Source organism: Trichomycterus rosablanca, chromosome 9 (assembly GCF_030014385.1).
Source record: "Trichomycterus rosablanca isolate fTriRos1 chromosome 9, fTriRos1.hap1, whole genome shotgun sequence".
NCBI classification, from domain to species: domain Eukaryota; kingdom Metazoa; phylum Chordata; class Actinopteri; order Siluriformes; family Trichomycteridae; genus Trichomycterus; species Trichomycterus rosablanca.
Window position 1 is genome coordinate 27237495 of NC_085996.1, and position 60948 is coordinate 27298442.

General features: G+C 39.7%; 1 protein-coding gene across 2 annotated transcripts; it reads left to right on the forward strand.

Moving 5' to 3' along the window:
- Positions 1–4856: 4856 nt before the first annotated feature.
- Positions 4857–60671, forward strand: trappc8 (trafficking protein particle complex subunit 8). 2 transcript variants are annotated; one of them, XM_063002184.1, is made up of 30 exons: positions 4857–5083; positions 11703–11897; positions 16324–16407; positions 20800–20889; positions 21835–22009; positions 22862–23015; positions 23128–23206; positions 24178–24440; positions 25179–25294; positions 25474–25624; positions 25839–25939; positions 27320–27425; positions 29806–29937; positions 30355–30579; positions 31505–31613; positions 34325–34519; positions 35948–36111; positions 37131–37205; positions 37395–37491; positions 40004–40152; positions 40274–40707; positions 40851–41019; positions 42901–42997; positions 44473–44541; positions 45769–45827; positions 46007–46210; positions 48440–48541; positions 54070–54212; positions 58474–58563; positions 59671–60671. In XM_063002184.1, the coding sequence occupies exons 1-30, from the start codon at positions 4927–4929 to the stop codon at positions 59903–59905; spliced, it is 4419 nt and encodes a 1472-aa protein (XP_062858254.1). In that variant the 5' UTR covers positions 4857–4926; the 3' UTR covers positions 59906–60671. The 2 variants fall into 2 exon arrangements, with proteins under 2 accessions (XP_062858254.1, XP_062858255.1); XM_063002185.1 differs by lacking the exon at positions 16324–16407.
- The last annotated feature ends 277 nt before the right edge of the window (positions 60672–60948 follow it).

Below are 60948 nucleotides of genomic sequence, written 5' to 3' on the forward strand. Positions count from 1 at the left end.
TGGAGACAATCACGTCTCTATTGCTTTACAATATGAGGTGACTGTCTTGATCTTGACAAAGAGTTTATGATACAGTCAAACTAAGTTATAAAAGCACAAAGAATCACTAGCTATATTCAATCTCATGTAGAATGAGGTTCTACAAAGATAAAGTATATTACAAAACCAAATACACCACCAAATAAATGATGTAAATTACTCCCTTTGTCTTTTTACAAAGAAGCATTTGTGCCAATTAGTCACAGAAAAACAATATAAATAATAATAATACATAATTAAATAAAGTAACTTTCACAACATCAATGTTTCTTACAAGTGAATGCCAAAGTTTTAGTGTAACAGTACACACATTAAGCTAGACTGTGAGGTACCTGTCAAATAACTAATTGAACTAAATTAAAATAAAGCTTGTAATGTTTGCTGTTCAGATTTACTCACACTTTCTTGCAGCAGGGAGTCGGCTCTGAGGGATACTGTATGGTCCCTATACAAACTGGGCAAATATTGTCTGAGTGATCCATTCTCCTTCAACTCAGTACAGTCTCACTAAAGTGAAGGTTAAAACAAGCTTATAATAACGTGAACAACAACGTCAGCCAGAAAACCTGCCAACTTCCTTATAATCAGACTCTTGGCTTTTTCCTCCAAGTACTTCCTCATCTTAATCATCTTAAAAAAATCTAATGAAGTGAAATAAAATTAGGATTTGTTTTTCTTATTATTGTATATACATATCATATACAGTGGGGGAAATAAGAGAGACAGAACAAAAAATCAACAAAAAATCCAGAAAAAAAACATTAAATAAAAGTTATAAATTAATTTGTATTTAATTAAGGGAAATAAGTATTTGATCCCCTACCAACCAGCAAGAATTCTGACCCCCACAGACTGGTTATGTGCCCATGAGGCACACAAATTAGTCCTGTCCCTGTATAAAAGACTCCTGTCACAGAATCGGTTTCTTCCGTTCAAATCTCTCGACCACCATGGGCAAGACCAAAGAGCTATCAAAGGACGTCAGGGACAAGATTGTAGACCTGCACAAGGCTGGAATGGGCTACAAGACCATCAGCAAGAAGCTTGGTGAGAAAGAGACCACTGTTGGTGCGATAATTCGAAAATGGAAGAAATACAAGATCACAGTCAATCACCCTCACTCTGGAGCTCCATGCAAGATCTCACCTGGTGGGGTAAGAATGATTCTGAGAAAGGTGAGGTCAGTCCAGAATTACACGGGAGGAGCTTGTCAATGATCTCAAGGGAGCTGGGAGCAGAGAAATGCTGGATATGACCCCAAGAACACCATTCCCACTGGGCATTTCTTTGCCTTCAAACACGGCGAGTGGAGTTGATGCCAAAGAGCTCAATTTTGGTCTCATCTGACCATATCACATTCTCCCAAGCTTTCCCTGAATCATTCAGGTGTTCATTGGCAAACTTCAGACGGGCCTGTACATGAGCCTTTTTGAGCAAAGGGACTTTGCGGGCACTGCAGGATCTCAATCCATTACGGCGAAGTGTGTTACTAATGGTTTTCTTGGTGACTGTGCTCCCAGCTCCCTTGAGATCATTGACAAGCTCCTCCCGTGTAATTTACATTTTACATTTTTGCCATTTAGCAGACGCCTTTATTTAAAGCGACTTACAATACAGTTACAGTATGAGCAACCGAGGGTTAAGGGCCTTGCTCAAGGGCCCAACAGCAGCAACCTAGCAGTGGTGGGGCTTGAACCAGCAACCTTTGGATTACTAGTCCTGTGCCAAGGCTACGGCTTGCCCTAGTAATTCTGGACTGACCTCACCTTTCTCAGAATCATTCTTACCCCACCAGGTGAGATCTTGCATGGAGCTCCAGAGTGAGGGTGATTGACTGTGATCTTGTATTTCTTCCATTTTCGAATTATCGCACCAACAGTGGTCTCTTTCTCACCAAGCTTCTTGCTGATGGTCTTGTAGCCCATTCCAGCCTTGTGCAGGTCTACAATCTTGTCCCTGACGTCCTTTGATAGCTCTTTGGTCTTGCCCATGGTGGTCGAGAGATTTGAACAGAAGAAACTGATTCTGTGACAGGAGTCTTTTATACAGGGACAGGACTAATTTGTGTGCCTCATGGGCACATAACCGGTCTGTGGGGGTCAGAATTCTTGCTGGTTGGTAGGGGATCAAATACTTATTTCCCTTAATTAAATACAAATTAATTTATAACTTTTATTAAATGTTTTTTTTCTGGATTTTTTTTTGATATTCTGTCTCTCTGTTAAAATAAACCTTCCATAAAAATTAAAGACTGTTCAAGTCTTTGTAAGGGGGTAAACTTACAAAATCAGCAGGGGATCAAATACTTATTTCCCCCACTGTATATACAGTATATATACAGTATATATATATATATATATATATATATATATATATATATATATATATATATATATATATACAGTGTATCACAAAAGTGAGTACACCCCTCACATTTCTGCAAATATTTCATTATATCTTTTCATGGGACAACACTATAGACATGAAACTTGGATATAACTTAGAGTAGTCAGTGTACAGCTTGTATAGCAGTGTAGATTTACTGTCTTCTGAAAATAACTCAACACACAGCCATTAATGTCTAAATAGCTGGCAACATAAGTGAGTACACCCCACAGTGAACATGTCCAAATTGTGCCCAAATGTGTCGTTGTCCCTCCCTGGTGTCATGTGTCAAGGTCCCAGGTGTAAATGGGGAGCAGGGCTGTTAAATTTGGTGTTTTGGGTACAATTCTCTCATACTGGCCACTGGATATTCAACATGGCACCTCATGGCAAAGAACACTCTGAGGATGTGAGAAATAGAATTGTTGCTCTCCACAAAGATGGCCTGGGCTATAAGAAGATTGCTAACACCTTGAAACTGAGCTACAGCATGGTGGCCAAGGTCATACAGCGGTTTTCCAGGACAGGTTCCACTCGGAACAGGCTTCGCCAGGGTCGACCAAAGAAGTCGAGTCCACGTGTTCGGCGTCATATCCAGAGGTTGGCTTTAAAAAATAGACACATGAGTGCTGCCAGCATTGCTGCAGAGGTTGAAGACGTGGGAGGTCAGCCTGTCAGTGCTCAGACCATACGCTGCACACTGCATCAACTCGGTCTGCATGGTCGTCATCCCAGAAGGAAGCTGACGCACAAGAAAGCCAGCAAACAGTTTGATGAAGACAAGCAGTCCAAGAACATGGATTACTGGAATGCCCTGTGGTCTGACGAGACCAAGATAAACTTTTGGCTCAGATGGTGTCCAGCATGTGTGGCGGCGCCCTGGTGAGAAGTACCAAGACAACTGTATCTTGCCTACAGTCAAGCATGGTGGTGGTAGCATCATGGTCTTGGGCTGCATGAGTGTTGCTGGCACTGGGGAGCTGCAGTTCATTGAGGGAAACATGAATTCCAACATGTACTGTGACATTCTGAAACAGAGCATGATCCCCTCCCTTCGAAAACTGGGCCTCATGGCAGTTTTCCAACAGGATAACGACCCCAAAAACAACCTCCAAGATGACAACTGCCTTGCTGAGGAAGCTGAAGGTAAAGGTGATGGACTAAACCCAATTGAGCACCTGTGGCGCATCCTCAAGTGGAAGGTGGAGGAGTTCAAGGTGTCTAACATCCACCAGCTCCGTGATGTCATCATGGAGGAGTGGAAGAGGATTCCAGTAGCAACCTGTGCAGCTCTGGTGAATTCCATGCCCAGGAGGGTTAAGGCAGTGCTGGATAATAATGGTGGTCACACAAAATATTGACACTTTGGGCACAATTTGGACATGTTCACTGTGGGGTGTACTCACTTATGTTGCCAGCTATTTAGACATTAATGGCTGTGTGTTGAGTTATTTTCAGAAGACAGTAAATCTACACTGCTATACAAGCTGTACACTGACTACTCTAAGTTATAACCAAGTTTTATTTCTATAGTGTTGTCCCATGAAAAGATATAATGAAATATTTGCAGAAATGTGAGGGGTGTACTCACTTTTGTGATACACTGTATATATGTATATATATACAGTATATAGATATATATATATATATATATATATATATATAACAGTTCTACAATTACTGACTGTAATTCCGCCCCTTATCTGAACAACAGGCCAATCGTTGTTCATGTGGCCACTCAGCATCAGCCGGCAAGGCAGAGCCGAGATTCGATACGATGTATTCGAGATCTCAGCTCTGGTGAACAGCGTGTGTTTTACCCCTGCACCACCTGAGTGGCGGCCTATTGTTTGTTAATAAATAAACATAAAGGAACCTCCTAATTTGTTGTAGTAATGTAAAATACCCACTCTGACAGGTATTTGTATTTTTGTTTATATAAGTGATAGTTCAGTGCATTACTTAGAGCCACGTTTAAAAGCTGTCCTTGTCTAAAATCATTAAGAGTCTGTCCTGCATCTGCCCTGCCCAAGTAACTTGATTTATGCCCAGTGTTTTCGTGTGAGACCATATGGACCCACTGCGACAGTGACCAGAAATAAACTGCTCCGTAATAAAAGTTATAAATTATTAAATAAATAAATACATGTCATATACAGTAGTAAACATATAGTAAACGAACCATGAACTACTTTTATTATGAAGAAACGAAATACACACGGTTGAATCCCAAACAGTCATTTATTTCCTTATAAAAGCCCTACCTAGGGTGTAAAGTTCAGTCTTGTATGGTCTATGTAGTGCACTTTATTATAAATCGGTATGCATTTGGGATTCGACCTGTGTCTTGTGTCGCCTGACAGCCGCGGTGCTTGACGGGAGTAAAACCTATTAGTAGCCAGCCGACTGTTCGGAAACAACAGTAGGGGAGTTGTTTTTAACTTGGAACTGGTGTCTTTAGCTCGGTAAAGTCGGAGGACAGAGTCAGGCGTTGTGGCCGCCATGGCTCGTTGTGCTCAGTCCGTGCAGGAGTTCATCCAGGACTCGTTCGTGCCCATGGTGTCGGTGCTGTGCAGCGACGAAGCCGAGGGAGTGAGCCGCAAAAACAAGCTCAGCTTTCCCGAGTTGCTGCGGCCCTTCTGCCGACTGACCTCCGAAGGTACAAGCGCTCCGACATATTTATTTATTATTATGTATCAAAATATAACTAAGCTTTTGTGGGTCATTTTTGTTTAACGTGACAAACATTAATGTAAACACACTCGATATGTGTTTAGCATGATGCTAACAACTATTAGCACTCCCCTCACTGAGGCAGGTGATAGGAAGAGCTAGTAGGGACACGTCCATAATCGAATAGTACTGTACTAACTGAAGTATAGTTCACTAGGTCCGAACTTACAAACTGCATTGTGGTCTAGTAAGTCCGCATAGTGTGGACAACCCTGTTTGGGACGCAGCCCTGTTTTTAATTCGAAGCGGCCTACGTTATTTTCCATTTGACACCCGATAGGTTTGCCGGTTACCCGAGTGAAACAGTATCGCGTTAATCTTTAACGAACCTAGTCATGTAGTTTAGCTTGCGACTAAACTTGTACCTAACGTTGTGTCCACTATTTAGGATTTAATCGGCCCAATTAATGAACAGCAGGTCAGGCTAGGGTTAGGCTAAGTCTAAAATATCTGACTGGTTCAATCATCTAAACAGCTGGCAGTTTTAAACTAGCTTAGTTGACAGATATTTTGTCAGGTATTTTTCTTAATGGTTAGGGTCGCATAAATCCCAGCACAAGGTGGGTGGGTACACATTAATGACAGAAACGGTAGTTATTCATTACATTACATTACACAAGATTCATCAGTTTTCAAGTTTAATGTCAAACACAGTCATTGACAATTTTGTATCTCCAATTCACCTCACTTGCATGTCTTTGGACTGTGGGAGGAAACCGGAGCTCCCGGAGGAAACCCACGCAGACAGGCCGGAGAACATGCAAACTCCACACATTGCATTACATTTACGGCATTTAGCAGACGCCTTTGTTCATTGCGACTTACAGTACTGTGAGTCTGAGCAATTGAGGGTTAAGGGTCTTGCTCAAGGACGCTCAAACCAGCGACCTTCTGATTAGTAGTCCAGTACCTTAACCGCTGGGCTCCAACTGCCCACACAGAAAGGACCCGGACCGCCCCACCTGAGAATTGAACCCAGGACCTTCTTGCTATGAGGTGACAGTGCCACCCACTGAGCCATCGTGCCGCCCGCCAATGTAATTCTGCATGTTTTTGGAAGCTGGGAGGAAACCAGAGTACCCAGTGGAAAACCCACGTGTAAACTGGTAAAACATTAGGATTCGTTGCTTTGTAGTAACCACACTGTAGTAGCCAATGTCTGATACTACACTGATACTATCCATGTGGCATTATGAGACGGCATCAGCTTGACCTCACATAAAAATAATAATATTAATAATAATTATTCTACTAGTAATAATGTAATGGTATTCTTAACATGCTTATGAGATTTCATGAAATTATGTCAATCATGCAACAGTTTATTTTCAGATTTACACATTTTCGGCATTTAGCAGACGCCTTTATCCCAAGCGACTTACATTACAGTTACAGTATACAGTCTGAGCAATTGAGGGTTAAGGGCCTTGCTTAAGGGCCTAACACCAGCAACCTGACAGTAGTAGTGCTTGAACCAGCGACCTTCTGATTACCAGTCCAGTACCTTAACCACTAGGCTACGGCTTGCCTTAAGACTAACTAGCATTAAACAAACTGTACAAACACTTTGCATTACTAATGAATTAATGTACTATCAAAGCAAAGCATGATGTAGTGCAGTGGATGCACTTTTGTCATGGCCTTAATGAAAAATAATGTGTATCAGTTGACTTTTAATGAGTGCTTAGTTTACTTGGTACACCTATCTGGTATCATGGCCTTTTTGACTTTAGAACAGTACACATTGTCCCGAGCAATAGATACTACAAGATGCTGATTGAGTTATGCAGGATCTTATACTTGGTGGAAACGATCATGTGCTGCAGTTGCTGTACTTAAACCTTCCAACTGGGAATGTAATTTGACACAAGTGTGTACATGGCTGTTATTCTGGATATTATTCTTATTTAAAAGGTTGTTTTAAAAATCACCCTCCTTGTTCAGCCGGACAGGAATTGTATTTGGCCTTAATTGGCCTTAATCAGACCAATTTATTCTGATTGAGGTGTGTACATGGACGTATTCTGTTCTGATTGAGGTGTGTACATGGACGTATTCTGTTCTGATTGAGGTGTATACATGGATGTATTCTGTTCTGATTGAGGTGTATACATGGATGTATTCTGTTATGATTGAGCTATTATACAGATTATTAACAGATTATCAGACTGCTTGTAAACTTGGCTAATAAAATAACTCCATAAGTCTTCACCTTGGTCCTTGTTCTTTTCAGTAGTCTATAATTCCAAATGGGTCCCTAGTGGCAGCAGTTTCTGTTGGCAGCAAACAAGAAGACTTCATGTGCTCCTGGATTAGTTTAACATTGCAAAGTCTTTAGCTCTCTTCAGCGGTCCAGTTTTAATACTCTGCCCACTGGAGACATGTTTTTTTTATCCATTACTGAAATTATTATGATAGCTGTCAATGGTTTACAAGTAGCCAACATAGAAGTCATTGTAGGATTAATGCTGTCGGTTAAAAATGGAAATCTTCTTCTTCCTCGACCTTTGTCCCGTTCGGTTGTGGGGTCGGCTCTCGGTGGATCATGATCCGCATTGATTTGGCACAATTTTTTTACGCCGTATGCCCTTCCTGACACAACCCTCCCTATTTTATCTGGGCTTGGGACCGGCACTACAATGCACTGGTTTGTGCATCCAGCGGCTAGGTATCTACAGGACAATTCAGTGTTTCCAATTCGCCTGGTGGCATGTTTTTGGACTGTGGGAGGAAACCGGAGCACCCGGAGGAAACCCACACGCACACGGGGAGAACATGCAAACTCCGCACGGAAAGGACCCAGACCGCCCCACCTGGGGATCGAACCCAGGATCTTCTCGCTGTGAGGCGACAGTGCTACCCACTAAGCCACCATGCCACCTGGTTAAAAATGGAAATTAATATTCCGGGAGGACAATCCCCATTGTCCTCCCGATTTAGCGCACTCAATTTTTGTCTTCCACTGTTGAGAGATACCAGATTGCATCCAAGGAGAGCACGTCGCTGTACACGCCTCTTCCGACACGTGCACAGCCCTCCTCTTTTTGCCCCTGCATTCTGTACAGGCGCAAATCTTTACACAGCATTTGAAGGGTCCTTACACCCACCCACGCATAGTCTGGCCCCCACCCTACAATTATGGTGGCCAATTAGTATCTGCTGCAGGCACTGCCAGTTATGCCCGCCAGATGGCGCCCAGCCGACCGGTGGCAACACTGAGTTTTGAACCGAGGAGTTCAGAAACTCGATGCTGGTGTGCTAGTGGAATATCCCGCTGCACCACCTGGGTACGCGGTAAATGAATTCAAATTACAACATTCGCCACTTGATTTGAATTGATGGTGCAGCTACAGTCTGTACAGTGGAAAAAGCATCCATCGATTTGACACTCGCATTCACCATGGGTGCTCATGCGCCAGCTTTATTTACATACTGTATTCAGAGACTCTAATCCGAACAGGTAAACTTATATGCATCTATATTATTTAAACAATTACCTTTAAAATCCACATAAAGTTACATTACATTTTTACATTAAAATTACTTAATAAAATCACAGTGGAGGGCAGTTTCTATCAGTAAGGAATCGAAATACATGTTAAAGTCTGTTGTTTTTTTTTTTTGGCAAAAATAATGTGTCCCAGTATAAAGGTAAAACTCTGCTCATCATTTTAACAACTAGACTAATGTCATGTTGGCTACCAATTATCTATAGGTATCTATAGGACAATTCAGTTATTCCAATTAGCCTGGTGGCATGTTTTTGGACTGTGGGAGGTAACCGGGGGGAACCCCACACGGACAAGGGGAGAACATGCAAACTCCGCACGGAAAGGACCCAGACCGCCCCACCTGGGGATCGAACCCAGGATCTTCTCGCTGTGAGGCGACAGTGCTACCCACTAAGCCACCGTGCCACCTGGTTAAAAATGGAAATTAATATTCCGGGAGGACAATGGGGATTAGATAATGGGGCCACCAAGTTGCCACTGTTGGGTCCCTGAGCAAGGCCCTTAACCCTCAATTGCTCATTGTGTTCCGCTCACTGTGTAAGTCGCTTTGGATAAAAGCATCTGCTAAATGCTGAAAATGTAAATGTAATGTCAGAATGTCAGCTTTAATATACAGACTGTATCTTTATTATGATTATCATGTTTAGTTAGTGCCTGTAATGAACTGTTTGCTACAGACTGTATAAAATCTTTATTCTGAAAGCAAAACTGGTTTAGCTGCTGTGTGTATGTTCATATTGCTGTTCTACAATACAGCCACGTTCTCCGTGTTGCACTGTTTATTATTCTTTAAAGCATGTGTGACTCGACATGTTGATATGAAACTCAAGTTGGGTTTTATATTTTAATGGGATGCTGTAAGCTGATCAGTGATTGGTTAAAGGAAATTGGTGAGATTTGCATCTTTAATTGGTACCCAACATGGCATATGAATATTTGTATTCGTTTGTAGTAAGTCCGACATAGTAAGTTCATAGATGACTTTCTCCAAACCAGTATTGATTTTTTATTTAAAATCCGTTAGCAACTTTTGGGCATTTAGAAATAACTGTTTCACGTTTTCTGAGGTTTTTTTTTGTTTCTTCTTCTTTTCTTACAAGAATTGATGGAAATTTAATTCCAACTCATTTCTGCCTGACTGGGGCAGATATACTATATTTATTGATTCTTTATTTTTCTATAAGGTCTGTAAGGAGATAATAGTTAATTACATTGTCTATCATGAATAAATGACTTTTTGTGTATACCAGACGGTGCCTTCTTGTTGAATTTAGAATATTTTAGAATAAAAGAGAAAGGGCACCTCATAGGGGTGGGTTCATAAAATCGATTTTTCGATTCGAATCGATCTTTATTTGAACGATCCGATATCGATTCATATAAACGCGAGATCGATCTTTTAAATACGCCCCTTTTTACGATGCACACGGAAATCTGTTACCCCCTTTAATTTCGCGTGACCAGCCAGTGTTTTTTCATGCAACGAGATCTGACACATCAGTTTAGCATGGCAGAAGCTCAAGTTATGACCACTACACAACTTTTTGCACTGATTTTCGCTCGGCGAATGGTCGGTGCTGGATTCGGGAGGAACTCGGTGTTCGCTCTGCGATCAAAACTCGGCTCTCAATCAATGTGAGAAACAGCGAGGGGAAACACAGGGGAGAGGTTGTAAACAGGTGGTGGAGTGCAATATAGTTTCTATCACGTGAGTTTTACAGTATTTCTGACCTGATCGTTCTCTACAAAACAAAATATTTATTAACCTCCAACTCACTATAGAACAAGCCATGCTGCTCGTGTTGCCAAATCCACTCAGATTCATTTATTTCATCAGCGCACAAACTTTGATCTCTCGCTACTTGTTGATGTGCATGTTTGGACGTGGTATCATTAAACCTTTTATCACTTCTCACGTGTGTTTTAGTGACAAAACGTAGTTTTGGAGAGCAGAGAAGCTCGCCTGTGATTCCCCCTGGTGATAGATGGTGTAGTGTAAAACCCCCCATCGCCGATCAGTCGTGTAGTGTGAACATTACAGCGACCAGGTGTTAATCAGAGTGTCGTGTAGTGTAAACTTGGCATAAGCTGTTCAACAGCCAGGTGTATGTTTACATTACATTTACAATGTTGTAGCATATCAGACATATAAAATAATAATAAAAAATGAATGTTACCGTTTTCTGTTTTGGATTAATTATTTATGTAAACAAAATACACAAATATTTTTAATAATGAGTGTTCTTTGTACAATTATCACATTCGATCTCTGAACATCTGTACATATTTAAACAAAACCTGTTAATGTAACTCAAATGTGTTGAATCGAAATTGGATCGAATCGAAGATCGAATCGAATCGGGACCTTGTGAATCGGAATCGAATCGATCCGGGAAATTAGTGGCGATAACCAGCTCTAGTACCTCAGCTTTGCTGAAAACAGCTTGCTGGCACAAGGATACTTATGTATATCTGTGCTACAGTGCTAATGTTGTGTTATTTTGTTACTGGGATGGCATGGTGGCTCGGTGGGTAGCACTGTTGCCCCACAGCAAGTCCTGGGTTCGGTTCCCAGATGGAGCAGTCCGTGTCCCTTCTGCATGGAGTTTGCATGTTCTCCCTGTGTTTGTGTGGGTTTCCTTTGGGAGCTCCGTTTTTTTCCCACAGTATAAATACATGCAAGTGAGGTGAATTAGATCAATTAGACCCCTAAATTCACCAACCCGCAGAAACCTATCAGCATAGACTGTTAACGACAGAGCTCTATAAAGCTGTATAATTAGACTAAACTAGTTGTTTTATGCATGAGGGACCTCACTTAAAACACTTCATAGAGCACCAGCTGGAGGACTCAGTCTCTCTTTGCACACTATTTAAATTCTGCTTTAACTTTTCTTTATTATATTTACATTTTGAACTTGAATTACAATCGTCATCCAACAGTCCTCACTGTCATCAGCTTGTTTAATCAATCATATGTGAAGATCATTATCCATTATATATTCTCATTCACTTTATGTTGCTTAACTTCAGGTCACCTGCGCGACCCTAATAACCAGATAGTGGTGGTGAAGGGCCTGAGGATCAGTGTGACGGGGCTGAACACTCAGCCACCACAGTCTACTGAGCTGCAAGGACTTCTAAGCCAGGCTGTGTCAGCTTGTCAGCCTCCTGAAGGGCTCTCTGCTAACGTCATCACTGCTGGAGACTACGACCTCAACGTCAGCGGTAAGTCACACACAAACAAGAACAGCACGGACAAAAGGCCACGAGACAAAGAATGTTAGAAAGAGGGTGGAGGAGGGAATCCTCAGTGTCAAGGAAGTCATTTGGAAACTCACTGTTGCTTTCACTTTCGATTTGAGTGAGATTTGCTTTGAGAGACTATACACCAATCAGCCATAACATTAAAACCACCTCCTTGTTTTCACACTCACTGTCCATTTTATCAGCTCCACTTACCATATAGAAGCACTTTGTAGTTCTACAATTACTGACTGTAGTCCATCTGTTTCTCTACATACCTTTTTAGCCTGCTTTCACCCTGTTCTTCAATGGTCAGGACCACCACAAAGCAGGTATTATTTACGTGGTGGATCATTCTCAGCACTGCAGTGACAATGACTTGGTGGTGGTGTGTTAGTGTGTGTTGTGCTGGTATGAGTGGATCAGACACAGCAGCGCTGCTGGAGTTTTTAAATACCGTGTCCACTCACTGTCCACTCTATTAGACACTCCTACCTAGTTGATCCACCTTGTAGATGTAAAGTCAGAGACGATCGCTCATCTGTTGCTGCTGTTTGAGTCGGTCATCTTCTAGACCTTCATCAGTGGTCACAGGATGCTGCCCACGGGGCGTTTTTGGCTGGATGTTTTTGGTTGGTGGATTATTCTCAGTCCAGCAGTGACAGTGAGGTGTTAGCACTGCTGTGTCTTACTACAAAGTGCTTCTATATGGTAAGTGGAGCCGATAAAATGGACAGTGAGTGTAGAAACAAGGAGGTGGTCATAATGTTATGCCTGATCGTTGTATGCAAGACAAGGCCATGTGTACTGTCATTCCTGAGCTCAGATGTTTTAAATGAAGCACCACATAAAAACATAGGCTAGAATCTTCCCAGTATTTTTAGATTTTTGACTAGATTTATTCATGGTTTATCATTTTGTTAAGTATACAGAGAAGCCAGTGGCTTGCAAAAATCTCTTGCTGTGTCCCAACTTACATCATACTGGTCTAAATAAATAAGAATAACAAATTTGTACACCACAGCTAGTTTAAATTAAAGCTTAACATTTAAATCCTTCATATGATGTAGCTACAGACACTTATTTTTCCTAGTGATATAAAAAACGAAACTCCATCTACAAGACACATGCAATGCATATTAATGAGTTTAATTAAGGGTGCCAGAATAAACGCTGAATTCAATCTAAGCATGTAGAGAGCATGTGATCAAGTAAGGGACAGGCTTAACTGATTTTTCAAACCCTGGGTCGAGAGCCAAAAAATGGGTCGCAGAGAAAAATAATAATTAAATAAACTATTTTTAACTGGCATATAAACTTGTACGCAAAAGCCCCCTTGTGCATATGTCTTATAAACTTGTACGCAAAAGCCCCCTTGTGCATATGTCTTGTAAACCACAGTGGGACCAGAGTGTAAAGCATAACAGAGAGAGTAAGATGCATTGTTTGTGTTGCCTGGGTCGCATAAAAATTCATGAATAAAATGTGGGTCGCTTGTAAAAAAAGGTTGAAAAAGGTTGAAAAACGCTGGCCTAGGCAACCGGTAAGCCTTTTTAGTTTTATTCGAAACTGTACCCTTTTTTTAAATTAGCAAAAGCACTAAACCAGTATATTATCTGATGGCATGACGAATACTAATGCACCATCTAAAGATAATTATAGAAGGGAAAAGATTTTGAATACCTTTGGGGCTATACACAGCAGAAATACTGCCATAGATATGAAACAAGATGGATTTAATTTTAGAATATCATTATTAATATTAGGATTTCTTTAAGCAGAGTCCCTCCTGATTGGTAAAACATATTTTATTCCAAATAAGCGTCAACTTAGTCCACATCACCCAACACCTGTAATAATAAAACACATACAGAATTATAGAATGCCTCTAATGCACCAAGTAAAGACAAGTACACATGTCTAGAACCTTAAAAGAACAGTCTTAACCTACCTTGCAGCCATAAAAATGAAAATATAAAATAGCCCAAATTATAAAGACAAGATAAAATAAGCAGACAGAAACATAATACTGTCTTGCCATAAAATGACACACACACGTGTTAAACATGGCATTAAAATCCAAATACATAAACAAATAGTCCACTTCACCAGTGGTTTTATTACAGTTTTTAGGCATATTTTCCATCATGTCCCCCGATTTAATTGCTGCTATTTCCCCCTGTTGCTGATAAATCTTTGTTTGGAATCTCGGGAATGGTGTCTGTCTACCTGTTTAATAATAATAGTCACTTTAAAAAAATGCACATTCAACACGGCTTATCTAGGTTCGCTGAAAATGACAATTTGTAGACAAAATCATAATTTTAAGTCTGCTAGACTGTTGCACTTTATAGATGACAGTGTTTGATTCTATATATGTGATGCAGCTTTCTGTGAGACTCCGTCTCTGGCAAGTAAAAAAAAAAAGCGGTTGGCGACGGTTGGTATGCGATGGTCTACTCACTACTTGCTCCGGATGGGGTTCTGTAGTGTCAGGGAATTGGTTACGACTAGACGAGGAGGAAAAAATTGACCAATGTATTATATCTTACACACCTGACATATTTTAGATACAGTTTATTGTGTGTCAAGTAGGGCTGTCGCGGTGAAAGAATTTCCCCTTGCGATATTCAACCTGTCTCAATATCGCGGTATGCGGTAATATCGCCATTTTTTTTTGTTTTTGAAAATTACTTAATTAATCTGCATTTTAGAGCTATATAAACAAGCTTTATTGTTAGGCTATGATTCGGTATATTATTGCTTTATAATGACAAAGATGAGACAGCTTTAAGACCAATGAAATGCGTGTTTAATGTTAAATACAGAACAGAGCAGGGATGCGCGTCTTTTCTCTATTAAAAAAAGGTTTAAATTTAGCTCCTAGGCTAGATATACAGTGTGAAACGAAAAAAAAAAGTGTTTAGGCTAAATATTGTAAATACACATCTAATCAAAATATGGTAAAAAAGAAATATAATAAAGTCTGTAAGAGTTTAAACCTGCGTTATTATGCGCGCTAGAAGAACCAACACGTTCATCTGATGTGGTTTAGAGAGAATCTGAGTGGGGTAGCGATGTTTCCCTCGGTACTAAAACTCTCTCTGATGGGGCTCGTTACACTAATACACGTGTACTGTACCTGCATGCGACTTTACAATGCGACAAACTATCTATTTAGTAGGTATAATTAACATAACAATATATACTACATTTCAAGTTATTATTCGTTTCAATACATTTTTATTCAACGAAAAAATACATTTAAATCATTCCAGCAAGACCAGCAAGAGAATATTTGCAGGCTGCAATGCCATATTAACCGTCATTAAGTGTTTTAGTTCACCAAGGCTGTTTGAATATAGTGTAAATTACAAGTATTTATTGAGTGTGAACTCAATTTGATCATTAATAAACTTGCCTATAATTCCTGTTGCGATTGTTTACATTTTAAAACACAAAGCCTGACACTCAGCAGCAACGCATGAGAACAGGTTGCGGGAAAATGACGCTCTTAGCTCATTTTCATTATGAATTCATTTAACATTTATTACGCCCGAATGTAAGAGTATAACAAGATGGACCCTGCAACAATATAAACAAAAAAAAATAGAAGAAAGAAAGAAAAAACGTGAACACCGCGGTGTTGCGGTTGCTTGGCATGCCCTGCGGTTGGCTGGTCTATACCGCGATATTTCTAAATTGCGGTTAGCGCGACAGCCCTAGTGTCAAGGCGGGAAGATGTTGAATCTTGGATTAAGGCTTCTTTTCAAACACGGTGGCTAAGTGGGTAGCACTGTCGCCTCACAGCAAGAAGGTCCTGGGTTCGATCCCCAGGTGGGGCCATCCGGGTCCTTTCTGTGTGGAGTTCGCATGTTCTCCCCGTGTCCGTGTGGTTTTCCTCCGGGTGCTCCAGTTTCCTCCCACAGTCCAAAGACATGCAACTGAGGTGAATTGGAGATACAAAATTGTCCATGACTGTTTTTGATATAACCTTATTAACCTTGTATAATGAGTAACTACCGTTTCCTGTCATGAATGTATAAGTGTAAAACATGACGTTAAAATCCTAATTAACAAACAAACAATACAGTTTATTGTGTGTCAGGACGGGAAGATGTTGAATTTTGGATTAAGGCTTCTTTTCAAACCAAATAGCAGTACTGTAGCTACATTTTGGATGAGAAATTGGATGCCTTTAAACCACTTCCAGCTTATTTGTCTTTCAGACAGGAATTGAAATACTAATGTGACAGTATGACCTGTTCGTGTTAACTTACCTGCATTTTATAGAGAACAGGTGCTTCTGCATCATAAAGGTTTTGGTTCAGAGTTGACAGTGGCCTATGTTTTATTAAAGCAATCTAACCAGATCCTCTGGCTTTTGCTCCCTTTCTTGTTCTCTCAGACCGCTCGGTCAAAGCGAGCGTCCCTTGGTACTCTGACTGGAAAGAAACCCTCACCCAGCTCAGCTCCTCCAAACACTACACAGGTACTTACTACAGCCTGCGCTGGGGAGAAATGGGAAAAGACTTCAAGTAGTTGTATCAATCCACTCCTCTTCCATTTTTCTTTTCCCTTTTTTTTTGTAACTGATCTGTAGTTTTCTTTTTCTTATATCTGTCCAGGTGGTGGTGGCACCTTCGAAATGTTTGATTTCTAAACCCAGAGATAAATGACTCATTGAAAAAAAATTATGATTCTGTTCCTAAATAAATGGAAAAGTAGCTTTAATAGTCAAGTTTAAGGTGTTTGAGTGGCAGCAGTCCAATGTGCTAGCCCATCACCTTTGATATCCCCAGCTCCCAAGTTTGAATCTCTGTTGTGTTATCGACTGACCGGCGCCCACAGAGACACGAATTGGTTCAGCGCTGCTCCTGCAGTTGCGGCTACTGCTGGCTGGTCCAGGTGCCTGCACGGGGGATGGTGTATTCACAGATAGTAGTGCAATACTCGTGTATGCGATACTGCTCCCTTTGAGACCCCGTCTCTGGCAGGTTAAAAGAAGGAGTCCAGTAGTCTGCAGCTCTCCTCAATTAGGCTAGAGGTCTGCAAAAGCAGAGGAAGTTACAACTGGGGAATTGGATATGGAAAAATGCCAAAAAAAAAAAGTCTTTTGATCATGGGAAAGAACAGGCTGCTTAAAATTGCTCTTTTGTACATGGCTTATTTTAGTCAGCTCTTTTAATATTCTGTTTTTAAAGACTCATGAGTCATTTTACTCTGTTCCTTCTTCAGTTCTTAGAATTTCCTCTTTCTAGACATGTTGGTACATTAGAATCTACTCCTGTTCCTGAACAAGCTGAACATATGTGAGTTCTCTCTGTGCTCCAAAAAAGTCCTGTTAAGTGAGAATTAATATAATAAAATGTTGTACACCAGGGATGCCCAGTACGTCGGTCGCGATCTACCATTCGATCGCATAGTGTACACTGGTAGATCGAACCTCATTCAAACAGGTCAACGTGATTTACATGAAATGTGGCCATTGTTTTTTTTAATTTACCGTAGCTACGCCTCAGCCCACGTAAAGCACTGCCAACCTAGAAAGTTTTCATTCATCAGTAGCCAGTTTGTGCCATATTTGCATTTTTCCTTTTGTAACCTACACTGTTTGTGAATATGAGTGCGCAACCAAGCATAAAGAAACCAAAAACGGGTTCAAGCAGGAACACTGCAAAGACGGCTGTTTCGTTCATATGTGGAAGAAGCTGATGGAGAATATTCAGATCTCATGTTACAACACAAGAAATTTTAACCCTGCAATCTGACATTCATGTGAAGTCAAGGGCTGGACAATTTTGGAACTTGCTGGCTGAGGAAAAATATCCAAACATAAGAAAATGTGCCACATATTTGACAGCATTTTTGGATCAGCTTACTTGTATAATTCAGCCTTTTAACACTCACTGATGAACACTTGAAAGCCTGTCTGAGAATTGGCATCAGCAGCTACTGTCCACCTTTAATGCTGAATATCAATACAGGCAACTAGGGATGTAACGATGCACTACAAGACAGTTAAAAATCGGTGCACATGTGCCACGATTTGAATCAGTTATTCATTTACGATGAACCGATATTCACTTTAAACAGCAGAGGGCACTCGCCCTTTTTTTTTTTTTTTTTTTTTTTTTTTTTTTTTTTTTTTTTTTTTTTTTTTTTTTTTTTTTTTTTTTACACAAAAATTGAAACCAGCATTGTTTGGCATAGTTTGCACCTACCTCAGAAATAAAAGGGCATTCATTATTAAGATAAATAAAAGATAAGCACAAATACAGTATTATATTTTATTTTAAAGAGAAATAATAAAAGGAAACTGTCATCATTTGTCTTCAATTTCATTTTGTTTAAAAAATTGGGAAAAAATCGTATCGTGAACCCAGTATCATGAATCGTATAGCATTGTGGGTAGAGTGTATTGTTGCATCCCTACAGGCAACTGAAGCGCATTTAACAAAGCTTCAAAGCTTTTTTGAAAAATGATGAGGCCAACCTTAAAAAGTAGATCGTGATGACCTGTCGACTAAAATAGTAGATCAAATGCCATGAAAGTATGGGCACCCCTGTTGTACACCTTTAAAGGATTCTCTGGCACAGAGACAGCTTCAGATGTGTTCATTATTCAACTATACCTTAATTGGATGTTTGATTCTGGTTAAAGCTGCAGTATGTAACCTTTAATGGGGGATATATTTCAAAATATTACATTAGACCATAGATCTTGATGGATAATTGAACATCATGTAGTACAAGTGTATTTCTGGAAATGTTGGGACATTTTGTAAAATGCAGTAAAACAATAATCTGTGATTTATTATCTGGTAAAAGTTGACAGAAGTCATATTCATCTTCGTTTTGCAAAGACTGCACCTTTGGTTAGTTCTCCTTGTATACCCAGTCATGATGCCCTCATCTGTTACCAGTTCACCTGCTTATTGTGGAACGTTTTAAAAAACTGTACTTTTCATTTTTTGTACTTTTGTCAGTTAAATAAATGTTCAAGAGAATTAACAAACCACAAATTTTTGTCTTAATTGCATTTTACAAAATGTCCTAACTTTTCCGGAAATGGGGTTTGTACTAAATATTAACTGTAGATGCTTTATCGTATTAAAATTTAAATGACTTTACCACAGGCCCAATTATTGACTGATCCATGTAAGCTCTGAGGTTTCTCCTTCAGATAAGAATTTCTTGCTGTAATCTGATTATTCTGCATAAGTAAACATCATTAGCAAAATATTCCTTTACACATACATACAGATAAAAGCATGCAGAAAACCTACAACACCAAATCAGAAAAAGTTGGGACAGCATGGAAAATGCAAATAATAAAAAAACGCAGAGTTTCTTACAATTACTTTGACTTTTATTTCATTGCAGACAGGATGAACCGGAGATATTTCATGTTTCATCTGCTCAACTTCATTTTATATATTAATAAACCTCCATTCCTGCATTTCAGGCCTGCAACAAATTCCAAAAAAGTTGGACGCCGCTTCTGGACATGGTTAACTTGGTTAAGGCTTCTTTTTTTGCACAGTAATATTTTAGTGGCATTTGTGCATGTAACTCTGTATTGTAGTGCTTAACAAAGGTTTGCTAAAGTAATCCCTCACCCATGTGGTTATATCAGCTATTGTTGAGTGGAGGTTCTTGATGCAGTGCGTCTGAGGGATCAAAGATCATGAGTGTTCAGCTTAAGCTTGCACTCTTGGTCTTTACGCACTGAAATTCCTCCAGATTCCTTGAATGGTTTAATGAGATTATGCACTGTAGAGGGAGAAATATTCAAATCGCTTCCAATCTTTTTTTTTGAGGTACATTGTTTTTAAACATTTCAATCATTTTCTCACACATTTGTTGACAAACTGGAGATCCTCTGATCATCTTTACTCATCAAAGACTCAAACCATGATTACAATCACCTGTTCACATCACCTGTTTGGAATCACCTGTTTTTTCACCTCATTACTAGCTGTAAATTTCCCCCGTTCCAACTTTTTTTGGAATATGTTGCAGGCCTGAAATGCAGGAATGGACGTTTATTAAGAAATGAAATGAAGTTGAGTTCAGACTGTCTGCAATCAAATAAAAGTCAAAGTAAATGGAAGGAACACAGCATTTTTTTTTTTTTTTTTTTTTTTCTTCCCATACTGTCCCAACTTTTTTTCTGATTTGGGGTTGTAAATTGAGTATTGCTCTAAATTCTAAATCCCCCAAATGTTATGTACTGCAGCTTAAATGGGTTTGTATATGTAATAAGTCTGAATTTTTTTTTTTCTATTCATGCAATAATTTGTTTGTATTGATGTTATATTTGTCAATGACGTTTTTTTCCTTGTTTGAAATGAATATCTGGTCTCCTGTACCTCAGGATGTTACATTTCATTTAGCTAAGTATGCGTTTAACATAAAGAGGCTTAAATCATTAAATAATGTAAATTATTTGGACCTCCTTGAAATGTTAACAAGCTCAGCTAATGAAGACTCCAGCAAATCAGTGTCTGTTCTCATTGATCAACATCTACGTCCTCTCAACCTTTTCTCTTTTCCTTGGGCAAAGCGGCCATTTGTTTGGATTAATGTCAAATTTCCCTCCTTAAGCACTCAAAACTGTTGAAGTTAGATATAGATATAAAGATATACTGTACATGTATGCTGTATCTACAGAGCTTTTTGTGTTATGTTCTATTTGTGCACTCTGGCTTCTTTCTTCCTCAGCCAACAGTTGAATTTTTTTTTAATGATCTGGTGTCTTGTTTGTTTTTTGATGAACACTTCCTCTTCTCATCTGTCTGGCTTTGAACCGAGCGGGAGGCTTCACCTTGTGCCCCGGTATGCTAAACCTAATAATACTGTATGTGTATGTGTTTCTTAGCAACAACACCATGGTTTGAAGCATACAGGGAGAGCTTTCTACAGTCCATGCCTGCATTAGACCATGAGTTCCTCAACCATTACTTGGCCTGTATCCTTCACACTTGATATATTGTTATTTGTACTTGAGCACATTTGTTCTGTACTTATGGGTCCAAATAACATCTTTTGGTTTGATTAAAGTGAAAATGTAAGTATATACCGATATCCTAATATTATCTTGGTCCCCCTTTTGCTGGTTTACCACTGTTCCTTCCTTGGACCACTTTTGATAGATTCTGGCCACTGCAGACCGGAAACACCCCACAAGCTCTGACCCAGTTCCTGATCTAGCCATCATAATTTGGCCCCTGCCAAACTCGCTCAAATCCTTACGCTTGCCCATTCTTCCTGCTTCTAACACGTCAACTTTGAGGTTAAAATGTTCACTTGCTGCTTAATATATCCCACCCACTAACAGGTGCCGTGATGAAGAGATAATCAGTGTTATTCACTTCACCTGATGCCTGGTCGGTGTAGCTTCTCAATCTATTTTCTTTTGCAGATGGTAATGTTACTATATATTTAAATGTAAAAATAAGAAAAATGGTTATTGCTGGGAAAACACTAAGTTTCCTTAGAACTTAATATTTTTTTTATACTAATTAGGACTTCAGCAGGTCTAGAATTCTCATTAGCAATTGGCAGCGACTTGTACACTTCAACACTTAACAACTTTGAAGTGTACTTAAATACTATGGAAGCACTTTTGTAAGTCGCTCTGGATAAGAGAAACTGTTAAATGTTCAAAATGTAAATGTACTGGCAGGGAGGTTTAGCTGTTTACTACATCAAACATCAAAACGAAAACTATGTGTTATAAGTTCTTCACTAATTAGATTCGTATGCAGTATGAGTCTTAGGTGTTTTGTCAGTGTTTGTTATGTGTCTGCGATTGCAGCTGTAGAAATACTGTATAACTGCTTTATTCAATGCTCATTTTTTCTCTCACCATTCCTATGCTGTAGTCTGTACTCCTTAACTCCAGTTCTTGTAGGTATGTTGGTGGTGTCCTCTCGGGAAGCAGCGCCCACTGACCAGTTTGCGAAGCTCTCTCAAGAGCAGCACAGAATCCAGCATAACGGAGAGTACAATTACCCAAAATGGTTTATCCCCAACACCCTTAAATACTATGTCCTGCTTCACGACATCAGCGAAGGAGATGAAAAGAGGTGTGTGATATGCATGTACATTTGGCTAAAGTGTGTATGCCTTTGACTCTCTGGGCTGTCATGAAATGTATAGAAATGCTCCAGGTCATTTAAGTGCATTAATTACTTGGCCACAACTTGACAGAACATAATTTTCTATTGTTTTTTAATGCATTTACCCCCTTTTTCTCCCATTTAGCATAGCCAATCCATTAGACAATTGTGCCAGCTAGAGGAGCTCAGAACCCGGGAGCTCAGAATCTCTGCGCTGGTGTGCCAGCGGATTATCCCGCTGCGCCACCTGGGTGCCCCTAGGATTTCCTACTGCTGAAGTACATAGCACGTAAACATTGTCTGCCACAATGCCAGCTCAAGATCTGCTTGTTCAGATCTTTGTCGATTGTAACCCCAAGCAGCTCTACACCAACCATACGCAATGCTGTAAGTCAGCTGAATTGGTGTAAAGCACACTGCCATTGGCTTCTGGAGCAAAGTAAATGTGTCTTCTCCAGTAATAATTCTTCCTTAACCATCCAATCAAATGACTGACAAATCTGGGTCAGTCATTTGATTCTGGCCTTCTGACAGAAAGCCTACTGCCAACTGGAAACCAAAAGTAGGAATACCAGTACTCCTGTACACAAATCAAGATCCATCCTGCAATGTCCAATACCTTTTAGATAAATTGGGATGCTGATTGTGTTTCTGCACCTCTGTTCACAAGACTGAGACTGTACTGGCCGCCAAGCTGTGGAATCAGACCCAGGCTCTTGCCCCTATGCAGCCATTCATTGTAATCAGTAACGGATGATGACTAAGTCCATTATCCTAAAAAGAACTCTTTCAGCTCCTCTGTTACTGTTTATCCTACAGGGCAGACACCATATATGAAGACATGAAGCAGAGGTACGGCACTCAGTGCTGTTATCTGTTAAAGATCAACTCCAGAACGGATGCTCCTGGACCAGATGAGCAGATGCCAGACCCTTGGAGTCAGTACCTTAACAAGAACCACATCCACAGCCCTGTAAGTCCCACAGTATTATGATCATAAATCAAATTATCAAGTCAAAAAACTTGATGTTGTCTACAGAATTCTGGTGTAAGTTTCATCCATCCTGTGTGTTTGTGATCTATAGGAACTATACGACGATGCAGTGATGAATAATGTTGGGGAGAATAGCATGAACTCAGAAGTAGATGGACACGTCTCCACAGGTAAAGCTGCCCAAAAGAATGTTTTTACATTTGTTTTTGCAACCCCCCCCCCCCCAACTTTCCTCCCAATCTAGTCGTATCCAATTTCCAGATTGCATTACGCTTTCCCTCTACTGATGTTGACCTCCACTCCTGACCGAGAAGACCCGTGACTAACACACGCCCCCTCCGACACGAGTGCAGTAGCCGGCTGCATCTTTTCACCTGCACGAGGCGGTTCATATGTGGATCAGCTTTGCGCACGGAGAGTCACACCCTGATCCCATTATTCGATGTCTCTGTGCAGGCGGCATTAATCAGCCAGTAGAGGTCGTAATTGCATGAGGAATCCCCTCCAACACCCTCCCGGCAAACGAGCCAATCATTGTTTGTGTAGGCGCCCAGCCTGCCAGTAACAGAGCTGAGATTTGAACCATCGAGTTTGAGATGTCGGCTCTGGTGTGCTTAAGTGTTTTACCGTTGCGCCACCTAAACACCCATTCCATTTTAACATGGGGGAGTGTTCCATTTTAAAGCAATAAGCCACGAGAGGCCGTGCGTTACTGTGATTTTAGCACGGGGATGACGTTTTCGCGTCGTGCCTAAAACTTCTTTCCCCGTGCTAAAATCGTAACAGTAACGTACGGTCTCGAGTGGCTTATTGCTTTTATAAAACGGCGGTCAACATAAAATATAATAAATACAACAATGTTTAATTCATAAATATATTTATTGTGTATAAACTTACAATAAAGCGTTCTTCCGCGACGCCAGGTAGTTCGATTAACAGTGTTGCTAGGCAACATGAGGGCGAAAATAACATTGACTTTTTCTTTTCAGTGGCGTATTAATATGGAATGATGTGAGGTGGTCATAGGTGTGCGTTTATCTGGGATTTTACAACGGCTTCGAACGCAGCTCAGCCAATCAGATTTTAGGACCTGGACTATCCGTTTTATAATATATATTCTCTGATTTTCTTATGAATGCAGATGTGTTATCAAACGCCCATCCACTCAAGTTGGAGCAGCTAGCTGATTTTGGCAACCAAGAGTCTGTAAACAGTGATGAACAGAAAGCAATGTCTCAGAAACAGACAGGGATCACCGCCAACAACGTCCTGGCATCAGCACAAGCTCACGGTGCCTGCCTCACCCTAAACGACCATGACCGCATCCGTCAGTTCATACAGGAGTTCACTTTCAGAGGACTGCTGCCACACATCGAGAAAAACATCCGTCAACTTAATGACCAGGTTTATAATCTTACACACACACACACACACACTTTTTTTAATAAAATTTTTTTTTTGCCATATAGAGATAAATACGTGGGGTTATTTTGGCTGTTAAGAAGCTGCATATTTTTCCACGGGGTATCCCATGGGCACTATTAATAGATGCCCTGTCCTGGGTGTATTCTTGCCCTCACACAGTGTTTCTGATTGACCCATGGTGACCCTAATTAGTATAATTTACTTTTTAATGATAAAATGCCTAACTATTCTTTTTGTGCGTGGATATATATAACTCTAAAGCAGACAGGACTAGGGGAACTCTTTAATTTAGGCCTAATCCTTTTATCATTCTATATAAAACTTGGACTTGACCAGCTCACTTGTTCATAATAAGGGTGGCACGGTGGTCGCCTCACAGCAAGAAGTGTAGAGTTTGCATGTTCTCCCAGTGTCTGTGTGGGTTTCCTCCGGGTGCTCCGGTTTTCTCCCACAGTCCAAAAACATGCAAATGAGATGATTTGGAGATACAAAATTGTCCATGACTGTGTTCAATATTAACTTGTGAACTGATGGACCTTGTGTAGTAACTACCGTTCCTGTCATGAATGTAACCAAAAGTGTAAAACATGATGTTAAAATTCTAATTTTGTAATGAATTTAGCTTTGACCCTGTCAAGTTGATTTTTTTTGTTCATTGATCTAGGTTGAATACTCTCTCTGACTTGCTCTCTCTGGCTTTCTGTTTCTTCCATTTAGCTGGTGTCAAGGAAAGGACTGAGTAGGTCACTGTTTTCAGCCACGAAGAAGTGGTTCGGAGGAGGAAAGGTTCCTGAGAAGAGCATTGCTGAACTAAAGAACACTGCAGGATTGCTGTGAGTGTGCTAATAATTAATTGGTATTTACACACATCAAAGCCCTTTTGGTGTTTTCTAGAGTTCTTCTGTACTTGTTTTTCTAAATCTTTATATCTAGTCGTGTCCAATCGGATCGTCTCCAGCAATTAAGATCCCCAACTTCTTGTGATTTAAACAAATTCTCTTTGTAACCTCAGGTATCCCCCAGAAGCTCCTGAGCTACAGATTAGGAAGATGGCTGATCTGTGCTTTCTGGTTCAACACTATGAACTGGCTTACAGCTGCTACCACACTGCTAAGAAGGATTTCCTGTCTGACCAAGCCATGCTGTATGCTGCAGGAGCACTGGTAAGACTTGCACACATCTAGCTATAATACTAGCCTTAATACTCGGCTGTTAGTATGATTCCACTGCATGCAGCCCTCCTATATATCTAGACTTGGGACCAGCACAAAGAGTGCACCAATGTTTCCCTCACTATAGACAGGTGTACGTAATGTCATGCACCTTATATTAGCCTTAATTTCTGTCATGTTTAAAACAGTGCCTGTGTTTGTGCAGGAAATGGCTGCTCTGTCTGCGTTTCTGCAAAGTGGTGCTCCCAGGCCGTACCCGGCTCACTACATGGAGACGGCCATCCAGACCTATCGAGACGTCTGCAAGTGAGTCAAGGACAAGTAACAGTTTTATATACTTGTTAAGTTAAAAAGATTGCTTTGAGAATTGTTTTATAGCTTTTAGGTTGTATTAATGCATCCCAGTTATTTATAAAAAAGAAATGCAGGAAAAAAGTTTAATTAACAAAATTGGCAGTCATGTGGTGCAACTGCAAATTAATGTAAGTTTTATATTTTAAACTTATTTAGCTGTCTACAAGTGTACAAGGATTACAGCTGGTCCAGGATTTTATGCCCAACAGTGTCTAGAGTTTGCACAAAGTGGTGTGAAAAAGAAACAACCAAAAAAGCATCTAGTGAGTGGCAGTTCTGTAGGCAGAAACTCCTTGTTGATGGCTGTTTTAGGAGAAAGGGGTTTGAGCTGACAAAAAAGGTTGCCAAATTAATATGGAGTTTGTTCGCACTGTTCAACTGTAACAGGCTCCACTCTTAGAAATGTCTTTGTGAAGACACAAAGGTGCCACACAATCTAGCCCACCATCTCTGAGAACTGAGTTGAAGTGTGCTATCAATCGGCTGGGCAAGATATTAGTAAAAACTGGAATACAAGTAGTGATAAGTAGGGATACAAATTTTGCTTATTTTATTAAATCGATAACCAGTTGTTATTAGTCGACTAGTTAGTTATTTAACTAACTAGTTTACAGCCACTCATCAAAATATTAAATTTAGGGCTTGATTGTGTAAAAAGTACAGTTGCATGGGGTGGCTCTTGGTAAAAAGTTTTACAAACATTTAAGGATCAGTTGTGTAGGGGGAGAACATACCCATCTACCAAAAATATCACATATGAGTTCATGTTTTATAAATTATTATAAATTATGTATATACACATACTTACCTATCTAAAATATTTGAAAGAAAGTGGACAAAGCCATTAAAGTCACATGATATAGACTTGTGGCTGTACATGAGCCACAAAATTCAATTAATTGCCACGTAGTTGCAAATAACAACTTTACAAGATGTGTCCTCAACAGCCATTCTCTGTACATTTCTCTCTCTCCATCTTTGCTTCCTGTCGGGTATTTCAAATTAAAATCCCACCTTTCCCAAAATCTTGTCTGGAAGGCCTTGGCATCAGCTCTAATAATTGATAGGCATTCATGATGCCAAGAAGCATCGGTAAAGAAAAAGAAACAAAACAAGCGAAGCACCTGTTAGGTTATATGTAACAGAAATAAACACTCTAGACCAGAATCTAATAAGAATAGTGATGTAAGCAGTATCTATAACCCTTTAAGTAACATTAGATAATACAATAAAGAAATGCAAAATAGAAGCAGTTTTTTCTAGTGGTCCCCTGTCGTATGTTGAGCACACACTCAAACAGTTCAAGTGTTTTTGTGGCTGTGCGTGTTACAGAAACATGGTCCTGGCTGAGCGCTGTGCTCTGTTGAGTGCTGAGGTGCTGAAGAGTCAGGCCAAGTACTCAGATGCTGCAGCTCTTCTCATCAAGATGACTAGTGAGGTGAGCTCCTCTTGTTATTCATTCATTTGTTCGTGTTTTACCAACACTTTATTCTTGTTTGAGTCGCAGTCACTCTGATTTTCCCAGAATCACTGAGTGCAATTTGTCAACACACCCCGGACAGAACGCCAATCCATCAAGGGTGCTGTTTTAAGTGTCTATTTCAAGATGCATGACCGGCTGAAAGCACTACTGTGTAATAGTGTAATTTATCGATGTGCTATCCGAGCACCTTCCTCTTGTTTATGCAGATAATTAAATATATTTAATTAGGGCTGTCGCGGTAACCGCAATTTTGCAATACCCCGCTATAGACCAGCCAACCGCAGGGCATGCCAAGCAACCGTCACAACCGCGATGTTCACGTTTTTTTCTTTCTTTTTTTTTCTTTCTTTTTTTTGCAAGGTCCATCTTGTCTTACGCCGACATTCGGGCGAAATAAATGTTAAATAAATTCATAATGAAAATGAGCTAGGAGTGTCATTTTTCCGCAAACTGTTCACATCCGTTGCTACTGAGTGTCAGGCTTTGTGTTTTAAGATGAAAACAATGGCAACAGTAATTATAGGCAAGTTTATTAATGATCAAATTGAGTTCACACTCAATAAAATACTTGTAATTTAGACTATATTCAAACAGCCTTGGCGTACTAAAACACTTATTATAAAACGGATAGTTCCGGTCCTAAAATCTGATTGGCTGAGCCGCGTTCGAAGCCGTTGTAAAATCCCCGATAAACGCACACCTATGACCACCTCACATCATTCCATATTAATACGCCACTGAATAGAAAAAATTAATGTTATTTTCGCCCTCATGTTGCCTAGCAACACTGTTAATCGAACTATTTTGCGTCGCGGAAGAATGCTTTATTGTAAGTTTATACACAATAAATACATTTATGAATTAAACATTGTTGTATTTATTATATTTTATGTTGACCGCTGTTTTATAAAAGCAATAAGCCACTCGAGACCGTGCATTACTGTTATGATTTTAGCACGGGGAAAGAAGTTTTAGGCACTCCGCTTCGCGTCGTGCCAAAAACGTCATCCCCGTGCTAAAATCACAGTAATGCACGGCCTCTCGTGGCTTATTGCTTTAATGACGGTTAATATGGCATTGCAGCCTGCAAATATTCTCTTGCTGGCTTGCTGGAATGATTTTTATGTATTTTTTCGTTGAATAAAAATTTATTGAAACGGATAATAACTTAAAATGTAGTATATATTGTTATGTTAATTATACCTACTAAATAGATGGTTAATAGTGGCGCGACAACCGGGTCGCATGCAGGTACGTGTGTTTTTGTGCAACGAGCACACCATCAGAGAGATTTGTTAGTGCTGCGTCTTATAGACTTTTTTAAAGCAATAAGCCACGAGAGGCCGTGCATTACTGTGATTTTAGCACGGGGATGACGTTTTTGGCACGACGCGAAGCGGAGTGCCTAAAACTTCTTTCCCCGTGCTAAAATCATAACAGTAATGCACGGTCTCGAGTGGCTTATTGCTTTTATAAAACGGCGGTCAACATAAAATATAATAAATACAACAATGTTTAATTCATAAATGTATTTATTGTGTATAAACTTATAATAAAGCATTCTTCCGCGACGCAAAATAGTTCGATTAACAGTGTTGCTAGGCAACATGAGGGCGAAAATAACATTAATTTTTTCTATTCAGTGGCGTATTAATATGGAATGATGTGAGGTGGTCATAGGTGTGAGTTTATCGGGGATTTTACAACGGCTTCGAACGCGGCTCAGCCAATCAGATTTTAGGACCGGAACTATCCGTTTTATAATCTTTATTTTAAACGAAAGGTTTTGTTTTATTTATTTATTTTTTTAATATGTTAAAAAATGTGCACTTAAAATATTTAGCCTAAACAGTTTGCTTTTTTTTTCGTTTCACAGTGTATATCTAGCCTAGGCTAGAAGCTAAATTTAAACCTTTTTAATAGAGAAAAGTCGTGCATTGTTATTGCGCATCCTTGCTCTTCTTTGTTCAGTATTTAACAATAAACACGCATTTGATTTGTCTTAAAGCTGTCTCATCTTTGTCATTTAAAAAGCAATAATATACCGAATTATAGCCTTACAAGAAAGCTTGTTTATATAGCTCTAAAACCAGATAAAATAAGTAATTTTCAAAAACAAGAAAAATGTTGCTAATACCGCATATCGCGGTGTTGAGCCACCCTAAATCGCCAAAGGGGAAATACTTTCACCGCGACAGCCCTATATTTAATTCAAGGCCCTTAACCCTCAATTTCTTGGCTTGTGTCCAACACTTTGGATAAAAGCGTGGTCTTAATGCCATGAATCTAACATGTTTTCTGGTTTGCTTAAAATGTGTTTTGCTTATTTTGACAGGATTCTGACCTGCGCAGTGCACTTTTATTGGAGCAGGCAGCTTACTGCTTTATTAACATGCGCAGCCCCATGGTGAGGAAGTTTGCCTTTCACATGATCCTGTCAGGTCACCGTTTCAGCAAAGCTGGCCAGGTAAGACTGAGCATGAAATCCTTCTAAGCATGAAATCAATTTATCAACTCTCAGCTGAATGCTTATCTGGGACGAACACAAGATTTCAGGTCTTATTCTTAGATTTATATATGTAAAAATGCCTATGTTTTTGTCAACCCAAAAATGCAAAAATGTCCACATTTGGCCTGTACTTGCCATTTGAACCAGGAGGTTAATGAATTTTGTAATTATAATGGATGTAAGACAATCCAAGCATTGCTACATATTTCTACATATTAGGTGTTGTATTTGCATGAGACTGAAACTTCCGCCGACGGTCACTCAGCCCCCTGTCACTTTGCCTCTCATAGAAATTAAATGACTTGATTTTGAATGCAGGGGAAGTGCTCTGCTGCATTCTAGTTATTATACAGTATCATCTTTTGCTGTCCACAGAAGAGGCATGCACTGAGGTGTTATAGCCAGGCCATGCAGGTGTATAAAGGAAAGTGCTGGTCTCTTGCCGAAGATCACATCAACTTTACTATTGGCCGGCAGTCCTTTACGCTGCGCCAGCCTGAAAACGCTGTAGCTGCTTTCCGGCACATTCTCATCGGCGACAGCAAGCAGTCAGCCACTCAGCAGAGCGCCTTCCTCAGGGAATATCTCTATGTGTACAAGGTAAGCTTTTGCACTCTGCTGTTTCTGTACTGGTTAGGAATTAAAGATGCAAATTTAGATATTTTCTTTTAATTGTCATTAGCCAACGGTTAACTGATAACCCAAATGCTTATAACGCCCCAGCAAAATATAAATACATCACTGAGTTTTATTGTTTTATATTTTATTTAATGAAAATAACATAATCTAGTGAATGTAGCAGTGGTAATAGTAGTAATCAACTAATAAAGAAACAGCTTTTATGTTAAATCTTTGTCTAACAGTGTTATTGTGGTTATTTTAACATAATAGAGTCCTACCTTATACTGGGACATGACAATATAGCCACATTAGGTTTAAAAAATATTTGGGTTAGAACGGCAGCCATTTCTGCTAATATGTTTAGACAAAGGACACAGATCTGGCACATGCATGAATCTTAAACAGGGGTGACAGTCTATACTCTCAAGGGTAGAAATAAGTAGCTCCACTCTCGATTTAGCATCAGCTGATAGGCACCGGTCTGCCGGTAGCAGAGCTGAGATTTGAACTCAGAAGCTTGACATGTCAGCTCTGGTGTGTTAGAGTGTTTTATTGCTGTGCTGCTCTTCATGACTTTTGCCGAGTCATTATGCTTGTTAGTGGCTTTTTAATTGTTTTTTTTTTTCTAATTGTCTCCATCCTTTATGCTGCTGGCAGTTCTCCTACTTTTTTAATGAATTGGTTCCTCTCATAATGTAAAAGTAATACAAGGCTCAGTTGAAAGCCAAGTAATCAAAAATGTGGGACAAATTATGTGCGCCCATTAGAAAAATTTAAAGTTAACCCTTAGAGACATATATGCTTTTTCTATGTAGTTGATAAACGATGTACCAAATGAACATTCTATTTTTTTCACTGATTCTTTGCACTATTTGTATGTAATTCTTTAATCTTCTGCTTTCAGAGTGCGTCCCAGCCAGCCAGTCAGAGCTCTTTCCCCCAGCTGCCCTTGCCCTGCCTGCACAGCGCTCAGACACGCGTGTTCTTCGGCCACAATCGCAGACTCGCTGAAGGTATGCTAATGCCAAGTTCACACTACACGACTTTCAGGGTGTTCAGATCGCTGTACAGTTCACACTACACAACTTGATCTCCTGTATTCGGGAGTCTTTTAAGTTGTTGTGGTTTTCACACTATACGATCAGTGATAGGAGGTCACACACTACACGATCTATCACCATGAGGAATCGCCGATGAGTCTGTCTGCCATGTTTTGTCACGAAATCACACACGAGTAGTGTCAATGAATGACCATGTCCAAAAATGCACGTCAGAATGAAGCGAGCGATCGAAGTTGTTTGTGCCCTGATATGCAGTGTAAAAGCAAGTAGGAAAAATTGTTTTTTCTGGCTGAAGGAGTGGACTGGGCTACGTGGCCAGCAGGGATTCTCTGTTTTGCAGAGAGGGATGGAAGTCGAATATTTTTTACAACGCAACATTGATATTATGGTTTGGCTTGGACACGAGTCACAAATACTGATAAGCTTGTGTGTATGCTGATGTATTGAGTCTAGGGGTGTAACGATACATCGTTTCACGATGCATCGCGATGCAAAAATGTAGCGATGTGCATCGTGGACATCTGCGCAATTGTACGAGTGCACGTGCGTTCTGTAATTTATAAGTGATGGGTCGGTCGCGAACAATCCAGCTCTAAGAGTCGGCTCTTTAAAATGAACGGCAGGATCGGTTTTTTTTTTCCGTTAAAGCCGCACGTGATTGGTCAAGATGCGTGGTGACGTTTGTGTGTTTACACTGAGCAGGAGGGGCGGGGTTACATACACACATACACACGGACAGCGTGCACATGAACAGGAGAGAGTGAGAGAGAGAGAAAGAAAGAGAGCACTTGATGAAGTTTTACATTGCGCTTTACGTAGCCAGACATTACACGCTGGAAAGGTGAGGAAAATGAGTGACAGGAAACAGTAAAGTTTGGACACGAGGAACCACTTTAACAGAGAAGTTCAGACCCACTGAGACCCACATCTTATACATGTCACTGTGTATTGTAGCAACATCTGTCCCCTCAGAGAGAATCTTTTCCAAAACAGGGCAGATCATAACAGAAAGGAGAAACAGGATCAACCCCTCAAAGATGAGCTCCTTGGTTTTTCTGAATGCCAATCTTCACTAAATACTTACAAATACTGTCACCTGGATGCTGCTTTTTCTTTTGCACATTTTCATTTATATTTTGTTGAGTGATGCTTTGTTGATGTGTTCTTTCACTCTAGATGCAAATTTACAAGTAATATACACAATCAGACCTTTTGGTCTAATTGAGATGGGTCTTTGTTTTTGTATTTTATAATTTATTGTTGTAGCACTCTGTTCCATGTTGAGTATATAAATAAAGCCATTTAAATAATAAACATTTGACACAATGTTTTTTTTACATTAGTAATTCATTTTACATGTAATTTGTTAATACATTAGTTCAAGCAACAAAGAAAATTTATTTAAAGACTCAGCTCAGCTCAATGAGCTTGTTTGATTACTTTGATTTTCAATTTAAGATGGCAATAAGTAACTTAAATTTGGTAAACCTGTTAGGTTACAGTAAAGTACTCTGTTCTTGGTAATTACCTTTAATTGCAAGGGACTGAAGTTTTTTTTTTTTTTTTTTTTTTTAATGTACAAGAAAATGTGCATTGTTTTGCACTGTTTACACTTAAAAAAAAAATCGTAAGAAAATCGAATCGTGAGCTCAGTATCGCAAATCGAATCGAATCGTGAGCAGAGTGTATCGTTACACCCCTAATTGAGTCTGCGAGCTGCTCGGATTGAGTCTTTGAACAGCCCACACACAGAGTTTAAGTGCCGATTTTTGAGCCCTGAGGGAACGCCAATTTGCTTCCGAGCTGGCACATCTAGCGGCAAGCGAAAATCAGGGCACAAATCTGTATATATGACAAATAAAGTATATCTATATCTAAATCTTGTAGTGTGAACTAGGCATTACTTTGAGGTGTTCGTTACACACTGAATAGCAACTAATCACTTAATGCATGCCAGTATTTAAAATAAGCAATGCTCAGGGTAGTGCAGCAGCAAGGTAAGCAGGAATGCTTTATTCCTTAGAAAACAGTAGCACAGCCAGCACAAAAATGGTTTCGCTGCATGTCATGTGAATGTAACCTAATACTGATGAAGAAACGATTGTAGAAGATGAATGATATTGCCCAATGCACTCTTACACTTGAGCAGTCATGTCCAAACAGATGTACTGCCTGCTTACACCGATGACTCTTTTAATGATTGAGTGTTCAATTAGCTCATGCTTTTACGATTTCTGCCTACTGCACACTAAAAGACTTCAAAAAACAAAATCACTGTACTGCTCACACTTAGGATCAAAGAGGTACAATGACACATGATGCTTAATTTGCCTCCTAACAGCACTAAATCCTGCTTGGCTGCTTTTAATTAAAATCTCACACAACTAAGGAAAGAAAACCTGGAGGAATGCAGAGAGCCAAAATAGTATGTTACTTTAACAGAGTGCATGATCGAGTGTCTGTAGCATCAAAAAATTGCTGTATAGCACAGAAGTACCCTAGGAGAACAGGAATGCTTCTGCACCTCTCTCAAACTGCATAAATCTGTATTTAAACTGAAAAACAATGGAAACTATAGACTGCTAGAAATCTCCTCTACTTGCCAATTCAAATTGCACAAGGATCACCAAACACTGAAGCTGTTTTATTGTTGGTGTTTATAGGGGAGAAACAAGCAGCCACTCATGTGTGGCTGGATCAGGAGTATGTGAAGGAGCATGCACAGATGTGGGCAGACCTGGAAGAGCAGGTGGTGGCCGTGGCAAACAGGGGCAGCGTGCCTATCAGCTTCCAACCGACGCAGTACTGCCTCAGCAGCCACACTGATAACCTGCGCTACCCACTCGCAGTGGTGCAAGGTAGGACTGCATTCTCTGTCTTATATGTACATCCAACTTTTAAGCCCTTCAAATGAAAACACATACAGTATTTAAAGAAATGTTTGTAGACCTGATCTTTATAAAGTAAGTGTATGTTATATCAGTACTGACATAAAATGCTTAACAAACTGTATGATTTATCACTGTTTATAAGTATAACAATAAACCAAACACAGACTGTCATTTGGGAGCATGAACTGTGGTAAAAGCAATTTAATACCAGGGAGATCCCCCTTTACATAGATTTTTTTTTTTCAAAATGTGTTTTAATCATAATAATGCTGATATTAATTCTCTCTTTAACACCCTGCAGAAGGGATAATGGGGTTGGATATACACCGATCAGCCATAACATTAAAACCATCTCCTTGTTTCTACACTCACTGTCCATTTTATCAGCTCCACTTACCACATAGAAGCACTTTGTAGTTCTACATTTGCTGACTGTAGTCCATCTCTTTCTCTACATACCTTTTTAGTCTGCTTTCACCCTGTTCTTCAATGGTCAGGACCACCACAGAGCAGGTATTATTTAGGTGGTGGATCATTCTCAGCACTGCAGTGACACTGACATGGTGGTGGTGTGTTAGTGTGTGTTGTGATGGTATGAGTGGAAAAGACACAGCAGCGCTGATGGAGTTTTTAAACACCTCACTGTCCACTGCTGGACTGAGAATAGTCCACCAATAAAAAATATCCAGCGCCCCGTGGGCAGCGTCTTGTGACCACTGATGAAGGTCTAGAAGATGACCAACTTAAACAGCAGCAATAGATGAGCGATCGTCTCTGACTTTACATCTACAAGGTGGACCAACTAGGTAGGAGTGTCTAATAGAGTGGACAGTGAGTGAACACTGTATTTAAAACTCCAGCAGCACTGCTGTGTCTGATCCACTCATACCAGCACAATGTCAGTGTTACTGCCGTGCTGAGAATGATCCAGCACCCAAATAATACCTGCTCTGTGGTGGCCCTGTGGGGATCCTGACCATTAAAGAACAGGGTGAAAGCAGGCTAAAAAAGTATGTAGAGAAACAGATGGAGTACAAAGTGCTTCTATGTGGTAAGTGGAGCTGATAAAATGGGCAGTGAGTGTAGAAACAAGGCGGTGGTCATAATGTTATGCCTAATCGGTGTACAGTAGCACTACAAATAGTAGTAATACAAATTTAATGTTTAAACCACAATACAGACAAACATTTAAACCGTTTTGTAAATGTAAAAAGACTGTAGGAAACTGTGTGGATTAATTTTATATAGCATAGAAAATATACATACACATTTAATGGACATACAAAAGTCTTACCTGTAACCTGTAACTAACCGTTTATTTTTCTCAAGCAGGTGATTTGTACACATTAAAGACCTCCAACATGCCTTCTGTTTTATTTTACTGTGTTTGTCTAGAGCCCATTATCATTGAGGTGGTTCTTCGAAATCCTCTGAAGGTACCTCTGCTTCTCTCTGATTTGTCTTTACTGTGGAAGTTTACACTGAAGGACTTTTCTGGACCTCAAGGTGGTACACTTGGAGAAACCATTACTAATGAAAAAGAGGCAGCTATGGGCAAAGTAAGACATCAGCATCATTATCTAATGTATGAAGTAGAAGTGATTGGTCTTGTATAGTTTTTGTTTTACAGTAGACCCTTGACTTATGAATTTAATTGGTTCCAAAGGGCTGTTCTTAAGTCAAAATGTTCGTTAGTTAAACCTATTTGTCCCATAAGAAATAATGTAAATAGAATTAATCCATGCCAGACCTCCCAAACCCCTTACCTAACCTTTCTAATGTCTTAAATGGTCTTTTTTGTTATAAATACAACTTTATTTTCCCTTAAATTATAGAATAGACATTCCTGTAATAAACAATAATAAACAACAATACACAGTAGTACTGTACAAAACACACACATTTCAGTACAGTACGTGTGCTGTACCATACACCATAATACATTTCCTTCTTTTTAATAAAATGTATCTACCAGAAACAACAATAACTCTCATATTTCTCTATTATTTCCTTCTTTATTTCAAAAGTGTTGTATTTTGTAGGTGTAATTGCATGAAAGAAAGAATACTTTACTGAGTTTACCGACTTCCTTTTTCTCTCTCACTCACTGTCCCCTCTGTCTGATACACAGTGACAGCTACTGGCAGGAGTAATTATACAACACAACAAATAGTGATTTTTTTTTTTTTCATTTTCTCACCACTGCGCTTCCTCTGCACCTTCTTTGGGGACATTTTAATATTGAATTTTACAAAATAAAGAAAACACTGGAAAAACACCGTCCGCTGTCCGAATGTTCGCTCACTGTGCGTGTGTGTGTGTATATGTGTATATATATATATATATACAGTATATATGTATATATGTATATATGTATATATATAGAGAGAGAGAGAGACACGGTTGGAGTCAACTTGTTCGTGATGTCACGTGTTTCGCAAATTTCTGTTCGTAATCTGAAATTTGTTCGTACGTTAAGTTGTAAAAGATCGTTCATAACCCAAAATGTTTGTATGGTAAACCGTTCTTAACTAATTTAATTTTAAATAAACTTCTTTGTTTGATTTCTGCCTTTTAGGCTACGACCCTTGATGAAATAATGAGCACTGAAGTCATTCCTGAGTTCCCCATCAGTCCAGAGGAAACTAAAGTCGTAAGACCTTTTTATTTCTTTTCAAACTCCTTTGTTTGCTCTTTCAGCCTGTTTGTCTGAAACATTGCTATTTCATTTCATGGAGTTAGTTTGAAGTCCTTCCTACCTTATTCTGCCAGGAATGTGTCATTGATTATTTTTCTCTTTGTGGACCTGTTTGCTCTCTGCCTTTCTCTCCCCACACACCAGGCCCGGCTGCAGTTGCTTCCTTGTAAAACAGGAGAGCTGCATGTGCTTGGTGTGGTTTACAACCTTGGCACCGGAGAGGAGGACAGCAGTGAAGGAGGTATCTCCACTTGGCCAATTAAGAGCCTTACGTTCATTAAGTTGGATTTGGACACGTGCCAGTACAGTGACTGATGATCAAAATCAATCCCATGTCTACCATTCCTTTTAAATACATGATCTATCACAGTGTTTGTGCCATTGTGCGAACCCTCATTATTAACAAGTGTTGCGGACAGGTACTACCACTGGTCAGACATCCAACAGACGACGTTGTGCAAGAGACAGAGCTAGTGCAGTATGGAATGGAAATGACTAAAGCAGAACTGTCTAAATTAAAGGGTCTGTCTCAAAACCTAGTGAGCTCCCTTGCAGCCTACTGGAAGAAAAATTAAAGGGTCTGTCTCAAAACCTAGTGTCTACCTAGTGCAGCCTACTGTCTACCAAGGCAGCTGCTTAGGTAGAGACGATTCTAATAAGTCATCGAACTCGAAGCAGATTATTTAGACACACTACATAGACAGAGATGACTGTGATTACGTCACAGCGTACTAATGTTTTTGCTTACTAAGCTAACACAGTTAGCCTTAGGCCATTTAAACCAATGGGTTGAGATGGCACAACCTGCTAGCATGCCAGCTAACATCTCCCTCTGTGTACCGAAAATGGTTAAACTGTCACTGACAAGCCCGAATTTGCAAATAAATTACACTTGTACACATTAATATGAATTAAAAATCAATGAGAATTTATTTACCTTTAAAAAGAACTCGTTAGTTGCTCCACATTTGTTTGCCTTATTTGTAATTTTTCTGAGAAAAGTTGTGCCGCACTGAATGCTGGGATTGCCTTCACCACTAAGGAAGCATTGGATGCTCCGTTGTCATTCAGTCAGTTTATCGCTTAGAATTAAGGCATCTCATAGGATGGCATAAAATGATCTCTATGTAGAGAGACCACTAGGTTTCCAGACAGACCCAGAATGTACCCAATTTTAAGATTCTAATAGACTAATTAATTTAATGAGCTAGCGATATAATAGCTTATGACCAAAACAGAATGTGTTTTCTTTAGTTGGTAATTAAAATACAATAAGTTATAAATAGGGATGTAACGATTCACCACAGTACAGTTAATAACCGATTCAAAAATTTCACGATTCAAATCGATTTCACATGTATAATGAATTGATATTCACTTCAAACAGCAGATGGCGCTGGCGCTATACACCTCGCCTAGATGACATCACAGGTGCTATACGCCTGGTTGCCAAATTCAGGGTTTTTCAGCCAAATTGGGCTTAATTCAAAATTGTTTTGCATAGTTTGTACCTACCTCAGAAATAAAAGGGCATTCATTATTTTGATAAATAAAAAATAATCACAAATACTGTATTTTTTAGGGATGCATCGATACCATTTTTTCCCAAACGAGTACAAGTACATGTATTTTTGTACTCGCCGATACCGATACCTATTTAGAATAATGCAATCTGGAGCATTATGGAATAGTGTAGTTTTTAGTGTAAAATAGTGCAGTGGAACAGTTGCTTGGGTTGCCATCACTAATTGTAACAAAAAAAAAAAACACCGCACAGACATCATTGAGAAAGCTTCTGACAAGCTAACGTAAACGTTCATTAATAAACGCACGTAATTAACGTTGTGCACATCATACATGCGATGCGATTCTGCTGATTGAAATATTTACTTTAAAAGGATAATGCATTCCGATCCCATCTGAGCCGATTCTATCAGCACATACATTCGTGGTTCACTTCGGTAAATCGTAAACGACTCTGAGTCGGCTCCCGCTCTGTGGTAATAACCAGTATAATTAAGCCTGAGCTTTATAATGTAAGCGAGTCACACAAAATGTTCTGTAGTAGTTGGTGTTTATTTACAACCGCAACATTCATTATAACAGTAAACACGGAGAGATGACTGAGAAAATAAACTTACGCTGCGCTGAAAATGAGTCGACTCCTGAATCACTGGTATCGACACTGTGAACAGAGTATTAAAGACACACACACGTCCTATAACAGCGGTCGCTGCTTTTGTAACCGGTTATCTTCGCTGTTAGCTCTATTTTGAAGGTTTTTTTTTTTTTTTCAAACGGAACTAAATAACATTAAACGTGCGTGTGAGCGTGGTCAGTGAGAATAATTCAGTCTCCCGTGGGTGAAAAATGAATTGCTTTAGTTTTAGAAGTAAAAAAATCTCGCAATGTCACGCCCCCCGGTCAGGCACTCGCGTATCGGGTAGTATCGGGTATTAGCCCGATACTAGTATCGGTACTCATGCATCTCTAGTATTTTATATTCTTTTTTTAAGAATAATAAAAGGAAACTTTGTCATAATTTGTCTTCAATTTCAGTTTAAAAAAAAAAATCTGTAAAAAAAACGTATTGTGAACCCAGTATCGTGAATCGCATCGTATCGTGGGTAGAGTGTATCGTTACATCCCTAGTTGTAAAAAAATACTCTTTGTTTCCACCTGAGTCAAATAAATATTTAATATTTAGTGTTTTTTCTGAGCCTTCAGTGTTGTTTTTCGTGTGTGCTTTGCAGCCAGTAGGCTGATGTTTGTGCGGGGAAGACAGGATCTGGAAATACAGGGGCCGCGACTCAACTCTACCAAAGAGGACAAGACATCTATCAAGCATGGATCAGACCGCCGTCTTGACCCCATCATCACCCCTCCAATGCCTTTGCTAGAGGTGTGTATCTGTTCAGCATAGTAGGCTTATGAATTATTATCTCTCAGCTGCGTGTAAATTCAGCACCAGACTATAAAAGCTTATAATGAAAACTACGGTTTTGTTCTATGTTCTGGCGCAGGTGTTTTTTCTTAACTTTCCCACCGGCCTGCTGTGTGGCGAGATCCGGAAAGCTTGGGTGGAGTTTGTGAATGTGAGTGCCGTTCCTCTGACTGGCCTGCGGGTGGTATCCACGCACCCGGAATTCTTCACCTTTGGTAGCGCGGCTTCTGATCTCACCCCGGTGACCCCTACTGCTGCTGAACACTGCTCTGCCTACAAGACCATGGTCACTCCTCCGTCCACTGCTGCAGTGACCTTGGTGTCACCGGCATCGTTTGGCGTGACCGGGGACGACAGGCCCACGGTCGCAGACATTCCTTTGAACGGGGCTGTGCTGGGACCTGGAGAGGCACTGCAGATCCCACTGTGGCTCAGAGGACCTGACCGGGAGGGCGTGCACGAGATCCACTTCCTCTTTTACTACGAAAGCGTGGAGAAAAACGCCAAGCTCAGGTACACCGCCTAATGAGGGAGCTCACTTAACTGCTAGTGGTTTTGGCACTTCATTGTATAGGAAGTACAAGTGAGTCAGGTTTGTTGGCTCTGCTTGAAATGACTTTTGTTCTTTCTCTCTTACTTTGCTTGTGTCCTCACAGTCACCGGGTGCTTCGCCACACAGCCGTTATCTGTGCCAGTCGCTCCCTCAGTGCCAGAGTCACGGCGTGTCGCAGTAACACGTTGCCAGGACGAGGACATCAAGAGGACAAGAAGGAAGAGCGCAGCGGCAGCATGCTGGTGTTTGTGGATGTGGAGAACATCAACACTGTAGGCTATTTATATAAGTCCATGTTTTCAGAACCACACACTCTGTTACACCCCCCTCCCCTTTGTTTTTTTTCAGTCAGAGGTCCGGGCTATGCACAGGCCACTGGAATTTTTCCCCACCAAGCTTAGCAAACCATATCTTTATTGACCTCACACAGGGAAAGACCTTGATCAATGCGTGGGCTTAAACGGCTAACTCACTTAAAAAAATATCTGGGTAGTTGCCAAAATGTGCTCGCACACTGCGTAAGTGCATAATTTGTTGACAACCAATATTATAGACACTTAAAATTAAATGGTATTCTATAACTTTTGGGACTTTAGTCTTTTTGCAAATCTACAAAGTCCTAAATCCCCTGTGATTTTTAAAGACCATCCATAACATGAACAATGAAGAAGTCTCAGTGCATTTTGTACATTTCGTATTTTGTATCGAGCAAAAATGCCTCGTACTTTTTTAAGAATAAAGACACAAAGATATGTTTTAGAAAAATTTTATTATTTTGCTGATCTGTGTGTCATTAACATTACATGAGACATTTAAACAGTATGGTTCTTTGTATTGTTGCTGCTATTTTTAACCATCACTTTGATTAGATGCAAACACACCTATGTGCTTAATAGCATTAAATTATACATAAACATGAAGTGAGATAGATGTGTATTAGAAATGTTGTAATTAAGAACATTCTAGAAGACTTACTGTTTGTTACTTATCTTGCTGGCTAACTGTAACCATGTAAAAGCCCTGTAAAAACACTAAGTTCCAAGCGCAAACATTTCTGCGCTGTGATTGGTCAAACTTAGTGACATCATAAATTCAAATACTACACAGTGGTGTGTTAGCATGATAAAATTAAATAACACATGGGTGGTGCAGTGGTCTAATATTTATGGAACTTGGTTGGCACAGCACTCTTTTTCTCTAGCCCACTATCACCGAGATACAGGTTTTAATTTCTGTGTGGCTATTGGCTAGCTTACCATATACACAGGCATAATTGGCTGTTTTTCAGGGAGGGGAGGTATGCTTTTTTCCTGTGCAACCAGACCTGCAACCCTGAACAAGATAAAGCGGTTGATGAAATTGAAACAAAAATTAATAAATCAGATTAGATTCAATTTTGCCATTGTCCAGAGTACAATCCCCAGGTGGGGCAGTCCGGGTCCTTTCTGTGTGGAGTTTGCATGTTCTCCCCATGTCTGCGTGGGTTTCCTCCCACAGTTCAAAGGCATGCAAGTGAGGTGAATTGGATATACTAAATTGTCCATGACTGTGTCTGACATAAGCTTGTGAACTGATGAATCTTGTGTAACGAATAACTACCGTTTCTGTCATGAATGTAACCAAAGTGTGTAAAACATGATGTTACAATCAAAGTAAGCCAATGAAATGCAGTAACATCTAACCAAAAGTGAAAGATAGAGGTTATTTACATGTATTACAATTAAAGTGCAGTAGTGACCAAGATAGGTGAATTGAGGAGACACATGTACAGAAGTAGTGAACAGATATTGCTAATTGTGCAGTGTATATGATTGTATTATATTTACAGAGTGAGTGGTAAAAATTGACTAAAATGCACAGAAATATTGTGAAAATGAATGAGTATAAATAAAAGACTATGTAAGTATAACAATATAGACATTATATACAGTATGCAATATATACATTATTGTTTGTGCTGGCGTAGTAGTGCAGTGTTCAAATATTAATGTGCAAATTTGCTAATACAGATGAAATAGTACTCTTAGAGTTATAAATAAAAAGTAGAAATTTAAATAAGACTTTAGGTAATATGTCTGTTGTGTGTAGCACTTTTTATCATGGCCATTATGACATTTCTAAGGCTAAGAATTGTCACTCTTTCTCACACACAGAGTGACGCAGGGGTGCGGGAGTTCCACATAGTGCAGGTGTCCAGCAGCAGCAGACAGTGGAGGCTACACAAATGCATCAATCCTGCAGGAGACGAAGGTATGCACTTTTAATTCCAAAAAAGAAAACCCTCTTAGCAGTCGGAACTGCCTTACAAGTGATTAAAACTGTGCATTGGTTCTGAGCATGACCTGTCCAAAATTCTTTCACTTTTCTCATATGGCACAATAATTTTAAACATTTTGAATCTTTAATAAAAGTCTAATCAGGTTTCACATGACTAAGATTGCATTGTTCACTGCTATATATTCTGTCCGAACCTCTTCCACCCCATAGTCTGGTCTCCATGGTTTCATTTAAAGGGCTTTGTGTTTGTGGGTGTTCATTTTACCTAAAGGTCACATCCAACGATGGATTGTTTCATTTTTGCTGAATGCTGGGAATTTCATTGGCATGTGATTTGCACATTGTCTGGTTAATTAGTAGTTTAGGGTTCTTTTAGGGATTTGTTTCTTTTATTTAATCTTAGTATAGATTTGACTGTAGTAATTTTATATGTTAAAAATTCTTACATGTTCTTACATTAACATAGTTAATTAAATACAACATGCAAAATGTCACCAGTGTGCATGATCTAATACCAGATTATTAACTTTGTATTGTTTCAAAGCTTTGCCGATAATGCTGATAACAACAGTCTAGGGCAAATGGAATGCATTTATTTGTAATATATACACATACACGTGTGCAGTACGGTGAAATTCTTTTTCCACATAATCCCAACTTGTTTGGACGCTGGGATCAGAGTGCAGGGTCAGCCATTGTACTGCACTCCTGCTATAGCTGCATGGCAATGTTGAGATTCCAACCCACAATCTTTCGATTGACAGCCCATAGCTTTGCACACTAGGCTACCACTGTCCCAATGTTGAAAATAGCTTATGTGGTATATTCTAATGATTTTGTATAGTACAGCTTAGAGTTAACTGTAGGTTTGAACTGCACGTTATTGCTAGAAACACTATATATAATGGCTATATGCATCAGTTTGCCAATTGTAGTTTTGCAGCCTCAAACAGAGCCGATAACAGAGTCACAGAAGGAAGGACAATAATAGCCTAAATGCACTGTCCTACTTCCCTTAAGCTTGTCATTGTCTTATACACTGAAACTAGCATATGAACAAAAAGTATGTAGACTCTTGACCATGGCATTAATATGAAGGTTGGGGTGTAGAAGGGATAAGGCAGGGCTCTGTGCAGGCCACTGGAATACATGAATGTAATAACTGGAAGAGACAAACACATTTGGCAAAACAATACGCCAATACACACACACACACACACACACACACACACACACACACACACACGCACACAGGGAGGGGGAATAGAGGACAGGGAATTTTTTTGTAATCGATTAGCCTGTAATTTTTTTCAACACTCGATTAGATAACTGCAAATAAACACTAAATTGTTTGAATTTGATGAATTCCCCCATACATTGAATTTTTAAGTATTTGTATGGCTGATTGTCCCTTCATGATTAAATAAACATCCATGCTTTATTTGCAGACTCTAAACTGGGCAGCAGAGAGCGGGGAAAGTTGTGCTTCAGGGCAACCAGATGCAGAACACAGGAAGGTGAGAAAGACGCGCAGCACCATAATTCAACAGCAATCACAGTTCATCAAATTCAGATGTCTGATAATTTGTAATTGTGACAGCTAGCATGTTAAATCTCACTCATTTAGCCTTCAGCAAGTCACCATGCGTCATAATTCGGTTCCTTCATACTTACGCATTGTCTTATCAGCCAGAATTTTCTGATAATCAAGAAGCAAAAGTTAATTGTAAATGTTTTCGTTTGTTTGCCTGTCAACAATTGACATTCATCAAATCACTTTATTGCAAGTGATTGGCCTGTAGAGATTTATTGCTGCTTTTATAAATAATTAAACCTATTCACTGTTCCGTGTAGAACACATTATTCTATAATATTATTATATTATTATATATATAATATTATTATAATATATTTCAGCCTATCTATAAAAATCCTCTGTTTATTCAAAATATTTAGTAAATTTAGGTTTAAATATTAAATTGGGCGGCAAAGTAACTCGGTGGGTAGCACTGACACCTCACAGCAGCAAGAAGGTCTTGGGTTTAATTCCCAGGTGGAGCGGTCTGGGTCTTTTCTGCGTGGAGTTTGCATGTTCTTTGCATGTCTCTGTGGGTTTCCTCCGGGAGCTCCGGTTTCCTCCCACAGTCCAAAGACATGCAAGTGAGGTGAATTGGAGATACAAAATTGTTCAGGACTTGTGTTTGACATTAAACTTGAACTCACAAATCTTGTGTAACCAGTAATGAATGTAACCAAAAGTGTGTAAAACATAATGTTAAAATCCTAATAAATAATGTGGGGGGACTAGTGGACAGGATTTTTTTTATCGACTCTCCCTTTTTCCACTGCTGTGGATCCCTGATTGCATTTGAGGAGGGTATATATGCTGCTCACATGCCCTCTTTATGCCCGCGCTTCTGCACAGACACCTCTGTCCGCTGACCAGGGTCCTTGCACAGCGTTTGAAGACCCCACCCACATAGTCCGGTTATTTCCCCTACTTAGCAGACACGGTGGCCAATTTATGTCTATTGCAGGCACTGCCAATTGTGCCAGCTAGATGGCGCTCAGTCGTCCGGTAGCAGAGCCGAGATTCAAACCGGGGTGTTCAGAATATTGTTGCTGGTGTGCTAGTGGAATATCCAACTTTTTTTTTTCTATTGAATCAGTCTTTCTGCTTTCTGAAATATTTCCTTTTTGCAGTGCTACATTACTTTATTCTGTGTGTTATATCCTGTTTTTAGCTACCTCAGATGCTACAGAAAAGTACACCTTTGCTGACCTAAACCTTGGCAACGAACAGGTAAAAACTTATTAGTCCTTACTGTTATGATATGTTAAAAATAATTCTTTACATTAATTCCTTTTTCCCCAGATTTAAGCTCTATCAATCTTTTTGATCGAAATCCTAACTTTTTTTTCCAGCTTTATTAATCAGATAAAACATTTTCCTTTCTTTCTTCCAATGTCTTTCCTCCACAGATTGTCAGTTCTACGACTCCATGTGCAGACTTCTTTTTCCGGAGAGGTCCCCCCTCAGAGTCCAGGAGAGGAGATGTATCTGTAGGTGGAACTGTCCAAATGAGGGGGCACAGCTTCACACCGGTTGGTGGGAACGATGACGGCATGATTAGCGTTGTTCGGAAATGCAGTGAAGTGGAACTTGACATCATCGTATTATGGAAGGTGCTGTAACTTCATCTTGCTTTCTGTTAATAGGGTTTAACGTGCTTTAATTAGCTGGCAGGATTTCTTTCCACACTTTGTCTTGGTTGCATTTATTTTGGCAGATATAAAAGGGTGCAGTTTGACTAGGTGTTAGAAGACAAGGGTGCTTCACAGTGTCATGGATCCTCACCGCTAACTTCACATGTTTTTTTCTGTGAAAACTGTCTGCAAATTGAAATGATTGAAAAATTTAAATACATTTTAATTAGGGCTGTCAAACGATTAAAAATTTTAATCGCGATTAATCTCAGAATTTCATATAGTTAATCGCGATTAATCGCATTTTTAAAAAAAGAAGAAAACAAGGATTTTTAAGTGAAATGTTACAATTAAAATGGTGAACACATTTTATGCTAAATGTACTGATGTTACAAACTGCTGGGACAAGAGAAAACTGTAATTCACTAACATACTGAGTATGGCAGTAATTCTATCCAGCAGAGACCCTTGACTTCGTATAAATGTCAGATTGTAGGTTAGAATTTCTCCAAACATTGTAGATCAGCGGTGCTTTAGGTGGGATAAGGCGTAGTTATTGTAACAGACTTTTCTGTGGTTGTATCGTGACATTTGATGGACGTTTCTACACGAAGTGAGTGTGTTTTGACCCTTTGGGGCTTCCATAGTTCATGGACTAGCATGCTTGGCTAACGCGATAACTCCAGCTGTCCGGTACGGTAACAGAATAATTTAATAAAAGTGTTCTGCTCCCGACAACTTGTGAATATACCGTATATTTATTTCTTTATTAAGCGAGTGCATCACTACATGCTCGGTTACATTATGTTAACAAACCGCAAATGAAAAACGCTGGCAAGTCTCAACATGAACTACGGATGACTCGCAGGGCCAAATAGAATTTGCGTTAACGGCACTATTTTTTTAAATCGCGTTAAATTGAGATTGCGTTAATGCGTTATTATCGCGTTAACTTCGACAGCCCTAATTTTAATACATTTACATTTTCAGCATTTAGCAGACGCTTTTATCCAAAGCGACTTACACAATGAGCTGAACACGATGAGCAATTGAGGGTTAAGGGCCTTGCTCAGGGACCCAACAGTGGCAACTTGGTGGTGGGGCTTGAACCGGCAACCTTCTGTTTACTAGTCCAGTACCTTAACCACTGAGTTATCACTGCCCTAATTACTGATGATTCAGTGTTATAATGCACCAAGCTTCCACCAGATCTCTTGTATTTGAGATATATTGTGTCAGCCTGATGGTTTGTGTATGAAAGCAAGCCATCTGAAGTAAATGTGAGTCATGTAAAGTCATGTCATTAACATAAAGCCTGTTACTCCGAGAGCTCCGGTTTCCTCCCACAGTCCAAAAACATGCAAGTGAGGTGAATTGGAGACACTAAATTGTCCAAGACTGTGTTCGATATACCCTGAGAAGTGATGAACCTTGTGTAATGAGTAACTACCGTTCCTGTCATGAATGTAACCAAAGTGTAAAAAATGAAGTTAAAATCCTAATAAACAAACAAACAAAACATAAAGCCTGATATTGCAGAGGGCTTTGATAGTGCAACAGTCTTTGTTTTGTGTTTTATGTTTCCTAATCAAGTTTTACCCCCTTGCCTAAGTTCCATGAGGTGGAAGAGCAACAATCAAACCATGGTATTGATTCACATTTGGATAGGAAATGAGCCATTTGCCAGTTTATTTTTTTTATTTCATGTCAAGCCACAGAAAATTGATAGTATTGATAGTATTTTATTAATGTATTAGGAGGATGCGTGTCATGCTTATTATTTTAGAATGCACAGCTAAAATGTATTTACTCAGATGTAAGGGGAAAGTGTGGTGGCTCAGTGGGTAGTCCTGGGTTTAATTCCCAGGTGCTTTCTGTGTGGAGTTTACATGTTCTCCCTGTGTTTGTGTGGGTTTCCTCCGGGAGCTCTGGTTTCCTCCCACAGTCCAAAGACATGCAAGTGAGGTGAATTGGAGATACAAAATTGTCCATGACTGTGTTTGACATTAAAGACTTGAACTGATGAATCTTATGTAACCAGTAATTACCTGTCCTGTAATGAATGTAACCAAAGTGTGTAAAACATGACATTAAAATCATTCTAATAAATAATACTCTGATATAAACTAGGCTAAACAAACAAACAGCAAAACTTCCTTCACTGTTTCAGCTACTTGTTTCTGATGTTCTGTAGTGCTGTTTTTGCAGGCATATGTTGTGGAGGACAATAAGCAGCTGATTCTAGAGGGCCAGCTCCACATCGCACTGCAAACCATCGGCAAGGAGGCCTGCTCACTCTCACAGAAAGAGGTATCTCATAAAGACTTTATATACACCTCAGCCGGCTTAACACTGCAGTCTGTTACAGACTAAAAAAAGGATTTGGTGATTTTGGTCAAACTCGATAGATCATGGGTAACATTTACACATGCTGGTAAGGGACCGTTATTTCATGGCTGTATTCGGATTTGGTTTTTTTATCTGATTTAATGATTTAAGCCAGGGGTGTCAAACTCATTTTCACCTACGGCCACATCAGCATTATGGTTGCCCTCAAAGGGCTGTTTGTAACTGTAAGACGGTATAAATGTAACTAATCCTTGACATATTGTTAACCAACCTGAAACACCATATCACGCACCATCCTCATCCATTGATCATGTTCTGAAAATAACAACTGACACAAAACAAAATTCAAGCATGACCATTCAATTTCATACATGTTAAACTGTTCCTATTCTGGTTAAAATACATTGTATTTTTTAAAATGCTTATTTATAGCCGCTCAGGTGGCGCAGCGGTAAAGCGCACGCTGTTCACCAGAGCTGAGATCTCGAATACATCGTATCGAATCTCGGCTCTGCCTTGCCGGCTGAGGCTGAGTGGCTACATGAACAACGATTGGCCTGTTGTTCAGATAAGGGGCGGGACTAAAAGCCGGATGGGGACTCTCTCTCAGACTAGTGCGATTACAGCACTGTACTGCACTGCACTCGTCAAGTGTAGGTGATAAGATGTTCGATTGCTGTGCACTTTTCGGAGGGGGCGTGGAGCAGCCTCGTCCTCCCCAATCATGAGCAGGGACCAGCATTAGTGAGAGGATGATTGACTGGTAGAAATTGGATGCGCTAAAGTTGGAGAAAAATGGGGTAAAAAAATTATTTATTTAGTTTCACTTTCCCATCTTTTATTAATTTGCCTTCCTTATGCATCAGTTTTTCTCTTCTTGGACATTTTGGGATTATTTGTAGATATTTCTTAACTTAGTTAAGTTAAACGCTGATGTGGAAACATTACAGTCTAGTGGTGGGATGCAGTCACTTCACGGATCACAAAATCGACATGCATTGTGGAAGAAGTAGTTTATATGCGATTTTACACTGTGCGCTTAAAGGTTTTTTTTTACTTTGAATTTGTTGAAGCAAAATCATACACACCATCATTTAAGGTGGAGCACAGGGCTGTTACACTAGCCAGTCTCAGCTTGAGCATCACACACCACACAGACTTGTCACTTCGAGGCTTTGTTTTTACTGTCGGTTGCTGCACCTCAGTTCAGTCTAATATAACATCGACCCTGTTTACCACTGACCTTTTCAAAATGCTGCCAATTAGACAAAACGACATCGCACAGACGTGGCGGGCAAAAACTGATTCTCACTGTTTCACTGTTTAAACTACAATACACTTCATACAAAACCTTGTGTGAATAAACTTGTGTGAATTTGTATTGGTTATTACTGTGTATTGTTTGCATGTTTGGTACTGTTAAAGCCTGATATTATGTGAAAGGCTTATATGCTGCGGGAAGTGGCAATACTCACTCATTCTGGTGGTGTACAAAGAGAAGGAGTCTTTTTTTTTTTTTTTAAGTGAGAGCATTTTTTTAGCTAGGATTCCTTAAAACTGTTGCACTTACGACCTCTGTTGGCTTATTGATGGCGCCTGCACAGAAAGAGAGCAGTGCATCACTCTCAGTGCACGATTGGGATCTCTATATAAACCCACCTCATACAGGTGAAAAAGAAGAAGCAGTCAGCTAAGGCAAATGTGTCGGAGGGGGTGTGTTAGTCAAGGCCCTTATTCGTTAAGAGTAAAGGTCAGCAGCAATAGAGGAGAAATACAATTGGGTAAGTGTTTACGACTAGATTGGGAGAAAAATTGGGGAAAGAAGCATTACAAAAGGAATGTGGCTTTAATCAGAATTACACAGCATGCTGAATAGATACTGTGTACACACATACTGTGTGTGCATTGGGAAAATATAATGATGCAGCAAATATAATTTTTTGAGTCTTTTTTAAAATACGACGGCTTGTACGCTTCATACCTTTCAGCCCGCACACACACAGTCTATGATCCACATGCCTAACAATGTACACCGATCAGGGTTAACTAGGGATGTCCCGATCCGATCTCAAAGATCGGGATCGGGGCCGATCAAGGCATTTTTTAATTGATCGGAATCGGCTTTACTAAACCCGATCTTAATCCCGATCTTTTGTTTTACATCAGCATGTCCGCTGTGTGGAAATACTTTAAATTGAAAAGTAAAACAAGTCCGGTAGTAGCAGAGCTGCGTTCATGTGTGAGAGTGTGTGTGAGTTAAGGATCACACCGGTTTACAAAACAACGTAGTGATGCACTCGTTTAATAAAGAAATAAATGCACAGTATATTCACATATTGTCGGGAGCAGGACCGAATAGCGGACCGAATAGCGGACAGCTAGAGTCAAGCACGCTATTTCATGTTCTATGGAAGGCCTAAAGGGTCAAAACACACTCACTCCGTGTACAAACGTCCATCAAACCATTGTCACAATACAAGCACTTTAAGAACTGGCTTTCCTTCATAACAAAAGAGCCTTTCCATTTTATTTTGGTATTCAGGTTTTACTGTAATGCTTTTAAGTAACTTTTTTTCTTATATTCAAGTTAAGCTGCTACACAGATTTCTGTTCATTTTTAGTGTATCACTGCATTAAACATTTTTTTTCTTTGAATGTAAAGTTTAAAGTAAAACTAATTATCTCACTCATTTTGATTGATTTTTTAAAAATACAAAACATTAAGCAATAGCTTGGATGCAGCATTTTTCCCTACAGCACTGCAGAGCTATTTAGTTGTTAAACATGTACAGTGGATTAATGTGAATAATTGTAATGTACTTGAAGTGCGCACTGTGTGAACAGTATTATCTAGTTCTTATCTAGACAATATCTAGAAAATACAAGTATCGGTTTGAGAATCGGATCGGGATCAAAATTAATAATCGGGATCGGTATCGGGAACAAAAAAACGTGATCGGGACATCCCTAGGGTTAACATTATGACCACTCTTAATATTGCTGCCCCATACACAACAAACTGTAATGCATTGTGTATTCTGACACTTTTCTATCAGAACCAGCATCAGCAGTTTGAGCTGCAGTAGCTCGTCTGTTGGATCGGACCACACGGGTCAGCCTTCACTCCCCACGTGCATCAATGAGCCTTGGCAGCCCATGACCCTGTCGCCGGTTTACCACTGTTCCTTCCTTGGACCACTTTTGATAGATACTGAACACTGCGGACTGGGAACAACCCTCAAGAGACCCTCAAGACTTTTGTAGATGCTCTGACTCGGTCGTCTAGCCATCACAATTTGGCCCTTGTCAAACTCTCTCAAATCCTTACGCTCGCCATTTTTCCTGCTTCTAACACATCAACTTTGAGGATAAAATGTTCACTTGCTGCCTAATATATCCCACCCACTAACAGGTGCCGTGATGAAGAGATAATCAGTGTCATTCACTTCACCTGTCAGTGGTCATAATGTTATGCGTAGTCGGTGTATGTTGGAGATTTTGTATCTAGTTTACATTTAAATTCACACTTTAGGTTACAAACAACCCAGTGCGTAGTCCTCAAACCAAGAGACATTGCGATGCGGTCACTTGTTAAATGTTAAAGGTCCTGCTCACTTTCTCTTTTTGCTTTTATTTCTTGGGTTTTTGCTTTGTATACATTCTGAGACATTCTAGTAGTTGCAGTTTTGTGTCTGTGTAGAAACCAGCTTGAAAATGTTTTGTTTTCTTCTTTTTGGCTCAACCTGTCTCTCCCTCCCTTTCTCCGTCCCCTTGATCGTTTGTCTTGTTTTTCCTTAATGTTGGCGCTCACATTGTCTGGTTGCTGACAGATACAGTACAATTGGCTGCAAAGTATCCACTCTCAACGTCACCCAGTTGGTATCGGTGCCTTACTGACGTTCAAAAACGTCATCTGATGTAAATTTATTCGTCTGTGAGAGTCACGTGTACGCTCATCCTAATGCAGTGTGAATGTGCCTGTGGGTGTATTTCTGCTCGTGTTGCCTAAAATAGCACTTCATGGACAAAAGTATTGGAACAACAGCTGCTAACAAGTATAATAAAGCAATTATATATAAAGGAAATTATTTTCTTTCAACTTTGAAGCAAGAGTTTAGGGAAGGCCATTTTCTGTTCCAGCATGACTATGACTAAGCAAGGTCTATAAAGACATGAAGAAAAGCACAGTTTTGAGAAACTCCAGTAGCCTTCACGGAGCCCTGATACCAGCCCCACTGAACAGCTATGGAATGAAATGGAACATCAGTTGAGGCTTTCTCGACCAACATCAGTACCCAGTCGTACAAATGCTTTTATGACTGAGTGGAATGAGATCTTGGAATACCGTATTTCTTAGCAAGTTCAGTTTAGGGCGCATTCACAAGAGAAGCAACACACGCCGCACACTTTTGCTACGTTGGGCTCACGATTTTTGTATTTACCATGCTGCTCAAAGTGCAAAAAGCTTCTCATGTGAATGCGCCGTAACGCTTACCACTTTGTTTATATCGCTTAGAATTTGAAGTCATTTTTGAGTAAATGTGTAGGTTAGAATCTGGGCTCGTTCTGTCATTACTGTTTGTTGGACGTTTTCACCTTCAACTATTTTATTTCTGCTATAAGTTTAAGCACTTTGCTTTGTGTACGGAATGCCATAAACACATGTTGCACTTTGTTTAATATGGAGCCCTTGAGAATTTAATAATATGGACATAAACCCTGTTTACATTTAGTTTTGTGCCATATTATTGTGCCATACAGTTTGTTGTTAAAATAAAAGCTTAAATAAGATTCTAAATAAAAATTTTTGGTGGAAAATGAATCGTTTAGATTAATCAACTAATCATTAAAATAGTCTATAGATTAATCGATAGAAAAATAGTCGTTAGTGGCAGCCCTACTCTATTTTAATACCATTTGTTTGTGAGATGAGATGTGAAAACATATTTTTTGTTTTAATTAAATCAATATTTTAATTTGCTAAACAAAATACACTGTCTTAAAGTAAGTTGAATACTTTAACTCATCAAATATGCATTTGATGTTGTTCATTCACTCATTCATTTTTAATGCATTCATTTAGATGTTTGTCTCCTTTGGGTGAGACTATTTTTGTGTGCTACTTATTTTCTCAGCACTCGTTGCATAGCAACCATGGTCTTCGTCACTTCTCTATGAGGAGGAAGTCCCTCACCTCACGTGAGGGAGTCACCTTAAACGTGATGTTCCTGTGGTGCCATGTGAGACAGCACACATAGCTCACTCAATCACACCACCACTAATCTGCGTCCCGTTTTAGAACCATCAAGTCAGAGTTTCAGTCAGAATATTGGTTAAGTGAATGTTACGCTTTCTCAAAATATCAACTTTTGATCCCTTTCGCTTTGTTCCAAGTTGTATTTTATAGATACTAAAAGTTCAGCATTCAAATGATAAACCTCTTGTGAATGTAAATAATCATTTAATAATGAAATGTTTTTCTTGGACAGGAAACTCAGGAGATGGTCTTACTGAAGTTCAAGCCTGATCCACCACCTCCTATTAGCAGACCTTCACTGGAGCAGCTTTCCCATCTAATCAAGACCTGTCTGCACTACCCTGAGTCTTATGATCACCCCTTCCCACAAAAAAGGTGGGAAATGCACTTTTCTTAGAATCTGTTGAATTTGAACACAACATTTAGACAACCTGGCATCCAGTGAATACATGACAGAATTTAAATAAATCAATACAATTGCATAATACAATTAAATAAGGTTAACTAATATACATTTGAAATGGCATATACACAGGTCATAACATTAAAACCACCTCCTTTTTCTACACTCACTGTCCATTTTATCAGCTACACCTATTTCTCTACATACCTTTTTTGCCTTCTTTCACCCTGTTCTTCAATGGTCAGGACCACCACAGAGCAGGTATTATTTAGAGCAGGTATTATTATTATTATTTATTTATTTATTTATTTTTTAAATACCGTGTCCACTCACTGTCCACTCTATTAGACACTCCTACCAGTTGGTCCACCTTGTAGATGTAAAGTCAGAGACGATCGCTCATCTATTGCTGCCATTTGAGTTGGTCATCTTCTAGACCTTCATCAGTGGGCGCTGTTGGCTGGATATATTTTTGGTTGGTGGACTATTCTCAGTCCAGCAGTGACTGTGAGGTGTTAAAAAACTCCAGCAGTGCTGCTGTGTCTGATTCACTCATACCAGCACAACACACACTAACACACAACCACCATGTCAGTGTCACTGCAGTGCTGAGAATGATCCACCACCCAAATAATACCTGCTCTGTAGTGGTCCTGTGGGGGTCCTGACCATTGAATAACAGCATGAAAGGGGGCCAACAAAGCATGCAGAGAAACAAATGGACTACAGTCAGTAATTGTAGAACTACAAAGTGCATCTATATGGTAAGTGGAGCTGATAAAATGGACAGTGAGTGTAGAAACAAGGAGGTGGTTTAATTGTTATGGTTGATCGGTGTATTAAATCCTCCATGACTGACTGGTTAAAGTGTATGCAGTGATATTAATTAGAAGCTGAGAACACATGGGGAAACTGTCCTTAGTTTAGCAAGCTGTACATCACATCATGGGCTCAATTAAAGGTTGATGTAAGAACGAAGCTCCTGCGTTTTCTTTGTTTTTGTGGTCAGCAACACATTTCAGTAAAGCATTAAGATGCTGATCATCCAGCAGCTTCTAATTTGTGGCAGAGCAGTTTTATCATGATTCTTGAATTACATTCGACTATTCTGACATACTGCCTTTCAGCATAAGGAGACAGTTTAGGTTTTATTTTTGTCCTTTGCATTTGGCCATGTTTTATAAACGTTTTTTACTGATTTGGGAAAATCAGTTTTAGCCAGAAATACACGACTGCAGCACATTTGCAGACTGGTGTCAAAAATCTCTTTTAAATACTTTGTCATTGATCAATCGACCGTAAACGGTGTTGAGTCGCCTGCAATGACTTGAAAACAATTTAACCAAAGACGTCTCTTCCATAGATGCAATAAACATTGCTGGTTTGCAGCAACCTTGTACTTTTGTCGTCGGGTTCCATTGAAAAGCGTTACTCAAAACAAAAGTGCCGTTATTTATGCCGCTGCACAAAACGCCATGTTTTATGCACTTTTTAACTGGTGCAGTTAAACTGGCCTATTGCATGAGCATAGAAAAGTCACAAAGTTTAACTGGAACTTTCTTAACCCCTTTATTATTAATATGCTGTATTTATATTTTTGACACTACAGATTTTGTTTTATTTTAATGTCAGTAATGTGGTATTCCAACCCTGATCAGACATTTACTTATTGATATGGATGCGAAAGGCGTATGGTTGTGTGGGCTTTGTGTAAATGCGTTATCATTAAGGGTGGAGAACGAAGTACACATCACTACAATAGAAGATTTAATAACTGATGTCCAAAGTGGGGACTAGGCTGAAGGTAATAGATATTTATTACTGGCCATTTCCCTGGAGAAGTTTATGCACTAAGACTTTCCACTTTCCACTTTATGTGCCCTACTTTTACTTCCATACAGGCGAGCGACAGGTCATTATGGAGATGAATTAGTTTGTGTCTAGACCCAACCATCTAGTAGTGCTACATCATCAGTATTCTCTTTCTCTCTCTTCTCCTTTAACTTCTCCCCCTCTCTCCACTTACACACATGCATATTCACATCTAAAAGCAACAACAACTAACAGAATGGAAATAACAAAACATACCAGACACGCCTAAACACAAACCAACAATAACCAGCACTAGCTTGGTGTATCAGTACACCCCACAACTTTTTTTAAATGTATTCTCCAGTGATGCATTACATGCCTAAAAGCAGTTGGCTTTGTTTACTTATAGGCATCAAATCTAAATGGGCTTGCTTGAACAACTTTTTTCCCACCAAAACTGTGAGCATTACTATGGAATGTGTTGCTTTATAACAGCCGCCAATCTCCTGGGGAAGTTTTTTAACTATATTTTGGAACATGATTTCTGTAATTCGCTTCTGGGCACTGATGTTGGGCAGTCACGTCCAGCTTTTTATACACTATATTGCCAAAAGTATTCACTCACCCATCCAAATCATTGAATTCAGGTGTTCCAATCACTTCCATGGCCACAGGCGTATAAAACCAAGCTCCTAGACATGCAGACTGCTTCTACAAACATTTGTGAAAGAATGGGTCACTCTCAAGAGCCAAGTGAATTCCAGTGTGGTACCGTGATAGGATGCCACCTGTGCAACAAGTCCAGTCGTGAAATTTCCTCGCTACTAAAAATTCCACAAAGTGGAAGCGATTGGGAACGACAGCAACTCAGCCATGAAGTGGTAGACCACGTAAAATGACAGCGGGGTCAGCGGATGCTACAATCGCTACAGACCTCCAAACTTCATGTGGCCTTCAGATTAGCTGAAGCACAGTGCGTACAGAGCTTGATGGAATGGGTTTCCATGGCCGAGCAGCTGCATTCAAGCCTTAAATCACCAAGCGCAATGCAAAGCATCGGATGCAGTGGTGTAAAGTACGCCGCCACTGGACTCTAGAGCAGTGGAGACATGTTCTCTGGAGTGACGAATCACGCTTCTCTGTCTGGCAATCTGATGGACGAGTCTGGGTTTGGTGGTTGCCAGGAGAACGCTACTTGTCTGAATGTATTGTGCCAGGTGTAAAGTTTGGTGGAGGGGGATTATGGTGTGCGCTTCTGGAAGACTGGTCAAAAATTCCCATAAACACACTCCTAAACCTTGTGGAAAGCCTTCCCAGAGGAGTTGAAGCTGTTATAGCTGCAAAGTGTGGGCCGACATCATGTTAAACCCTATGGATTAAGAATGGGACGTCACTCAAGTTTATGTGTGTGTGAAGGCAGACGAGCGAATACTTTTGGCAATGTAGTGTATATATTTAATAGTAAACAAACAAATAAACAAACTAACAAGTTCCGGAAGGCTTTTCTTCAATATGCCCATGATAACCCTTTGAGTGGACATTTAGGTCAAATGAAGACACTTGTACGATTGTTAGAGGTGGCGTACTGGCCCTCCATTCGGAAGGACTCGTGGGCATACTGTAGGGAATGTGAGACTTGCCAGAAGTACAAACCATGTATCTCCAAGCTTTCAGGTCTGCTACAGTCCACTCCTGTCATCGAACCTGGGTACATGTTAGGTGTACCCTTATGGGCCCATTACCCAAGAGCCCACGACAGAATGAGCACCTCTTAGTCATAGTGGATTACTGCAGCAAATACATACCGTTTCTGTCATTAATGTAACTAAAGCATGTAAAACATTATGTGAAATGCTAATAAATAAATAAATAACCTTTTACTTTTAAATAAGACTGTGAGTGCGTGGTATGCAATTGGATTTTTTCACAGATGTGGGAAAATCAATTCCACCCACAAATACATGACTGCAGCACATTTGCAGCAAACATCAATACATTTTGACTGGCGCCAAAAATTCCTTTCAAATAAAGTCTGTCAACTTTGTCCATAAACGGCATTGAGTTGCCTGAAATTTAACCACAAAACGTCTCTCCCCATAAATGCCAAACATGTTTAAACACTGCTGGCTTTTATTTACAGCAACCTTGTACTTTTGTTGTTGGGTTCCACTGAAAAGCCTTACCCAAAGCAAAAGTGCCGTTATTTATGCCACTGTATAAAACATTTTATTATCAACCAAAAATGCCATGAAGTATCATTGCATTTTACTTTAGTTATCTCAAGGTCTTTTTATTTTTTAACTCATACCCAAAGAGCACATCTAATTGAAAAACTCTGCAGTGAATAATTTTTAATTGGGTTTTAGCTTTTGAATGGCGTACTATTTAACTTGTCAACCTTTCTGTTTTTTCTCCTCACAGTTTATGCATGGTACCAGTTACCTTGGCATTGTCCAACTGTTCCCTGGCCCAAGTGGATGTTATCATTGACCTGCGACACAAAACTACAAGGTAATTAAAAATGACTAGAGTTGATGTTTAGCCGTATCATCATAAGCAACTACAGTGGTACCTTGGTTTTAGGAGTGGCGTTAATTTTAAAAGGCGATGAGTTTCAAGGTATTTTTCCCATAAGGATGTATGGGAAACCTGATAATGTGTTCTGTGGAACTGCATATATTGCATATAATGTAAATAATGGGGTTGTTTTTGACACTTATACACTGAAAATACCACAAATATAATATAAAAACACTGAAATAAAGGGCTGATTCTTACAATTTCTCAGAACCCCGAGCTATGACACAAGTCAAAGTGAAACGGGAGGAAAATCCAGATAAACACAAGATACATGTTGACTGGATTTGACGGTTATTCCACACACATGCAGATTCGTCTCATATTCTCACTTTGATGATGTATTACTGCACCGCTCAAGCCGAGCGCTGAACAAAGCGACTGTTCATTGTTTCATTGTTATTTTGAAATTAAATAAATATATATTTTTAAAACAAACCGAACATGTTGAGTTTAAGGGAAACGTTGAGTTCAAGGGTATAAATTTCTCGCGGAAGGGCATTGAGTTTTAAAGATTTTGAGTTTAGGGGACGTTGAGTTACAAGGTACCACTGTATAGCACATTGAGTAAATCCATTGATGGATGACTTTGTTTGTTAAGCTTTGTTTAGGCTCCATTGGAAATGCTTTTGACCGTGATTTAGCAGCCTAGAGCATTGTTTACCACCATACGAGGGATGGGACATGTGCAGACATTGGTAAAAGATTCAAACGCACACTGTTGGACTTGTTTGGTTTTTTAATTGAGATCTTTGGGAAGCTTTATTTGAGTCAGAATAAAAATGTCACCTAGGCGCTCAGTTGGCGCAGTGGGATATTCCGCTCGCACACCAGCGCTGAGATTCCGAACACCCCGGTTCGAATCTCGGCTCTACTACCAGTCGGCTGGGCGCCATCTAGCAGGCACAATTGGCAATGCCTGCAGCAGACAAAATTGCCCACCGTGTCTGCTGAGTGGAAAAGTGGGTGGGATCTTCAAACTCTCAACTATACTTGTGGGCAAGCATTAATGTGATCTGACTGTCTCTTTGCTCTCTGCAGCCCAGAGTCCCTGGAGGTACATGGTGTGTTTACATGGCTGGGACAGACTCAGTATAAGCTGCAGCTCAGACCACAGGAAGTCCACCAGCTCTCGCTGAAGGCCTGCTTCTTCCAGGCCGGTGTTTACAACCTGGGCACGGCGCGGGTTTTTGCCAAACTCGCCCAATCTGGCACCATGTGTGAGACCAGCCAACAGAGCTCCATGCCAGCTCTTATCGTCATTAACAGCGTGTGAACCAGCCTTCAGTACAGACCTGCTGCTGCTTTAATGTCATTTAACAGAACTAGATTGAGATCTAGATTGACTTCATTCAGACTGCAGCAGCTTTCCACTTCTAATCAAAGGAAATGTTAGAAAGGTTAATTGGAAGATAAATATTATACTGGATATGGGATGTGTTTCTCTGAATTTGAAAAAAAATCACATTCTTTATAGGGGTATTTATCTGCCATTGTATCGTTTCAGTTTGACAATTTGTTTTATAAAATCCTTGTTTATTTTGGGTTTTTAATACTGATGGATCATTCACCCAAATCAAAACTCAAGTCTAGATCTATAAATGAAAGAGGAGGATTGTGTGTACACACGCTGTTGCTCATTGGGTTTTACCTGTTTCAACTGCAGTAACAAAACAAACTTTGCACATGGAACCATGAAACTGAATAACTGATGACATATCTTGCTAAATAAACTTTGGCATGTTTCTTATCCGATGAGCCGGCTGGACCAGTGAAAAGACAGTGGCACCTGTATGAGCCCTTAAGGAATCAGTGGCACCCTGTGGATCGGTTTAGAGGTGTACGGATGGGCTGGACTAACCAGGTATCAAAGAAAACGTGTACATTTTTTACAAACCTATCGTCTTTTTTTTCTTCTCTCACCTCTCTGATTAAACTGTTATTTAAATGTATCTATGTGACTGCCTTTCAGACAGAATGATGTATTATATTTATAACAAATTACTGTACATAGAATAAAACGTAACCAAATAACCGTCAAAGTGTAATTATGCTCTCTAAAGCTTTTACTTTTTTTTCTTTTTTTTTTTGAGTCCAGTTTAGCTTGCTGACATTCATACACTCTTCCCAATTAAAGCGACTGCACTAACTTCGAAAGGTCCTTTATTATGGTCACTGTTGGAGAGACCAACTTCTTCTACTTTAAATAAAAAATACACAATTACACTAAGTAACTTTTATTATTGGTGTGCGAATAAAGCTGAAAAAGAAAAAAAAACATGCATAATAAACACTGATCAGCCATAATATTCAGCTCCA

What these genes read in the sequence shown, in the direction of transcription:
- trappc8 (XM_063002184.1), top strand. Translation starts at nt 4,927, where the DNA reads ATGGCTCGTTGTGCTCAGTCCGTGCAGGAGTTCATCCAGGACTCGTTC. An exon ending in AATATCTCTATGTGTACAAG is followed by an intron (nt 30,580 to 31,504) that starts GTAAGCTTTTGC and finishes TTCTGCTTTCAG; the next exon opens with AGTGCGTCCCAGCCAGCCAG. An exon ending in GTCCAGAGGAAACTAAAGTC is followed by an intron (nt 37,206 to 37,394) that starts GTAAGACCTTTT and finishes CCCACACACCAG; the next exon opens with GCCCGGCTGCAGTTGCTTCC.